General features: G+C 40.8%; 3 protein-coding genes across 6 annotated transcripts; 2 read left to right on the top strand and 1 right to left on the bottom strand.

The window, feature by feature from the left end:
• Positions 1-840: 840 nt before the first annotated feature.
• On the bottom strand, positions 841-26,695 carry FAM91A1 (family with sequence similarity 91 member A1). 3 transcript variants are annotated; one of them, XM_051778444.1, is made up of 24 exons: positions 26,656-26,695; positions 24,350-24,434; positions 23,523-23,674; positions 22,583-22,640; positions 21,121-21,188; positions 20,205-20,318; positions 19,071-19,161; positions 16,726-16,788; positions 15,551-15,657; positions 14,722-14,760; positions 14,512-14,624; positions 13,815-13,933; positions 13,297-13,409; positions 13,011-13,097; positions 12,154-12,286; positions 11,365-11,513; positions 10,774-10,908; positions 8,653-8,766; positions 7,686-7,758; positions 6,622-6,771; positions 6,037-6,144; positions 5,671-5,794; positions 4,560-4,629; positions 841-3,451 (listed from the first exon to the last, which is right to left on the bottom strand). In XM_051778444.1, the coding sequence occupies exons 3-24, from the start codon at positions 23,604-23,606 to the stop codon at positions 3,275-3,277; spliced, it is 2,289 nt and encodes a 762-aa protein (XP_051634404.1). In that variant the 5' UTR covers positions 23,607-23,674; positions 24,350-24,434; positions 26,656-26,695; the 3' UTR covers positions 841-3,274. The 3 variants fall into 3 exon arrangements, with proteins under 3 accessions (XP_051634404.1, XP_051634403.1, XP_051634405.1); XM_051778443.1 differs by lacking the exon at positions 26,656-26,695 and adding an exon at positions 26,330-26,540; XM_051778445.1 differs by lacking the exon at positions 26,656-26,695 and adding an exon at positions 25,607-26,009.
• Positions 26,696-32,685: 5,990 nt separating this feature from the next.
• Positions 32,686-57,266, top strand: ANXA13 (annexin A13). 2 transcript variants are annotated; one of them, XM_051778522.1, is made up of 12 exons: positions 32,693-32,788; positions 34,457-34,531; positions 46,245-46,323; positions 48,557-48,651; positions 50,248-50,418; positions 50,973-51,006; positions 51,091-51,170; positions 52,405-52,473; positions 52,691-52,792; positions 54,735-54,810; positions 55,658-55,770; positions 56,943-57,266. In XM_051778522.1, exons 1-12 carry the CDS (start codon positions 32,774-32,776, stop codon positions 57,060-57,062), a joined length of 1,029 nt encoding a protein of 342 aa, XP_051634482.1. In that variant the 5' UTR covers positions 32,693-32,773; the 3' UTR covers positions 57,063-57,266. The 2 variants fall into 2 exon arrangements, with proteins under 2 accessions (XP_051634483.1, XP_051634482.1); XM_051778523.1 differs by lacking the exon at positions 34,457-34,531 and having other exon boundaries at positions 32,686-32,788.
• A 6,686-nt stretch (positions 57,267-63,952) lies between these two features.
• On the top strand, positions 63,953-70,941 carry KLHL38 (kelch like family member 38). Its single transcript, XM_051778452.1, has 4 exons — positions 63,953-64,146; positions 64,696-66,170; positions 67,546-67,651; positions 69,154-70,941. Exons 2-4 carry the CDS (start codon positions 64,824-64,826, stop codon positions 69,438-69,440), a joined length of 1,740 nt encoding a protein of 579 aa, XP_051634412.1. The 5' UTR covers positions 63,953-64,146; positions 64,696-64,823; the 3' UTR covers positions 69,441-70,941.
• The last annotated feature ends 229 nt before the right edge of the window (positions 70,942-71,170 follow it).

Below are 71,170 nucleotides of genomic sequence, written 5' to 3'. Positions count from 1 at the left end.
TGTATTTCTTTTTTATATTGTCATCACACACTACAGTTATACTGCTAAAATGAATCCTCAGCCTGCATTACTTCATATAAACGATTTTGGACTCATTTCTTCCAAGTTCTCAGTCAAAAATGTCTTTAACCAAAGCAAACAGATAAGACACCACAAGTGCCTTCAAATATCCAGTATCCAATATTACAAGTATAGATTGTGGCTGAAGGAGGTAGAGCAGACATCATCATCTGGTACTTTCCCTTCTCCTCAGAGGTTAAGATACTTTGATGATATTTGGTGGCTTGAGCACTATACTGACAGAGTGATATTTTAGTGCTATGTCCAAGAATAAAACTACTGCATGAGAAGGATTCTGCACATGGTTTGACCTACACCACAGTTTATTTGTAAACATTTGTTACATGTGTCAATAATTTAATTGAACACAGACTTTGTACAATTCAATTTATAATATTAACAATGTCACACTAGAAGAGCACAACTGTATTCAGTTACAGTTGTACTTTAAAACTTTCAAAATACAAAACATTTGAAACACTGAACAAGAAAGTAAGGGAAAATTTGAGAACAATGAAGGAAAAGAAAAAAAGAACTGTGCAATAATAAGTCATGATCAAAAAAAACTGAAAACAAACATAACACACTTCCTAACTGGCTCCTGAACATCTTCAGGTATATCCATCTGGCTTCAATACTACTTGGGTTGTGTCAGAGCACAAAGCCAAGCTTTCTTCTGCAAATTAAAAAGCTTGCTGAAACAGAAACTTAAAATAGGTTTACAATGTGTAATGCATATGATTTTCTCCACAGTCAATAAAACTACCTGAAGAAAAGAAATTGATTTAATTTGTCTTTATTTGCAATACAATATAAAATAGATTCTTTTGGTATGAAGATCTTTGAGATCTTTTGGGTTTTTACACCATATTTAAAACAAAAGTCACATAGTTTGAAGCCTCTTGACCATCCCAAGCACTGGTGCTGTAGTAGAGTTTCAGGTATTTCAGTGGACTTCTTTGGTTGCAATCTATTCAGTAAACTTCAGATATGCAGACTTGAATATTTAAGCTCTAAACTAGAGTTGAAGCCCCTAAATTAGAGTGGCTTGAGTTCTAAAAAACTGAAACGTATCTGGAATTCTCACCAGAAGACTTATGGGTATTAAACAACTCTACTTTTATTTAGAAACTTTACTTTAGACCACCTAAATAACAAAGGGCATCCTTCACTTAGCAACACTGAAGAATATGCAGTGAGAACAATAAGTTTTCATCTATTTTCAAACTTCCATAAAACTGGCACTATCATCACTTTACATACTAGTATAGACAGTGCATGGCAAAATTCAATACAAAACAGCAAACTAGCTCACCTACTGCAGCTTACTGTAGCACTTAAAGTAACATCTATAGTCCTGAAAGTGTAAGCCATCACCTACTGCTTAATTACTCTGCAGTGCTAGGTATTGGCTTAATCTCCCTGTAACAGTTCTCACAGTAAATGTTTGCCATTTCTAGCAGACTGACATCCAATTCCTCCTCCATTTCATTTGAAGGAAATAAGGCAACTTAAAAACCACTATGGAGAATATGCATGTCCAGTACAGAAGTCACTGTAGTATAAATCATCAACTTCATATGGATAATGTAACTGTAATATACGCAGAATAGTAAGTTCAGCTGTTGGTAAAATTCCAGAAAAAAACAGATGTAAGAAAGCAGCACTGAGTAAACCGAAGTACTACAGACTTCCAGTTTTTTAGAGCACAAGTCCTACGCTTACACTAGGAATGTACATAAAGCAAAGGAAAGAGAATGGAATTTTCACAGTTGTAACTGAAGTCACTGTACTATCCTGTTGTGGTGCATTTGTCCTTTTCCAGCTTCTGTCCTGATTTTTCTTATAGCCATGCAGAACAGGATACAAACCCAAATGTTGCCATTTTCCTCCTTGCTGCTCTCCAGCATCATCTGTACCACAGATCCTTGGCCCATTATGTACTGCAGGCTAGTAATGACAGGACGGTTAAGTCCCATTTTTAATTATGACTATTTAAAACAAGGCAGCTCTAGTAAAGAAGGGACTTGGCAAAGAAGTCTTAACATACTACATTCTCTTGTTCTCCTTGTGTGCTAAACGGGACAGACTTTTTTAAGCTGGCAAGAAGTTATTACCTAATATAAACAAAGTAAAATCATGTTACATAAAATCATCCCCTACAAACAGAGCTAGAACATGATTTTAGCTGAAACAGCTTACTGTTAGTTTTTGTCATAATCAATAGTTAATGGTTCAAGGAACACAGATTCAGAGAAGTCTCTGCCTATACATCCTCTGCTGTTACCTTTCTTTGCTAATGACTGACATGAAAAATCAAGAGCTCTGTTCTTTCAAACACTAATCAATAAGACAGAACTAGTTATATCCCTTAAACTCAACTTATGACAACAAGAGTTTGCCCACAAACAGAAATCATCAACAGCTTCAAGTTACAGCAAACTAACTCCCAGTGTGATCAAATCTCATACACTCCTGGTTTCATACAAAGAGCAGGATGAGTCCATTATCACTATGAACTCTGCAAACAGAGATGACCACCTCAGACCTTTCCCAATTCCATACCTCCATCAAATTCTGCCAGAGATGAAAGTGCAGCATCTTCAAAGCGGCCTTAGGTCATCAGCAGGACTTTGAGTCTGCACTAACTCAGTCTCCTCTTGCCATTGTACTGATTTGTCAAGATCCCACTGTTAAGCTGAATTCAACAATTCTTAATGCCCCATATCACCATGATACTTTTTTTTTAATCACTTGGTATCACTGAGCTTTCAGAGGAAGAGACAAATCTCTTACTTTTATACAGAAAGATTTTCAGTAATACAGTACAAAACTAAACAGAATTCATGTCTGAGTAACGAACATAGAAAACTACTATTGCAATTTTGTGGTGACAGCATAGAAATTTAACAATCATCAGAAAGCCTAGAAAGGGCGTGTTTAATTATAAAAGAAAGATTGTCTCGAGATAAAAATAGTGCTGACAGCTAAAAAGCTCTCTGTTGCAGCAAGATATGCAGTAATGAGTAACAAGTTCTAGACAGTTTAAGTACTTCCCCAATACTGCAACACAACACATTTTTGTAACACTAGTTTTACATGGGTTATGCTGCAGCAGCAGTACAACTTCTTAGTGGTTGGCACTAGGAATTAACCATAATAGAAGAAAGGCATTTAGTGATCAATGCACAAGAACCTCTGTTTGACTTGTTCCTTAAGTGTGGTTGAAAAAAACTGAGGAAGGGGCCCATCCGTTCCATTCAGATAATACACCTTCCTTGAACATGAGATTCTTGGCAGGAAGAGGAACACCCACGTCTGCAGAAATTGGCTGCAAAAGTGAACTTGAAGAACCAGCATCATGGAGCTGATCCAGTGTTGAAATACCTTCCTAAAAGCAAAAGGAAGAAAACCATGTCTTAAAAACAAATGAAAGACTTAATAGGAAAAATATGACAGGCTAATCTAATCTGCAAATACACTTCAAGTTTCTGAAGTATGTTACTTTAATCCAGTAAATTCCAAATAATTATGGAAGTAAAAACAAAATAAACAAAATTAAATAAGCATACAGTTGCCTCAGTTGCACCTGTGCATATATTATTTGGCTTCCAAGGAACCTTCAGGGAACTCTGAGGCTTAAAAATTAAGACCTAGAAAAAAATGAATTGAAAGCTCTAAAATCTTCAGGACATCTTTTGAACTGCTATTTATCCCATACCGTGCTAAAATGTACACAAGTATTTGGAGGCAACAACTTGATCATACACTGGGGTATTATTTCCCAGAAGTTTGGTTTGCTCATCTTAAAATTCACTTCAGCACGTTTTTTTTAACTCTGTGATCATCAGCTAGAAAAGTGTTATCTCAGACATAACACCTAACACATTAGGGCAGGAGTCCCTTGAGACTGACAGATGAGGGCTTCAAACCTACTAGGAATCATCAACATTCTTATCAGGACACAATTCCAGGATCACACCATCCACCCCAGTTAAGTAACCTGCAAATTTGTTACCTTACTGAAAAGTTAAGAATTTTACAGGAAAGTGCCATAAGACAGAGCAGCTAAGCAGAGTCAGTGTAACGGGTGGACATGCCTTGCTTGGATACACTCGCATGCAGAATTAGAGCAGGCTGCAGACCTGGCAGATTCCTCTTGGCTTGCTACACAAGACCCTATTCTCTATCTAAACTCTTGAAAAATCCTCCCAGAGTATGTAGTTTTACATATTTATTACATATTTATACTCATTGAACACCCACAACAGAATTGAGTCAAGTATTAAATCAGGCTAGGAAAGGGATAGGGAAGTACTTTTTTTTTTGCTGCCAGCAACATTTTAGGTTGATAGTGCTCTTAATGCAGTTACCATTTAAAGAAAAGGCAAATAAAACAAACCATATATGTTTCCATACACTAAAGAAAGGCAAGTAAGAGGGCAGAAAGGGATGACAGATCATACAGAAGGATTAACATCTGGATTACTGCTCTTTACCTGGAATGAATGAACAAAATTAAGGACCTGAAGAGACAGCTTTCTACTGGAATGTAAGAGTTTTTGAAGGCTGTAAAAAAAAAGAAAAGAAGCAATGTTCAAGGTGCACAAATTTTTACTGAAGTATCCCCATAGTAACTTGATCCCAAATAACTCTAGTAGTACCTAACATCACATGATAAAGTTAAAAGATTTCACACAGAAGGCTTGGTAATTCTGTCATCACTGAAGAGGTGCTAGACTTATCTGCTCTTGAGTCTAGTCAGGTAAATGCTATTTTCCCTATCACTTACACTGCATAAAGTGGAATCGTTGCAATTGAGAAATACCATTTTACATAAGACATTAATATATTAGACATTATCATGTCTCATTCTTATCTAGGACAGTCTGGTAACATGACTTTTAAGAAGTTACATTAGTGACACTCTGTTAAAAAGCAGAGGATTTACTAGAATAAAATCCTTAAGCCATATTTTCAAGCAGCCTCATTTTTGGTCTCCAGAACCATGCCTTAGGAAAAAAAAACCCAACAAACCCACAAAAATAATCTACAAAAAAACCCAAAGGAAAGAAACCCAGAAATCCCATTGCTGAAAGTATACTCCTTCATAAAAAAAAAGCTCCAGTAAAAAGCATTAGACAGCTTGATCATAAGCCATGACTAAATTTATCAAGTATGATACAAATACTTGAAAATTTCCACAACTAAATGCATTTTACATCAAAGCATCACCAGCAAGCTTTCCTCCTGCACTCCAGAACACTTTAGAGGAGGAAAAAAAGCCTGTACTAGGCTAGGAAGGGAAAATGTGTAGGAAGGAACCCAAATTTACTTTTTTCCTGATCTGCTCGCAGACAGTTTACAACAAAGAATTAATTTTTGCCTAAGAGAAACTGTAAAAACGTCTAATCTTACCACAACTAAGGACTAGTTCTACATATCTAGGACCCAAAACCCAACGCCCTTACATACTAGAATTAGGTACTGAGCTGAAACACAGCTCAGGTCTGCTTTATAGTCATTAAATTGTGGGTATCTGTTCTTGCAGAAGCTCCAGACATAACACATACCACCTGTTAAACCTGCAGCTGATAACTTACAGCTCACCTTTCTTTTCTACATAATCCATGAGTGGCAATTTTTCTGCAGACCTTCTGATTCAATTCAGAGCTGAAGAGTGGAATGCCAAAGCATAATTCCAGTGGAACCCATTCCAGTTCATTTGTGGGTACTTCAGAAAGAAAAACAAGAGATAATCAAACTGTAAGAAAAAGCAAGAATGTTGACCCCAGAATCAGCTATCTTAGATCAGGATCCACTAGACATTTCATACTTTTTCAGACAGCTCATTTACTGAACTGCTCAAATATTTAAGGGAATCTAAAGAGGAAGTTAGCTTTGCACTTGTCCCAGACAATAATCAATCAACTGGACTGAAAATGTTTAGTAATAAGCCATTTGTCATGTTTTCACCTTCAAGGCTTTGCTTGACTGCAGAATCCACTGAGGTTTCTTCTATTACCATCTCAAATGATTCTGTGCTCCCATTTACATCAGATCCTAAAGTTAGTTCAGTCTCTCCTAAAGGAAAAGTAAACTCTTAAATAAACATGTACATGAATATAAGTTTAGCTACCTTTGCCCAAGGACTAAACAGCCATAAAACTGGAGGAAGGGATATGGAGAAACATAGGACCTGACTAATTTTAGGCCTAAAGAGTTATTTAGGGAACCTCAACACTTACGAAAGATTATGTTCTGGAATAGAAAAATGACACAATTTATTTTTAATATTTTAAAGAGTATTCTTTTTTCTTCTGTTGACTGTTCTAGTTCAGTGATTTTTTGGTCTGTATTTGGTATTTCTGAGCTAGTCTCAAAGAAAAATTAGAAAGCCTACTGCCCATAGATCTACACTCAAAAGAGGTTTGTATCTGTGTCGGACAGTATTTTGTAGAGTTACAAATCAAGGAATTTAATCCTTTGTTCACTTTTGCTCAAGTGATTATATGTGAAATTAAGGGGATGCAGACAAAAGAGAAATTATTGGTAACCAACCTCTTCCATCAGAAGTATCACTCAGCTTTCTGTTAGCACGTTGACTTGAAGGATTCAACATTGTGACATAGCCACAAAAATGCTGCAAGTCCACTTTGTTTCTCAATATTTTTAAAGCCGTATGAATGCCCATGTTCACACGAGAGAAGTCTAGTAGGAAACAAAACATATTCCAGCTTATGTTATAAGAAGCCTCCCACATAACCATGTAGTTCACCTGTAGGCCATGGTAAGTTTTTTATTTGGATTTTTCTCTCTTGTAATGCTCCATCTTAGTGATGACATTGTTAGATCTGGAATAACACCAGGTGCTCATTGGTATTTTATAGTACAGTAACAGAGCCAAGGAGAAAGAAAAATACAAACAGAAGACAATCTCTCTCTTGTGTATATTCAGACAGCAGAGGTGGCAAGGTTCAGCTAGGAATCAGATGTCCAGCTCTTTCAGTGCCAGTCTTCTATGACAAATTAATGCAAGATATATGTTTCACATATCTGAAATTCTGAAGAATTAGAATACAGTACTAGAAGTTAACAAGGAGTTTAAACACTGACTTATTCATGCCAGAACTTAAGAGATGCAGGATTTCTTCAAACTTAATGCTAGATGAAAAAACAGACGTGTCAGAGAGAGCGAATATAGAAGTAACTAATTTTGAACCTAGTAAAAACTAAATTAGGAAGTTAGCTTTATTTCTAGCTGTCCCAGATTCTTCTAAGTGGTAGCTTAAATAATTGGAAGATTTATTTATGTACTTAATAAATACGCTAATAATCTAGTATGCACAAAGAAAGATTTGAAAGTGTTTGTGGAAGTTATTGCTTTATATATGTCTTAGGAGAGAAGAGAGACCAGAAAACTCATCCTAGTTAGGTCAGAGAAGATAGAAAGAAGATGGTATCTCTAAGCTCAGTACAGAGTTGTCAACCATTTCCATTTTCTCATCTGACTCAGAAGCTCAACAAACTTTGTATTAAAAGGATTATTGCAACCTTACTGCTCAAGATAACGTGCAACAGATGTGTAACGTAGTGTAGAAATTGCATTAAAGACAATCAGTTACCTCCCTGTTGCTCAGCTTCATCAAATGGGAAAGGTATGTGCATTGTTTCTCCCATTCCATGCATGCCATGCCCCTGAACATCAAGAAATTAAATTAGGAACAGAAAAAATACTCATCAGCTCAGCTTAGTCCTACCTGTGCTCCCTTTTAAGGAGTACCAGCCAAGCTGATGAAACAAACAAACGGAAATATTTATACATTAAGGCTCTTGTTTAGCTGAAATAAAGTACCACACCTTTCCCCTTAAAATGCACATGAGTAAACACCATGAAGTTAAACTTCAGCGAAGAGAAGCTATTTTTCTCTCCAATAACTGATTAAAAAAGTATTTGAAAAAGGTTGAGCACTTCTGGAGCAAAATGGAGTTTCCACCCCTATGTACAGAACATTTTTATGCAGTCACAGGCTGCTCACAAGTTGGCCTCTGAGAATGTGTAATTTTATGTTTGTTACAATATTAAACATCTATTTATTTGAATGATTAATTCTGAGAGTTTGTCTAAATGAAAGAAAGTGAAGAGAAAGCTATTTTACTTCTCCCAAATGCAAAACCCCAATCTATTCTGCTGTTTGTGATAAACACCATTTTTTGCTCATACTTTACGGTATGTATGAGCTAAATACCAAGCACTCTGAAAAAGTGCATTTCTTGAATAACAGTTCATAATAACAGTTACCTTACATCACTGTCTAAAAAACTTGTGGGCTCTTCATTTTCACTCCAGTTACGTATCTCCCCCACATATAACTAGGAAAACTCTGCTTGCCTATAATACCATAACACATGCATAATGTGCATTCAGTTCAAAACCCATTATCTTAACCACCACTGAATCACAGCAGCACTGGCTACACAAGTTAAACATATTTTTCAGTTTTTGACAAAAGTGTAGCTCTCCTACATTGTTAATCTCCTCAACTCAAAAAATTATGCAGGTTTTCATCATTTATACAGAGCACTCTGTACCTGAATTAGAACAGCAGAATGTGTTAAAGCATCATTCAACATTGTGAGCACATTTGAAGTAGGAACTACTCCTGGGTCGTGACCCCAAGACGTTATTAGTAAGCGATCATAACCCTGGAAGAGAAAATTAGGAGTATTTATAGTAGTAATGAACTAGCTAAGCACATAAAGTGAAATACTAGAGTTATGCATTAGCATATTGTTACAACTCAGAAGTTATCAAAGGTAATTGCAGCTCCACACTGTTATACTCGGTACCAAGGATCACTTATGCTCATATTCCTGGTAAAGACAGAAGTTTGCCAACCTCAAAGTTAAGATGCTATTTTGAACAAGAAGTATCTGTCACCAATTCCTGTAGAGCTGTGTGGCCATCACAGCAGTCTCCTAGCAAATAGGAGATTAAAGTAACCCCACATAAATTTAAAAGCAAAATAAAAGATGGATAAACTAACACTATCAGCAGAGAAAAAAGATTTATCAATCCCTAAAATACCTATCCAAGGGTGGGATGGGGAACAGGAAGACAACAACACTGAGTAATTTCCTAGTTTCTCAGTTTTCAAGATTGAACTCCCTAAAATTTTAGAAATATCTTGACAGTTTCCTAATAAAATGACACTACAAAATAGCAATAAGAGAGAATCAGTCATACATGCACACAGAGGAAAAAGAAGTCCAATAAGTTTGTGATAGTGCAGAATGTGAGATCATTTAGTTCATCAAAACCTGTCCTATCAGCAGTATTGAAGTTTTCCAGGGCTACTACACTGAATGCTTTTACTAGTAAAAGTGCACATTTACTGGTAGTTTCAGCTAATGACACTAGAGTTTGAATCAACTCATCACCAATGGCCTTACAAAATGCCTTCTGCTCTAGAAGACTTGATTCACTTTATCCAGTAAATCTTACAGATATCTACAAAATTTTTGCAATCATAAAGGAAAGGGAACACATGAAAGGTTTGAGGAATGGAAAATGCATCTACAAATCCTAGTGCTAGAGATGACTGCCAATGTTGGTACGCCAAAGTATGCACTCCCTCTCTGAAGGTCTCTGTACCATTCTAGTATATTTAGGTCCTCAAGTATCTACTCAGAATGTAGCTGTAGCTGAACAATATTATTTTATAAATTCCACTGTGAGGAACAAGACCCAAACACTGCTAAATGTCTGTGGCATTTCAAATCGAAGTCAACAGATACAATGATTTTTTGATTTTTGATAAGTTTAAAAGTTGTCATGGCCACTCCCACCTACATCTGTCTAGTATACAGAATACCCAGCAGTACTCCTCTGTGGCACATTTGTCCTTATTAGCATATCAGAGACAGAATGGGAGAAGGCAGCACCTGAAGTTTTTCAGGCAAAAGTTGATCATCTGTGCTGCTTTGTGGGACTCCTTGCCAAAGCCCTTACAGATGCTAAAAAAATTCGGAATGGAAGGAATCTGGGAGATCAACTGATCACTGCAGAGACAGCAATTCAAGTCACAATCTCTGCATACACAGAATCCCATACAGCTCAGGAAGTTCCAGACCAGAGCACGTGGGAGAGCAGGAAGGTCTTAAGTGGAAGTATTACATGCTGTGCTGCTTCTTCCTACTTACAGACACAGTTAGAGAGAGGCTACTGGGCTAGGAAGACCTTTCTTCCAACCTACTGCAACCTTTATTAAACTATGTTGTCATTTAAACTGCAGGAAGAATTACAGCCTAGAATTTCAAAGTCTTCATCACAGATTTGGACAAACTGTAAGTGATCATGTTAGTCATCTCTGTCTTTTTCACACAGCTCTTCTACATCTTTGTAACACACCCTCTGGATGGACTAACAAACAAATTCAAGACTGCAGTACCATATTTTACACTAAAATTGAAAGAGGTGGCATCAAATATACTGGAGTCACATTCTGACAAAGGGAGAGACATAAGTATCATTCCTTTTTCAGGACCTCAAAAGAAAACAAGCCAAGGTGCTACATAAAACTTGCTTCTAAAAAAGGAACATTATTCACAATGAACTGTACCTCTGACTTCAACTGTTATCCCTAAATAGCATACAGCATATCTTTGAAACATTTGGAGAAGGGGGGGAGAATAAATTCATGCACAGACTACCTGAAAAACGTCTGGAAGTTTTCGAAGGCGTGTTCCTTTAGAAAGCAACAGAGAGGGTGGTCCTTGTCCAGTTATGTGGTAAATATAGAGTTTGAACCAAACTGAACTGACTTCTGGTATTGCAGGTCCAATGTGCTGAAGAGAGATTATTCCAGAAAATAGAAATAACTTAATAATCAACTGTCACACATACAGATATCATTTAAAAATCAGCAGTTTTAAAGAAATATAAATCTAGTTTTGCAGTATTGGAGTACAAATGTATTACTCTCTACTGATGATATTCTAAGTATTTAGTGAAGTAACAAAAGACTCTTCACAGTAAGGTACTTTCTATGAATCTAACTCAAGAATAAAATATCTGTCCTTGACTCTACTTCAACAGATAAACTGATCACAAATTCAACAAAGTTTATTTACTAAATATTCAGTTTTCCTCAACTAAACATTTTTAGATCTATTACAATAATATTCTACATGCCAATGATTTTGTCACTTTAAAAGGGACAACACCTAACAAATGTATCCAAACCAAAGCTATTAAGAAGATACTTTACTAGATGGGGGGGAAATCCCCCAGTATTTTTTCACCTGGGGTGTGCAGCTACTAATCGGTCGAATTTCATTGGTGAGTGGTGCCATGGAAACCAGCAGAGTATAGTTTTTGTTGAGAACTCTGCTGCAGGTCGCTGGATCCAAACCAAGCAAACTCTCGCATCGTAACAGGTCCAAGGGGAACCCTATGTTCAAAATGTCAGATTCTTAAATTATCACTTGGAATGGAACACAAAACACAAAATGTGATTTCACATTTTCCATTTTCCCCTGCTAAGCTGTAAATACAGCATCTCCCACACTGAAGTTTTAAATAATTGGGGTGAATTTTAATAATTCTGTACATAATTTTAGCAATTCCAGGCATACAGGGTTGTCTGACACAGAACTATAGTTTGTTCCTCTCTAACTAACTGATCCAGGAAATAAGCAGAGATACTGAGGAAATTAGCTAAGATTTACCAAAAAAACCCAAACCAACCAAAAAAAAAAAAAAAAGCCCCATTAGAAGAATACACTCTCTTTCAAGACTTGAAAAATGTCTTTGACAGAATATCTCTTTCTCAAGTTCAGCTTTTCTTGCCATTCTCACGCTTTAATCTGTTGCCCTGGATGTTAAGTTTAAGCCTTGGCAAATAAATCTGTCATTCAAGAGGCAAATCCAGTAACATAAACTCAAAGGATGATGAGAAAGTGATGCCTTGGTTTCAAAATATTGTTAAACAAGCAGGATACAGACTGCTTTCAACAGCAGCACAGACAGAAAGCTGGGTCCATGACAGATAAGTAACCAACTCAGAAGGATTCCCAAAACTGCCCCAGTACCGTTGTTTGGTTGATCAGGCTGTACAGCTTGTGCCCCCAGGTCTTTGTTATGCCGCAGAAACAGTATCGTGTTTCTCAGTGTAAGTGCATGATCGAAGTACCGCTGTGCTTCCCCTTCACCTGTGCTTTGAACCTAAACAGCAAACAAAATAAATCCATGGTGGTGGTTGCATCAATTACACAAAAGGAAAGATGAACAAATTAGCATTTTAAAGCTTTCTCATTGAGTAACAACCTTGCAGTTTCTATGCAAAGCTGATCTACAGCAACTATTAAATGAAAAGCGAGTCTTGGCCATGCTAATGGAACGGTCAAAAAGTACAAAAGACCAACTCTATAAATCAGAACCATGACTCAGTCTTTAGGTAAAAGGGTTTAAGTGTTCAGTCAACCTGACTGGTATAAAATGATACAGCAATTAACAGCAGTCCTCCTACACCATTCTACAGTTGTCCTTCTAGAATTATCTTTAAAATGTGTATAGGCTAAGCATTCCAGCACATAATGGTCAAATTTTCCTACAAAAATGATCTGCAGCATTTCAGAAACATTAACACCCTACTAAAAGGGAAGTGACATCCATTGAACAAGCAGGTGTGTGTACACAGACTTGGGCAAATGTAATTCATGAACTCACTTTGCTCACCAGATGCACCACACTCATACACATACACGGCGTGTCCTTGAAAGTCACTAGAGGTATACATGCAGTGAATAGCAATATGATAAGGTCTTATTTTCTTGGTCTTATTGTTAAATAAGCAGTTTTAAACAATGAAAATACTGTGAGGAGGGAGTTGGCCCTTTTAACACTTCAAGGGTTGAAAAAGCATTTTGGCAAACATGTAACAGATTACCTTTTCCAGCTCCACCAAGAAGCTGTCAAGACTCTCATCTGACAGTTTCCCAACTTCAAACATAGTGACTGCATGACTTTTCAAGTTCTGGAACAACAAAACAAAACTGTCTTAATTCTTTGAGAATGGACTGGTAAGGAGAAGTTTTATTAAGTAAAAAAAATCCTTAACAAACAATACAGAAGCTTTTTTACAAATATTTACAGCTGTGTTATCTTGATATCAAAGTAATTTAAAGCTCTGCATATTTATTCTTGGCATAATACATTGAAGAATTTAGACATACTGGTGAAAGATTTCCCATCATTAAAAAGGCAGTGAGAGTAGAATCGAACAGGAAGGCAATGCGCTTTGTGTGTCCACTAGACAGGTTCAGGCTGCTCACGCTGGCTGTTTCAGCTAAGAGAAAACAAAAAGAAAGCAGATGATCATATTTGTTTTATTTAAAAATAGTATCATCATGTTTAAGTCAAATCTAATTAAAAAAAAAAAAGAAAAAAGTTAGTTATCACCATACCAAATAAAACAGAATTCCCTTATTACTACTAAACTGATTGACTTAATTCAAAAGTTGATATCTTTCTGTCAATTTATATCCACACTACAGATCAGTTTCTTCTTCAGAAAAAAGCTATGAAGCTAAAGAATTTTAAACCAAGTAGACACAACCTCCCCCACTGAATATTCCATATGAAAAAAAGAATCTGCATAATCTGTGTTTCTGCACCCCTTTACAGCCTATGCCACTCTAGAAATATAAAAATAATTGATCCTAATGTATTAAAATTTACTGTTAGTGCTAACCTGGATCATCTTGACTGTTGGTATCTGTATCTGTGGCTGATGACCCAGCTTCCTGTACAGGACTTCTGTTTTCCCCACTGTCCCATGAAAGCAGCATCTTTTGAGGATCCAAAGTACTCCTATTAATGTGAATTAAAATCCACATCTATCGGTCACTGTGACACCAGAGAAGTATCTCTGCCTTCCAGTGCTAGTCCATGCACAGGCATACCCAGTACATGCCTTTCAACACTTCTAAGGCCTAAACCCAGTCAAGTTTGATATCCCTCAGACTGCTTTAGCTTCTGCAGAAAAGTTTACTGGGGGTTTGAAAATACCAGATTGTGAAAGAGATATGAAAAATCAAATCACCATCATTGAATAAGAATCCAATCGAAAAAACCTAATCCACTTTGTTCTCACAGTCTGAATAAGCATCAAAGAAAACAGGCAGAAGTCATTTTACATGGCTTAGCAGATATTGAATTAAAAGTGCACCAAATGTAGTACACTGAATTTACAGGCTAAATTACCATTCCTTATTCTCAGATTAACAAGAGGACCAAGAGTTCTTGCCATTATATACATTAGAAAGCCAAGTGAGATTTGTTATTGCATAAGTCAAAGAAAGCAACCAATAGCTTTACAATCAGATTTTGGTTCTAAGTTTTCCCTTCAATGAGAAAAATAAGCCCTGTGAAAGGGTGAAGACACTTACTTCAGTCTGTTTACTGAAGGAACATTCTTCCACGATGGATGAAGATTATCCAGGTTTATTACTTGGCCTTTTTTATGAGCAAAGCCTAACCGACAATACATGGACACAGCATTCTGAAGAAACACATAATAAGGAACTGCTGTATGAAACCAGGCTGCAAGACAGTGAACTTTCTGTATTGAGTTCAACAGATGCATTATACACACATACCTTTACTAAAGATAAGTCAATCTCTAACACGTTTGCCAGCTGAAAAAAAAAAAAGGACAGGTCAGCAATACAATATTAACAATGCAGAGTAATTCACCATTTGTGGGATCTGGTGTCTTTCTGTTGGTTTTCTTTACTTTTAAACCCAGCCTGTATTGGTAGGAGCAGTTTTGTCTGCATCAAAATGATGAAAAAAAGAGGATGAAATCTCCTAATTGTCCCACTTGAGAGCATGCCAAAGAAACATGAGGCTATCCTCCACTGCGTAATCTCTAGGTTAATCATGTATATCATTTCTATGTTAGTTATGTATATCGTTTCTAGTTTAGTCATGTACATCAGAACACACACAAAGAGGAAAACAAATCCTGGATATATTTAATGGGTATTTTTCAGATGTTTATTAACAAAGTTTTGAGAAGACCTTATGAAAACGTATTTCTCATACTGAAACCATCCTTAAGCAAAAGTTACATTCCTGCTTTAAGCCAACATCCTGCATGCTTTCACTGCCAAAGAAAAAATTACTTGAATTTTTTTATTTCACACTAGCAAAACAGACTATGTTCCAGTTCTAGCTGTATAAAAGTCTAGTTTAGTCACCTTTGAATGAATTCATTCCACCTGATGGAATTGTTTCACTAAACTGAAGGTACTCCTCCAAGCTTAAAGTACTATAAAAGCTACAGGTTGGACTTAAGCCTGGCAGTATCTCTAAACAAAATCACTTGATATGAATCCATATCTCTGCTTTAAGTATTTTTAGCAGTGTGCTTTGGGCCATTTTCAAGTGTTCCTATCTCCCTGACACAGGTTAAGTTTTACTTACCTCTGCCACATTAGTGTGTTCATCTATTGAAACAAATATCTTGTAAAGGAGTGTTTCAAAGTAATCACCTTGCACTCTGTTCATAACAAAACCTTCAAGTGGTGGCACTGAAACAAGAATTACTTTCAAAATTACAATTTGGTACTTACTTTACTAAACTGAAACTGCACTAAAATGGAAAAATAAGTTTATACTTCTTTAATTTTCATTATACCTGCAATTTTGAGGATTTCCCAGGCACAAAGAATAAAAGCCTCAAGATAGCATATGCAGTATTTAAAATTCTCCCACTCCTTAAAAAAAGTAATGCTTGTCAACATGTTGACTTATAAAAACTAAAGCCACTCTACCTTACATCACAGCCTTGCACTCTCCAGCTCATCAACTAGAGATAATTTCCAGTGTCTAGCACATAAAATGACTGCAATGGAGACAAAATCATGCCTGTGTTTGCAGTAGGACACAAAACCACCACCCCACCCACATACTCCAGAACTGAGACTCCCAAAGTGATTCTCTAAGCAGTTAGTCTTCTGTATTTAGAGGACTTTCACTTAAATGATCTCTACTACAGCAATGACTGGCACTTCTGCATGACCAGGTTCCAAACAATTTATGTCTTTGCAGATCATACTGAATTCACAAACCCCTGAGACCTATCACAGCATAATGAGTTTGTCCAAAGGGCACACATATGCTGGGCTGGTTAAAGCTCCTACATAGTGCCCAGACACAGTCCATGACTAATCAAGGTGACAAGACCCAAGAAGAATAGAACTGGTATCTATTAAAACATTATATCTGTCTGGCAAGAAGTCAAAAACCTATGACTTTTTGGTAACTACAATTCTCTGTGCTATTCTTCCTTTTCATTACAAACTTATAGAAGGATACTTATTAATTCATACCATGACTCCCATAAAAGAATCTCATCTTACCTAACTATGTGTTCAAGATAACCTAAAAAATTCAAGTTGAAAAAAATCCTATATACAATAAAAACAATGTTTTAATATGGTTGAAAACATTTAGTCAGGAAAAAGTTTCATAGCTCAAATGTTTTGTTTCAGCACACTCATGTACACAGACAAGCAGTTTCCAAGAGAGAGAACTACAGGATAACTGAAATTAAACTGAGAAAACATAGGTATAATAGTCATGAAATATTTACTTACCTGCTATACAGCTATCATCAGATATTGGTACATCAAGGTAAATAAATCCTTTGTTATACAAACCTTTATAAATAAAAGGACACAATTTTAGAAGAAAAGAAACATTTTCCAGATTACTGAAGATGTAAAGCAGACTTTCCCATCAGTCGATTCAGATTTTAAAGTAATTTTTCCTAATAGCCTCCACAGTAGAATATTTCTTTGCAATGCATGGACCAATAAACCCCACGTAATACCGAAGAGGTGTTGGTGTCCCCCTAAACCAGAGTTCCTCACTCACACTCTGAGCTCTACAAGTCCTTTCAGGACAGCACAGCAAAAGAAGTTCCATTTGACAAACGTGAGCAGATCTCTGCTTAAATGTTAACTTAGTTTTCACCATCATCACTGTATTGTCAAGAAGTAAGGGTTTTATCCTTAACTAGCTTTATCAGCTGATGCTGGCTACATTTGGGTACCCAGGCCAGGACTCACACACTTGATAGCAAGGATACAAACTAAATCACATCAGTTCTGATGGTCCTCACATGTCCTTGCCACACGTCTTTACAGAAAGTCTTGCTTATACAGCTGCAAAAGTAAATTCTGGTGCCTTTCAGCACAAGGCATCAGCAAAGCTGTAGCAGATAAAGACGGGCATTCCATACAACAAGGACAATAATACAGTAAACACTTAAATTACACTTTCCCCACTTGAAACTGATTTGAGCACTGAGTTCTGCAGCGAAGATAAGCCAGTGAGAAGTTTTTGAGGAATGGAGAAAAATTACAGCATAGTTATCTTTAGAGTCCAAGTTTTGTAACAGCTATCACAGAATATGCTGAGTTGGAAGGGATCAATAAGGATCACTGAGTCCAACTCCTGGTGCTGCACAGGACACCCCAAGAATCATGTGCCTGAGAACATTGTCCAGATGCATCTTGAACATTAGCTATCCTTTAATGGCAAAGCATAAAGCCAAATTACAAAGTATAAATAAGCCAAATTTATAGTCCACAGTTCCTTTGGTGCTACCCAAGATCAATCCATCTACACCACATTCGTCATGGTGGGGGTGAGGTGTACCAACAACCCTCAGGTGAAGTGTTACAAAACACCTGAAGTAGAATTGTCAGGATGTTTCATGCACACACATTGCTCAGCCCAGCTGCAAAAAGTGCCTATACACCTGTAGTGTCTCTAGTTAAATTACCACCCTCAATCACATCATAAAGATCTTAAATAAAATGCCTGCATTAACCCATCAACTAACCCGAATTCACGTCAGCTAAGCAAAAGAATGTGTATCAACAAACCAGCTTCAATGGACCATTACAAGTCATCAACATGCTTAAGGTGCTTTATACTGTCTCTCCTTCAGATTCAGTTCTCATAGTTGATATATCCTTATTTACATACCTGAAATGTACTGGTGGCATCGTAGTCTGGACTAAACAGTCCTCTTTCCCCATAAAATACAATCCTTCCTGCAGTTCCATTACATTAATTGTCTGTATATTCTTTTTCCATACATTAGATCTTTCTAAACCTACTAAACCTGAGCTGTAACCCTCTCCAGAAACAACACCAGGCAATATATAAAGATCATGAAGAGATTTTGGAATTCAAATTTTATTAAGCTCTATACTGTTCAGATCCCTCCAGAGCATGAATTTCACCTACCTCACCTTTTTTTAGTTGTTTTGTTCTGCTCAGTAACAGGTAGTGAAATTCTGCCTCAGTTTCTTATAAAGAACTACAGTGCAGGTTTGAGTGTTTGTAGTAAGCCAAGCACTTACAGGCAGACTTTTCAAGGAGGATTTTGTCCGTGAATTTTTTACTTCGTTGCCTAATATGATTTGTCTATACCTATTACTTGTCACACTGAAATGGGAAGACATGTATGTACACCGTTTTTCACTAACAGCTGCAGACTTCTGGGAATCAAAACAGCCTCTTAGATTTGGCCCCATTTTGATGCTGTTAAAATAGTGGAAAAATAAAAAGGACTTTACTTTGAAAAGCAAGGAGTGCAGTTTAACCATCCAGGATTACCAATTCTGACATTTTTAATTTTAGCTTCCATTGTCATCTACATCCCCTTCCCCCACAATCTTTACAGGCAGTTTCTAATGAAAGAATTTGTTGACTCAAACAATAACAGAACAACAGCTGCTAATTGCTCACCATTAAATCATTTACAAAATCTAGACTGCAGTCTGTACAGCTCTTGAATATTCTCCTTCAACTCTTCTTTTGCTTCAGCTTTCTACATTCCCTTTTATTCCTAGTTTTGAGACACTACTCTCAGAAAATTACTAAGGAAGATCTAAAAACAGAAAAGGAATGTTCATTAAAAACTTACTGTGAACTACATTGAAGTCTAATGAACCAGCCAGCTGAGGACCTGAATCAATTATCTTATCAATAGCAGACTTCTCTGATGTAGTACAAATCTAGGTAAAAGAAATCATATTAGTCTTCTGTAGAAATTAGTCTATGCAACTTTCTTAATACTACTCAAAAGACCCCAAACACTTCAGTCTCAAATTAGTCTTAAGTAATATAAGAATACAGTAAGTAACTCAGGCTCTTAACCAAAATATTTGCACAGAAGAATTCACTGCAGTTCCTGTTGAAGTCTTAAAATTTTTTAGCTTGTCCCCACACAAAATTATTCATGCTCTAGGAACAGTAATTAATTGCACAAGAATTTGGCAAGTGAAGTCCACAGTATAATAGGTTTGCTCCTTAAAACTTGCAAATCAAATGTTCAGCCACACAAATGGATTCACTCTAGAAAGAGGCCCAGTGCTTCAGGTTAACTTCCCTGGGCTGGTGGAATGTCAAAACATAAGTAACCACTGCCTAAGACATTCCAAATAGTAGCCAAAAAACAGATTCCATCACTGCTTAAAATATGTGCTAATCTAAACAAAACACTTCTAGAGAAGGAAATAAATCCAGATCAAATGACTAGCTGACTGTAAAAAGATGACTGTGAGAATGAAAACAGAATGAGGATGAAACATTAGGTGATCTCATAAGTTTTCCATGTGCAAACAGTGAAAAACTAAGCAGACACAAGAATAGAAACAATGAAGATATGTGTCAAATAAATCCACTGCCATTCTGATTCTAATTATAGAGAAGATTCAGCCAAAGCTGCCCTGTCAGGGTTCAAACATGAAATTTAAGAAAACATTTTTTTTTGCTTGCTCCCTACAAACCATATGATCACATACATTAGTTACCACAGATTGGTTGATGCAAAACCACCTCAGCACTGTACGTAGTGCAGAAAGTACAAAAGAGAGAGAGGGCAGAATACATCAAAGAAAACATCACAATCTCCCTTAGTTCCAATCTTTATTTCCATAAGAGAGTTGCTATAAATCTGCAACATAATCTTTGTGTATTCCACACAAAAGAAAGCCCTTGTTTTCAGGGACTATCACTATTCAACCACACTTAAGAGATGCAACCCCTACTCCAATACCTTGATGTCATCCTCAGTGATGTAGCCGGCCTGCACGACCCACCACGCCTCTATAGCAATCTCCACAGGCTTCATGGGTAACAGATCATGAGCAGTTTTCCTTCTGAAAAATTTCTGCAGTGGTACAGTCCATTTGAGATAGTAATAAAGAGCACTTCACATGCACAGACAGCCTTTATAGAAACTGATCTGTATAAATATCCATTTTAAAGTACATTACATTCACAGACTGGAGACACACGAGACACAAACATACTATTAGCTCTGTCATTTAGTAAAAGTTTCCCTTCTCTCTCAAATCACATGGAAATGGGAAGGAAAAAAAATTATTTACATCTGATATTGTTAAATCTTCCCATAAACTCATCCATATTGTAGGTGTCACTAATTAAAACGTACACTATTCCGACATATTAGGATCAAATCCAAATTTTAACTATGATGTTTTCTAATGTGAACAGGTAAGAGAGCACAGCAAAAAAAGTATACAAACAGGATATTTTAAAGAAGTTCAGTGATTTTAAAAACACATTTTACAAACATATTTTATTTACTTTTAAGGACAAAGTACCCCAACAGTCTCAATAAGCTCAGTGCTAAACATGTACAGAGAATGTCAGTCCAAGAAAGAAAAACTGGAGGACACTGTTTATTTATAGACCTGAGTACCCTCTCTTGCATTTCACTGCCATTACTTTTCAGTTCACTATCAGCTGCATGTTTTGGTAAGCTCACTTTCAGTTGAAGGACTGTGAAGCTACTTCAAGAGCACTTAGGAGTTCCCTGAAGAAAGGAACGAACTGCTGCAAACTAAAGGCCCTCCTTCTATCAACAGCCATCACAATGTTTTCCACATGTTCTGTTTACATCCAAGGAGGGGGAGGGTAAAGGGAGGGAAAGTCAAAGACAAACTTACTTTTGAAGACCTACATTGGTTCATTAGATCAATATACTGGTTTCTTCCTATGCCAAGAAGTCTTAGACCTGAAAAATAAGTAAGGTTTTATTTCTCTTGAGACATGTTTAAGCTGAAGATATCTTAAACATTCTTTAAAGAATCAGAACTCATTACATAATAATATTTTAATTACTCTTATCCAAAATAAAAGGATAGTTATAGGAGCTAAATTAATCTCATAATCCATACCCATTCATTCACTGTGTACAGGTTAAGAAAAAAAAAAAAAAGAAGAAATCCCCTATCACTCAAGTCACAGGGTAGCAGGGAATAATCCTTTTTTCCTACGCTCACATCAACAGTTTCAAATTAATAGTTATAGGTTTTCCTCCAAAGCCCATACCAGACACTGGATTAGAACTCTAAGAATTAGAGCACAAAAGGCTGCTTAAGCTTCTAAGGAAGATGATTAAGATATAGTTGAGTTAAACTGAATCAAAGTTTACTTCTATAATCTTTAGCCTTCAGCCAATAAGAAATGATGAACAGATATTAGAAAACTATTCTTTAGTTTTAACTCCAACTTTCTGGTTTGACACTAGCTTTTATGATAAAATGTAATTGAAGAAGTTTAACTTAATTATACTGCAGTCACTAATTTGCAGCTGTGCTAAGATAACAGAATTGTTGGTGGGGGAGAGAAATCAAACAAAAAGAGGGAAATCATTCCTCTCTTCATACTCCTGACTAACACTAGTGGTGCTGAAGAACGAAGTTTTATCTGTGAACATTACATAGAGGCAAACCAGTAGTTAATTGACAATACCCTTTTAAAAACAAAACCAACTCTTTCCAAAATCTACAGGTTACTCCTCACCTGACCATACACTATCCTTAAAGACAACTTTATACATATATACCAAAGGTGAGGAGTTAAGTCTTTAACTATAGGTAACTTTTCAGTGGCAGGTTTGATTAACACCATCCCTGTGCCAGCAGTTTACACTTTGCTCTATAAGACTTTTTAGTATGCTGTTGATCTTATTCTGTTCTCCTCCACCAGGTTCAAGGTTTTTGCTTTCTTAATCTCCCCATCTCATACCAGAACAGTGTAATAAATAAAACATCTGACACATCCATGAGTGTCATAAAATACCAGATTCTCTTCCCTCTCTTTTCTGGTACATCATCCCTTAATTCACATTCCACTTAATTCACATGCCACTTCACAGGAGTGTGACAGCCTCTCAGTGACTTGCTAATGTCTTCAGCCCAACATGTGCCAAAAAACACACTAGAAAAGGACCAGCAGCTCATTTTGCTGGATGAAGAGTACACACTCCTCAATATCACTATTAAAACGCCTCTACACCTTCATTCACATGCTGATGTTCAAGCAAACAGATGCCTGCAAATCCATTTTCAGAAGCTCCTTATTTCCAGCTCACTGAAAGCAGTAATGCAAGTAGGTAATACTTACAATCAGCTGCAGTGAAGTTGGGTAAAGAATCATAGCTTTTTTCACTATTCATTATATCCTTAAAAAGATAAGAAAACTTTTAGTTTGCAAGAAGAAATTGTTGCAGAAAAGCAGGACTAAAAACCTGCCTGTCCTTTTTATTTTAAGAACTAAATGAAATTTAAACAGGTCTATTAAAGTCAGTTACCTCAAACTTGCCAATCATTTGATTAATCATTACACAATAAGTTAAATACATAAAAAGTGAGACTTCTGTTTAAAGTTACCTTTGCAAAGAAAAAAGCTGACTGAAAGACTAATACACAAAATCCTGTATCTCTCTTCACAAAAAAACAAGCACACAAAATTTCTAACTAATAACAGAATAAACAAACAACTAATCCATTATGTCTGCAATCACTATACACACAATAACATAAAAACATTTATAATATCCAACAAAAATAAAAGAAGGTTGCCAGAGTGCTGATAGAAAACAGAACCATTTTTGTTCTCATAAAAACAGATCTGCTTCAGGCTTTTCAAAAAGCTTCTAATATGGTTAAGTGTCCTTTTTGAAAAAAAAATTTAAAAGCATTCAAAGTTCTGGGTTTTTAAAATGGTGATTCTCTTTGTTTTATTAATCTGAAAAAATGGGGTATTCCTTTTACAGATTGAAGTGAAGACTCATAAATCTCAAGCATCAAAAGAGAAAGTCTGGCCTCAGAGTGAGTCCCACCCCAGCTCCACATGACAAAGTCCAGCTCTTTACAGGCTAATGGGGTAGAAACAAAAAAAAATGCAGGTACAAGTAGTTCTCTGGAAACTTTCCTTACTGTCTCCTTACTTCTTAGAAGACCCTACACAAAACCAAACAAACTTGTATGCATTACAGGGCCATTACCAACATCTCTAGACAGAGAACAACAAAAACACACTCTCACCACAGTTCTGCACTCACCTCCATTATGCCTGTGTAATAGGAAAATGGTGTTACCCTCAGACCTTTCACCATGATGTCAGACAAATGATAAGGGTACAACATGAGATGATCTCGACTGTATTTTAACAGTTCTTCATAATATTTACGTTCATCTTTCTTGACGTGCTTAACTAAAAGGGGAGAAAAAGTTGCATCAAAAGGATTAAAAACAGCATAATGGCAATTAACAGAAAACTACGAGCAAAATAAAGCAGTAGTGCAAGGCATTCAGCACCCAAAAATTCCTACATAGGATACAAGTAGTCTCAGAGCTCTTAGAGATGACACCAAAACAGGGCAGATTTATCTAATGGGTTACCAGGAAGTGGCCCATTGAGATAGAACTCACGAAGGCTGTAGAAAATTCTCTTTTAATTAGTGAAACTATTATCTACTTGGTGAAGACAAATGGATGCAGTCAGTGCGAAGTAAATTGAAGTTCTGCAAACGAGTCATAGCCAACAGTCAATGTGAGTCAGGGTCACTGCATCTCATCTAGTGACAGGCTTTACAAGTCAAATGGTCTCTTAACATCTCTTAATTTCTTGGAAAATGGCAGCAGAACTACAGCAGGAATTCAGTTCCACTTGGCAACTCGGTAACCTTCAAGAGTGCTTTGCTAGAAAAGTTGCCAAATGGACTCAAAAGTCAAGATTTTTCTTGATGTTTTATTATTTAATAGTATTTAATTTTAAGGAAGGGAGGACCTTTGAAACAGGCTTGTTCTTGCCTTTTTTACAGTAAAGACAAGCTTCCACACAGAAGGACAGGACAGCAATTAGAAGTTACTTTGCTCCTTTACTCACCTAAGTTATTCCGGTATCGTAACTGATTGCGGATGCTGTAGAGTACAACTTGCCTTTCATATTCCCTCTGGGAGTTTCCAAGACCCTTGAAAACATAAAAGCCTTTTAACTGACTTGCACAAACCCCTTTTTAGTTAAACCACTGCAGTGTCTCGTGAGGAAACCTATGCAGGTATTTGTCACTGCTCAGCGAGCTCCCAGTTCAACAGTGACAGTATCTTTAGTCTCTGTAGGAGTTCAAAAATATCTTTAAACAGGTTTCTACACAAGATTCAGATTTAAGCCATCATCTTCAGATATTTTTTTTCCCTAATACCACTGTGATAAAAAAGGGAGCATCTGATTTTCAAACCAAGCACATGATGCATCAGACATCTTCCAAGCATTCAGCGTCTTTCAGCCTTGAAGAATTACCCAGAATTAGTGTAGCAAAAACCAAGCATAGTGAATGGCACGTGAAGCTTCCACTGTTGCACCCAAGAAGCTTATAATCCCCAAAAATTAACATAGTGAAACTGCTCAAGCTGCAGCTTCACGGAAGTGAAGCAATCAAGTGATCCTAGGTCACAAGATTAAGGAACAAGCACAGCACATTACTTGACTATCAGGAAAGAAGATAAAAAGAGAACTTTGGTTTATGCTTCAAATGCCTTACTTCAAAAACTGTCCCCTCAATATTCTTTAAATTACTTGTCTACTCTGCATCAAGTCATTTGGGTTGTTTGGTTTTCCTCTTTCCTCTCCTGGTTCCCTCACTGATGTTTACACTAGAAGAGATCCTCTGATGAAAAGGTACTTTACTGCATATATGGGATAAACAAGAAAGTTGCACACAAACTGCAGAATCAGCTATTAGAAAAGCAACCTCTGATATCTGTAACTGAATAAATATCCAAAGAAGGATCCAAGTATTTGCTCAAAGTACTAAAATATTAAAGACTATGTTAACACTGAAGTAAACAAAACAGGATTTCAGAAGCTACACTGAAGTAAATAAAACATTAAACACTGGTATTTTTTCTATCCTGAATCACACAGCCAAGATTATGGCACTCATGCTAGGCAAGTAAAGAGAAAGCATCATTCATTCCACTCCTACTGCCCCTGAAATCTCAAACTCAAGGAATTAAATTACTCGAGGCCTGCAACCACTACTCATCCTCTCCATCCTTCCTCTGTGCAAGAGAAGGAATTAATTGTTTAACAGCATCTCCTTTCAAGCAGCATAAGACTTTGGAGACAAGAACCTCCTCTCACCTGGTCACACTACCTTCCCTCTGCTATCGGAGCCCCATTAAATCCAGGCAATCAAAATTTCATGAGGTTTTGTTTTCTAGGAGCCATTCGCAGCACAGACCTCCTTGGCTACCGAAACACGGCGCTGCATAAGCCTCCGAGGACACCTGTCCTGGTTCGGCTCACACAACCACGGGTTGGAGAAGGGACACCCAACTCCCGTTTTTCCATCTGCAAAAGCTCAGCGGGTACCCTACATCTCCCTCTGGCACCCTGACATCTCCCAAGGCATCCCTACGTACCGTACCCCTCCTCTCCCCGAGGCCATATATACACACACATACAACCCCGCTCCTCGCACACAGAGCCCACACCGCTTTCTTATCCCGTTTTCTCCAGAGGCACCACACACACACACACATACACCCCCCCACACACACCCCTCTCCACACAGGGGGGCCCTGCACACCCCCAATCACCTCGCTCTGCATATGCGGGCCCCCCACCCTCCTCACACCCCGCTGTCCCCACGGAGAGCCCCACACCCTCCTCGCAACCCCCCTCCCCACAGAGAGCCCCACACTGCCGCCCATATCCCCCCTCTTCGCACAGCCGCCTCCCCCCATCCCCGCAGTCACCCCATGGCCCCGGGGGCCCGCCCGCCTTCCCCCGGGGCCGGCAGGGCCGAGCCCCGCCATGTCCCAGCCCGCCGCTGCCTCGGGCCGGGCGCTCGGCCGCCCGCACCTGCCTGACGCTGGCGGGCAGCCGGGCCCAGGGGTAGTTGTGGCGGATGTGGAACTCCACGTCGATGTTCATGGCGAGCAGGCCGCGCCGCGGGGCGCCGCCGCCGGGAGGCGCTCCGGCCCGGGGAGGAGCCGCTCCGGCCGGGGCCGCCCTGCCCTGCCCGGCCCTGCCCAGCCCGGCACCGCCGCCTCCCGCCGCCGCCGCGGCCCGGCCCGCCCCGGAAGCGCCGTGCGCGCAGTTCCGCGGGCGGGTCGAGGTGACCCCGGGAGGGAGGGGAGGGGAGGGCTGGGACGCGGTGCCGGTGGGTTGGAGGGGCGATTGCTCACCTTGGCTGCGGGCTGGCACCGACCGGGAACGGCTCCAAGCCGGAAATGCCCCTGTTGCCTGCTTGGTTCGGCTTAACTGCAGTTCCCTCCTGGTGCAGCTCGCGGCACGCCCGGGCAGACGCGGGGGACAGCTCAGAGCAGGGGCACAAAGGAGCATTCCACAGCATGGAATCACAGGATCAATTAGGTTGGCAAAGACCTCTGAGATCATCGAGTCCAGCTTGTGACCGGATATCACCTTGTTAACCAGACCACGGCACTGAGTGCCGCTTTCCATAATGTCCTCCAGAGACGGTGACTCCGCCACCTCCCTGGGCAGCCTGTTCTAGCGTGGAATGGACTGAATGAGGAAGATCATTTTGCTGAGCCGTGGCCCTGGGCTGCCCCAGCTGAGTGTGCCCCGATATGTGGTGTGCACAGGGAGGGCTGAGGGCTTCCAGCCCTGAATGCCAGCAGAGCCCATCCTGTGTGTACCACTGAGCGAGTGGATTAGTGTCACCGAGGAAGCTGCTTCAAATAAAACAGCGGCAGGTGCCTCTCCTGATCTTAGGCTCTGGGTTCTTGTGAGTCATTTTTAGTCTTAACCTATGTCAAAATCAGTGCCAATTTCCAGGCAGAAGCATTTTCTTATGGTCGGGGAATTACTGATGGGGGGAAGGGCACTATATTTTTAACCCTACACAGCATTTTAGTGGATAATTTTATGTATAAGAAGAAAAAAAACAAAGCAAGTGAGGCCCTGATTTCCTGTGCCATTTGTTTTTTAAAGCTGTTACCCTGCATGCTGGGTAATAACCTTGGGGCAGTGGTGGCAGCTGAAAGGGGATCAGCAGCAACAGAAAGAAACTCAGTGCTCTGTTGTCTTCGAGTAGGTCCCCAGGGAACTTTGAACCCAGTTCTTCAGCATCACTGGTATCTTCAGGATCTCACTTAGGTGTAACTGCAGAGACATGAAGCCTCAGCCAGAGGACATGCCATACAGAGAGATCCCTGCAGCTGAGGAGCAACTCACATGGCCTCCACAATCTATGATAAGGCCTCCATGCTCATATCACCAACAGAATCCAGTCCAGGAACAGTCACAGCCTGCAAATCTGACCTCATCCTTCAATTCTTTTAAAGTCAGTTGTCAGGTTTCTTAGGAGCCCTTCTGTGTCACACCCCACAATGGTTTATAAATAAACTGTGAGAAGACAATAAGAAACCCTGTTAGCCTTGCTCATTCCACATAAACCAGATGGTACGGGTTGTTGGCTGGTACTGTCTGTTTGCTTTTGATATCAGCAATGAAGACACACCTCTAAATAGGTCAGGACAATTTTTTTCTTGGGTGGTTCTCAGATAAAGTATCTTGTTTGGGGCACCAGCACCTGAATAGTACTTTTAGTTAGATGCATATGTGAGAATCCCCAAGCTAAAAATTAAGGTGCTCAAAATAACAGTAATGTAGGCAGTATTCCTATTCTGTTGTATTCCTATCAGCTGCCTCAGGCTTTGCAGTTATAGCACTGGCAAAAGGGAAGAAAAATCAAAACAAGTAGAAGCTATTGACACGGTAGATTTTCAAAAAGGCAGCATAATTGAGCAGAGCCATGATTAGAAATGAACAGTGAAAGTACTTGATTTTTAACAGGATTTTAATTTATTACCAGGAAAGGTGCCATGCAACAGAATTGTTCTGTATTTATTAATGAGTTTGAGAATTTGCAGACAATTGATTCAAATTCACATTCTAAATGAAGGTCACAGATAAAACAGTCTGACCTCTTGCACCTTCAACTGAGGTCTTTGAAGTTATAATCACATGGTTTTTAAATCATGTGTGTAAAATGCAGTAAGCACTGAGGATCAGATTGCTGATCCTTTTTTCCAAACCTTAGGATATCATTAAAACCACATGTACTCCCAGGTCTGCTCCTCAGAGATAGATATAGATTATAGATATAGATATATGTGTGTAGGATGTTGCATAATTTACAGTTTCTCCAGCTGACCTTTCAGGCATTTGCAACAATGAACAGATTTATCCTGGAACACAGGCACTATGTGTAGCCTTTTGCAGTTGTTTATGACTTTCCCTGACCTGCATTAGTGGTCACAGGAAATCAACTCTGGCGTAGAGATTTCTATGTGCTGTTGACTATATATAATGACTGGTTTTTTTCCCCTCTTCAGGTTGATACATAAGACTACTTACTCAAAGGCATTAATTTCTGGCAGAAGTAATCTTATTGCTACACATTTTTCTTACTATACTTCCTGTCTTTTCTTCATATAGAGAAAATTTGCTTCTTGGGTTTTAATATATTTGCTTCCAGTTTCTCTCAGCAGCCTTCGTTCTTGAAGTCACCTTATCAAAAGACATTACCTTTTTGTTCACTGACTTTTCAAAAGTCTACTTTTTTCCTTATTCCAGGTCTTCTGTGCTTTTTCCTTGCAACAAGATAACTCTGTGTGTCATTACCACTTTCAAACAAACTGCCTTCCTTTTCTGGATTTTCAACCAGTTCCTCCTTGTTTAAAAACAGAAGTAGCATCTTGGCTTCCTCTAGTCACTTCCTTTATTTCCTGAGACAGAAGTTGATTTTCAGTGTGCTCAACAAGCTCTTTGGACTGGTGGGGGCCTGCCAGTAAAATGTAGTGCTCTGAAAGAGTGAGCTGAGCTGAACTCCTCTGAACTGAGCAGCTGTACTGCGATCTCTTACTCGCATTCCTTCTGGTCCTGGCTGGCCTGACCAGCTGCACGCCACCCTCACCAGCATGGGAAGAACATTTGTGCTCCAAAATGACTTTTGACTTTTTCTTGTCAGTGACTTGTGCAGCACCCCTGAGCTGCCTATTCAGATGGACAACTGTTTATCAGATCCCTAGACTGAAGAGTTTGCAGGGAATTTTCCTTAGAAATAGTGGGTTTTTGCATAACCAGTGATTTCCTTCAAGGGCACTGACTTCCAACTGGAGACAATTTCATTGTAAATGCCTGGTTTTAGCCGAGTTTATTGACTGGCTAAATTTTTTATCTAGGACTTCCACTCCATTTTTCAAGCCCTTAAATTCCTCTCCAAAGTGAACATTTGAAAGCTTCAGTCCTTCCTGCATCTCATCCCTGTTAGTGAATGTCTTTGCAAACCTTTGTAAATATTTTGGTCCCTGATAGTGCCTGATCAGTCTCTGGTCAACCCTCTGCCCGATTTGTCTGGTCTGGATAAATCCCCAAATACTGTCCAGAATTCTTGTGGTTGTCTTTACTTTCTGAAAATTCTCAGTCTCACAGAAGTTCACAAAAAGTCAGCAGAGTTGAACAAGAATGCCAGGCCTGTAAGAGCTATTTCACAGCTCATTCCAATGCTGTGGCCAAGGTTGGTGAAGGCATTAATTCTGTTGCCTCTGATGTAATCCAGAAGCTGTATTTCTCTGTCACAGAAATCCAGATGTCTGTCTCTCCAGGGAAAGTTCTGCCTCTTCTTGCAGACAAAGCACCATCCCACTGCCCATCCATGAGGGCACACTGCTACCACCCACTGCTTTGTGCCCTCTGCAAGAAGGGCAAAGCTCAGCTTCACTTACTTCTGACCTGTTACTACATTGATGCTTTACTATTTCACTTACTTCACTAGAGTGAAGATTTTCATTGCCTCTTCCATTTAGTCTCAGTTAAGACCCATCAGCTGCAAACAATTCTGTGGTTACCTTTAGAATAAAGAGTAGCTTGGTGGCTGCCAGCAATAATCTCCAGAGTGGCAATGTTATCAGTTAACAGTTACACACTGCAGTGTGTGGCATTTTGCACCTGAGATAATATTTCATCTCCTTTTCATCTTTTTGAATTCTCAGAATGCCCCCATGTCATTGCCTGGGGTATGTCACCCACAGGTCCTCATGTCTTCTTCAGGGAGTCAGCTCTGTTACTTACAAAGCTGAAAAGTACCATACAATCCTTAATTTGTGCTAATTGTACAAACTTTTAAACTTCCAGAACATAAGCATAACATAAGTCAACCTCATTTATCAGTGAGAGTAGCACATAGTTTTCCTACTGATACCGCATTTGCGTGTTTAGACAGACCATTTGCATGCACAGCATGGTATAGTAGGACTCAATCTGCTGTTTGTTTTAAATCCTTAATGAGTCACACCTTCTGGGCTGCTGTATTTCATTCACAACCAGTAAAAGCAGTAGGAATGCCAGTCTGTATTTCAGCTTATGAGTGCCCTCATGCTCAGTTGCAGAGAAACCTTTCGGTTGCTTTCTCTCAAACTGTAGTATATTCTTTAATGTCAGTTGGGGTGGCTTTATTCCCAAAAATATTCTGAAAGAAGTGGGTAGTTCCCAGTTCATTAAAGACTTTGAACATGCAGTATGTTACCAAGATCATTGAATCATTTTTTCATACTTGCATTTGATTTTTGCATTGCTTGTGTTTGAACACCATAATCAAAGGTGATCATTTGTTTTTAAGTGTGTTTGAATGGTAATAAGGTCTTTGCAGAAGGTATGTCAAACTATTTTAAACCTAGAATTTTTACTGTACTTTCAGTAACACAGTGATTTTCTTTTGCTTACTTTTTACAGAATCACATAGGGTTTTTCCCTGAACTGCTATAAATTCAAGTGTACTTGTTTTGGTCTCTTATTTTTCTCTGGGTATCTTACCTGAGGTCTAAAGGAGGACCTTGGCTGGCTGTCAGTTGTCCACAAAGCTGCCCTCTCACTCCCCATTCTCAAAAGGACAAGGGGAGAAAATTAGGCAAAAAAGCTTATGGGTTGAGATAAAGACAGGGGCAATATTCACCAGTTACTGTCATGGACAAAACAGGCTTGACTTAGGAAAATTAGTTTATTTTATTGCCAATTAAAAATAGAGTAGAAGAGTGAGAAGCAAAGACAAAAGTAAAAAGACCTCTTTGCCCCCGCCTTTCTTCCTAGGCTCAGCTTCGCTCCTTCATTTCCACCTTGTCCACCTCTTTTCCCCGAGCGGTGCAGGGGAATGGGGAATGGTGGTTTCAGTTAGTCCATAATACTTTGTCTCTGTCGCTTCTTCCTCCTCATGCTCTTTCCATGCTCTAGTGTGGGTTCTCCACAGGGTCTCAGATCCTGCCAGAAAACCTGCCCCTGTGTGGGCTCCACTCCACTCCAGGCTATCATTCCTGGCCTGCTCCAACAAGGGCTTTCCACGGCCTGCAGCTTCCCCCAGGGCACATCCACCTGCTCCCATGTGAGGTTCCCCACGGGCTGCAGGTGGATCTCTGCTCCACCGTGGAGCTCCATGGGCTTTGGTGGCACAGCTGCTTCACTGTGGGCTGCACCAGCAGCTGCCGGGGAATCTCAGCTCTGGCACCTGGAGCACCTCCTCCCCTCCTTCCTCATCAACCTGGGTGTCTGCAGGGCTGTTTCTTTCAGGCTTTTCTCATTCCTCTCTCACAGCTGCTGCCCAGCATTTTTTACCCTTTGTTAAATACATTACCACACCACCAGCATCATTGACAAGGCTTAACTTTGTCCTTGGGTGGGTCCATTTTGGAGTCACTGGCTCTGTCTCTGTCCAGCGTGGGGGCAACCCCTGGTCTCTTGTCACAGGGATGCCCCTGAAACTCCCCACTACCAAAACCTGACCACATAAACCAAATAAAAACAGTGAGATTCTGTTCAAAATATTTTGTAGTAGCTGAGGTCCTCAATGACATATTAAATACCCCTAAATCCCATAAGATCCAATATGATCTCTTCAAAGGAGGCATCCTTCTTTCTAAAATGTTTGGAAGGTTACTGTTGGGTGGTACAATAGTTTTATGTTTTAAATCATTGTAATAACAAATAGATAAATTAGTATGTATGATATTGAGGCTTACACTGTGAAATCCTGATTTTCCTTAGAGAAACCAGTCAGCTCCATGACACAACAGGATATGACATTTGATAGTGGGGATAATAAAGCCACCAGGTAATAGTGAATACACCCCACCTTGCAATGACTAGAATTTAAATAGTCATAAGTTATTGATTAACCCAGGGTTGGGTAGGATTTAGCTGCTGTAGTAAAAGTTGACTATTCCATCTGCATGCTTGTTTTACTGAAGAGCAGAAGAGTTGTGTCTTCCATATTCAGGCTAAGCAAAAATGGGCAGTTCACATGTAAGTAGTTATTTAATTTGGATTGTCAAGAATGCAACAATTTCCTGAGTTTATTTTTGTCAATTTTCACTTTAAATGGCATTAATACAGCTGCAAGTGAAGATTTAACCTCAAAAGTTAAAACCTCAGCTTTAAGTTTGTGTGGTAAACTTGTGTGTAGCTGGTAACTTTGCTTCATTGCAGTACATGAATAATGAAATTATTATAATACACAGGTCCTAAGTGTTTTAATGTTCCTTGTGGCTTAGTTAAACAGGGCAGCACACTCATTTTGATAAAAAGAAGTGATGTGTTGGATGTCATGGGAAAGCAAATTTTAGTTAATTTAGAAAATTTGTATTGGAACATTTTGAATGCTAAAATAATTCCTTAAATAAATATGAAAACATTCCTGTCCCAAAGGCCAATACTTTGAAAATCTGGCTGTTTATCACAGAACAGTAGGGACAGGAGTAATCTCAAAGTGTGGTGCTTGCAGAAGGGCCTGATTAAAATCCAGGTGTCAGGATTTACTACATTAAATTACTATATGAATTTTGACTGAGACAATATTGGCTAACATTTGTGTGTCTGAATAATGACAACCTCAAAAAAACATGATTGTCAAAAGCTTGTGTGTGATAGCAGTGAATGATTGGTCCCTCTGAAAGTTAAGTAGCTTGTGCTGAATAAGCTGAGGGGTTTTAGCTCCAATTTTAAAACCAATGGATAAAAGCAATATTTAGTCAGCAATGCATTTTCTCCTTGAATGCTGAAAACCTGTAATTTTGCAGTTTATATCAATAGAAGACAGCCTAATTGCTGATACAGGCTAATGTGACATTAGTTTCTCTAAGATTTATAATACTTTGTCATGTGACTATTTTTTAATTCAAAGTCAGCAAGGCCTTGAAAGATACCAAGGATCTGGTGCTTGTGGACCAGTTCTGCAGGACATTTTCTTTGGCTGACTGAGCAAGAGAACCCGTACATACCATTTGCACAAAGCTCCAGTTACTAATCCAAGGAGCTTTTTGTCTCCCTGTGAATGGGTGGATGGTCCCATCTTGACACCATCTTTTTGCTGACTGGCTGTTTGGATAAGGGGAGAGAAGGGAGCAGTTTAGCAACCTACCAGTGCATAGGAAACAAGGCGAAGCCCCAGGTGCCCACGTAATCACACTTCACAGGGTTGTTGGCAGGTGTCTCCTGAGGGTCCTGGCCCTGGAGAGCCTTTCAATGGACTGAACGTCCACTGAATGCAGTGTAGAGCAAGTGTACTCAATTCAGGTTTAAACTAGCCAGCCAGAGTCTATCTGTGGTAGGAGTGATCACAGCACTGCATCTCAGGCAGGTTCAGCAGGTGCACGAGCTCCATGCTGGACTAGGTAGCCTTGGATGTAGGTGCAGTACAACAGAGTTGTGCTGTAGGCTACGTTGGGAAGATGTGTGAGCCCACGTTGAAAGAGAATCCCATGACTCATCTGGGAATTGCACCATTCAGTTGTTACTGGGATGTTACAGGTAATCTTGGAGAACTACCTGCACCCGTGTCAGAGAACCACTTCTGGAACAGCCTGAAAATAAAATAAAAGAGTTTTCAGCTGCAGTTTGTTCTTTCTCCTAATCTCATATTTTGCAACCGTAGGCTCATGAGTGTCTTATGCATTGTGTTTTCTAAACCTCCAGAGCAAGTCTTACAAACTCACAGAGGATATACGAAAACCAGCCATAGGGACCACCAGTTTGTCAGCAGATGAGCCAGTAAGCACTTTTTTTATGAAGGATGAAAGGGGCACCTGTTGCTGTTGGATTATGGTGGCTTTGGGAGGCACTGCAATGCACAGGGGCAGCTCCTCTTTTGTGGTCAATACTGGCACTACTGGCTGGGTAAAAATGGGTTGTTTCATTCTGTTGAATAACACATCTCTCCAAAATTTCATCTGCTTTGAAATTTCAGAAGTGAAATTCTTATCAATAGCTTCTGCTGCAAGAAATATAAAATTGATCATCTATATCAAATGAGATATTTTACTTGCTTAAATGGATTTAGGTTTTAAAACTTCTTTTTTTTGTAATGTCATTATTAAATGAAGTTTTCATTGAAAGCTAAGCATTCTTCAGTGAAACGTTCCACTATGTGGATGTTAAAATGGAACTTTTCAGCTATGTCATTTTAAAATGGAGCTTTCATCACAATTAGCATCTTTCTGAACATGTTAATTTGAACAAAAAATCAAATTTGACTGAAAAAAATGCTTTCAGTAAAAATTTTCCAGCCAACACCAACTGTTAGAAACTGAGTTCCCAACTGCACCTAATGCAACATTATAGCTCGAAATCTGCACAGTTCCAAATCCTTTTTGATCTCTGAACTCAGTCTGGTTCTTTTTTCTACAATCAAGCAGTGTTTTTGATGGCACATCCCTAGAGATTTAAGTTCTCTAATTATTTTATTTATTTTCAGTCTTGCATTAAGCTTATCTATGCTTCTGCTGTCCTTAATATTAAAAGTCAATCCACCTGAAAATCTGGGTTGCTGCTCTGCTATAAGGAGGATGCTTTGGGGACATTTTGGGAATAGCAGCAATGGTTTTTGTTATATGATTTGGAAAGTTTGGTGGATTTTTACTTATGTGAAATGGTGCAATTTTTTTTAACCTTCTGTCTCTCAAAAATACATGAAGACTCTTTATGCATTATTCTGTGATTTTAGTTAGTCTGGGGATGGTGAGTTCTTTGGTTTTAGTTTAGCCATTTTTAGAGATTCTCTGGCATACCCTTGAGTTTCATCTTCTCACTAAAGCAACCTAAACCTTCTGCCAGGGAGGGCTCTGTAATATATGAAGGGGATGGCAGGTTGTTGTGGTTTGAGAACTTTAAGGTAAAAACGTAAGTATAACATGGAGAACATATTCGCCTGAGGAGTCCTCTTGGGCATTAGGTCACAAACATCACAGGGACTTCTCTGTTGCCTATGGACATAACTGCCCTTGTAGAAATGTTTCCTTAGTACAAGTATTACCACAGCGTGATTTTATTATCTCATCACGAAGCTCAACAATTGCTCTTTGTTGCTTCCCCTGGCAGACCAGTGTTCAGTGACAGTCGATTCTTGTTTGGTCCCTGGCCATAAGCCCACAGTCAGCAGAAGACAGAAATAACTTCTTGTTCAGCCACTCAGCACTGGGGAAGAGCTGTAGCAGATTCTTTTCATTCCCATGGTCCCTTTTTACCCAGGATATTTGCTGCTCCTTTTAGGTCTGAGGCTGTCCTGTGAATGCTGCTGTAGTAGGTGTTAACAGGCATCTATACATGAAAAAATTATGATGCATTTGTGGCAAAAAAAAAAAAAAAGAACCCATCTGAAATATCAGTCATTACATTTGTGTTTTACATGATGTAAATAGGTCAAGGAATTATATTTTACAAAAATATAAAAAATTCCGAAGTATCTGGACTCTAATGCTCTTCTCTGTATACAACAGTTTTAGTATACTCTACTAAGTTCTGTTGTTACTGTTTAGGAAATTTTTGTCACTAGACTCTCATCTCCACTGGATAGGTTTATTGGCACAAATCAGTTATGATATCTGGTAGCTCAAGCTTAGATGCCTCAAAAGAGGGACCCTGAACAAAGAAACCCATTGGGCAATTAAACCCTCACAATCTAAACTCCCCATTCCTCATGCAATAGTCCAGACCAGTGGTAATATTATGGTCTGGGGTCTTGTCCCTCTTTATTGGTTTGCTGTTTCATTACCAGGTGGTTGCCACATGGTCATCTTCATATTGGTTTTGGTCAGTTCTGTAATCCATGCTGTAATATGGTTGGTACAGCTCATATACCACAATCTGTGGCTATCCACTCCAGCTATTAATTTTTCAGTAATATTTAAGCTGCTAGGTTTGTCTATTCTAACTATTATTAATGTCCAGGTTGTTCAAGTTTCACTACAATCCGTCTTTACTATTATGAATGATCAGATTATCACCTCCAGGTTCCACTATAATCCATCTTTGACTTAAACAACACAGCCATACGGTTTAGATAAGGTTCAACTTGCAGCCCAACAGTTCTAGCTACTTATGTCAAACAAGAACTCAGCCATTTTCAAAATAATATAAAATTTTCAACAGTTGCTATCCAGAAAAATTACTCTGCCTTTATGTTAACTATGACTACTGGCTGAAGCAATGGATCGATTACTGCTGCTTTAGGTGACTCAGCTGACCTAAATGTATCTTGAAACTTCCTCCACCTCCTTCCTGTGATGTAGAAAGTTGTTAGACACAGAAATCTCCAAGTTTCATGAGCACAGTTGCTTTTTTGGACACTAAGCATACATATCTGCATAGTAACAGCCCTTCATGTGTCTATGAATATATAGATGGTGTTTAGGTAATGCATATTGCAGAGGAATATTTTAGAAACAATAAAAGGGCCAAGGGGAGAAGCATGTCATCTTGGGGCTTCCCTGATGGGGTGCAACATCCTTCAAGTTATTCTCCTTGTAAATAATTGAGCTTTAAAATACATGAAAGAGTCAGCATGATGTTCCCAAAGATTGTGCCCAAGTATTTCAGCCCTCTCTAGGTATACTTAAGTCATGTTAGCTTTCACACTGGCATACACAAGAATTTACTTCAGTTTCATCAAGGTTAACCTACCAGAACTCATCACAAGTCTTAGTTAAAGTAATAAGTGTAAAATTTTTAGTAAGACATAAGAACACTTGAGCCAGGGATTTGGTATCTCAGCTGAAAAAGAGCCAAAATATGCCAGTTTCCAAGTGTTTCCCAACCAGGTATTATGGTCAATAAAATAATAGTAGACAAGTCTGCCCCAGCATAACAGAGACTTGAAATACTAGATTTGTCCAAGGTGAATAAAGCCATTTGTTTGCTTTTTTTATGGCTTCCATTTGCAAGGTAAGTATTAAAAGGAAGTGAAGTGAGGCATTAATCATGACTATCCATAGGCATGGTGTCTTTGAAGATTTCTAGCATCCTTTCCTGCCTTGGCTTCAGCTGCTCCACCAGGTGAGTCAGGTCCTTGTCAACCCCATGTCCCCTCTGCCAGCCCCATGCAGGTGCTGGGTGTGCTCACACGTCTCAAAGGTATCTGTATTTAAGTATCTGGCTTGAACCCTCTAGAAATAAAAGCTGCAGTTTTGAAACACTGGCATTCCCACTGCATGGTGCCCTGGTAGCTAACTCTGATTTTAAAAGTACTCCGTATTAAGGTGTTCTACCAGCTACAGAAATGTTTGGAAGCATTTAAAACTGGACAGTATAAAATTCAGCCATGAGAGAACCACGCCAAACTTATTTTTTTCTCTTAATTGTGGACTTCTCTGTCATGGTGATGAGCATGAATAAATTGGATAAAAAATTAGTCATCAAGTATTATGAGATGTAATATGATATATTAACAACTACTAGAAACAGGAGGGACATTGTAGGAGAAAGATGGTTTTAATTTTGCAGTTTAACTGTCAGAGCATTACCTTCACTGTTGCCATTTGTTTGTAATAGGAAATAGTAAATGTGATTAATTCTATTAGGATCTCATTGTCACTGTAAGTTTAGTCTCAGATATAGAAAACAGGGTTTGCACCTCTCGGTTTAGAAAGAGTCACAGAGTCATTGCAAAGGCTGTTGAGTAATGAAGTTTAATCCATAAGACTTACATATATTGTATCATCCAGTATAGATTCATATAGAAATTGTTTTGATCTTTATAGCAAATAGACTGTCAGGAACAAGCCAGGATGTTGCTGTCATACAGCTGTTAGACATAAAACAGCTGCAAGGATTTGGGAGAGTGACAGCCTGGCCAGCAGATGGTGGATAGCATTCGGAGAGACTGATACCATTCTCTGAGCAGGCAAGGAGGCAGATGGCAATTTTCCAGTTGCATATTGTGGTTGACAAAAACGTGGTTGAGAAAAATGCTCGAACAAAAAAAAATGACAGGACAAAAATGACAGGTATGTTTTACAAACTAGGAGAAGAAGGAACCTTGTGGTCAAAAGGACACATGCTGTCTCAAGGTAGCACTTGCTAACTGATACGTCAAAAAGATGTTTGTCAACCCCACCTCTTTATTACCACAGCACAAACCCTGGTGCTTTCTGATATTGCCCTGCTGCAACATGCTGCAGCTGTTTGCTTCTGTTTGGTTTTAAATGTTAGTGCCCATTGTCATGGTTTGAGACTCTTAAAATCCAATTTCCAATTTTAAGCCCCCCTCCCACAACTCACCCCAGTGCGAGATGGGTTTTCCAGACTCAATATGTACGCTCTCACCTGTGTACTAAAGCTTTCACATTTCACATAAATTCCTACCTGAATAATTGAGCCCAATTATTTGAATTTTACTGGAGAGCTTACAGAAGAACCTCTTACTCTGATGCAAGGATGATAGGAGATGGTGAGCACACCATCCACTAATGATGAGATATCCTCACTCTGAATGGCCTTTCCCAGTTAGATGAGACCTGACCCTGCCTACCAGCAATTAACTTTGTTTTTTTTACTTCTCCGCTATATTAAAGAGCTCTAATATTTGAAAGTTTTTCTTATGGGAGCACCCTCACACTGAAATGAAATGAGTTTTATCTGCTTTCCTGCCCTTTCTGGTTGGTGGTCTGGAGCTTTCTGAGCAGGCCAACCTTTTATCCCCCAGCAAAGTTTGCAGCCCCACACCAAGCTGGCTAACATGATCACGAGGCACCACAGGATCACGAGGCACCAAGGCCCTCATCCATCCCATGGCAGAGCTGGAGGCTCCTGGCAGAGGAGCGATCTTCTGCCTGCTGACTCAGAGAGCTCTCTCATCCACAGCTCTGAGATGTGTGATATGTTTCTCCAGGCTCTTTGCCATGGGTGAGGCAGATGTTGCTTGTCAGGCAGGCTGGATGCTACCACTGAACTGGCTTGTCCTCCTCTCTCTTGGTGTTGATTCCAGTCTCGACTGCATTGTTAGCTGACACAAGGGGAAGATATACTTTCTATTGGAATGCAAAGGTTTAAATAAAGTGACATTATTATTTTTATTTAAGAATAATACACCTTATCTAGTGGTAGAAGGCTGTGACTATTATAGAATCATAGAATAGTTTGAGTTGGTTGTGCTCATACCTTCTGCTGTGATCCAGAAAAATTGACCCAGGTCAAAGGGGCCCAAGGTACCACTGTGATAGAGTGAAAAAAATCTTTACAACTGGCAACATCTGTCTTAGTAACTCAGACTATTGATGAAGTACAAAGCATTAGGTTTTCAGTCCATCTATAGCAGTAGATCAGAATTAAAATACAGCAGCCTACTCCCATGTTTGTTCTTGTGTTTTATTCTTAACAGACAGAAATGCTTGAAATGAATGATGAGGTTTGGGCTGTCATTAAGAGTATAGCTTTTGGTGGGAGTTCAGAGTTTGTTCTGATTAACAGGATGTTATCCTGACAATGTGTGATGTACTAGAAGGTTTTAATCATAAGATCTAAGACAACATGTCCTTTTTTCCTCTATCCATTACTATTAGTCTAGTTAATCTTGGATTCCAGTTGCATTATAGCTCATTAAAGACTTCTGCCAGGATAAATAATTAATCTTGGATATGTGTGTGTTGATAAAAAATTAATCATGTAGGTGTTGATTTGCCAGAAGCTGTCTTCTGTGATCCTAGTGTATTAGGTACAGTTTAACTAACGAGGTGCACACCCTTGTATTGTTGTTTCTTATGCTACCAAGGCGACTACATGGTTTGGGATATTTCCTGGTAGACAGAGAAAACAAATTTTTCCTCTCCACACAAAAGAGAAAGACAGAAAATCATAGAACTGGAAAACGCCTTGAGGTGTCAGCTCACTTATCCATTGCCTACAGCAAGATCAGCTCTGCCTAAACCAATCCTGACAGCTCTAGCTGTGCTAAGCTGGGAGAGAACTGGTTCATTAGCGTGAGACTGGACTCCTTGAAGGTCTTTGAACTGGTGACTCAATAACTGTGCATAGTGAGAACCGAGAAATCTCAACAGGTTCCATAGCTTCCTATCTGTGATGGGTTTTCAATTGTTCTGACTTGTCTATTTGGTTTTCTGGTGTTCCTGTCCTTACCTTTGGGACATTATGGATTGTTTGGGGGTTGGCTTCCTGAAGAAAAAGAATGCAAGAGGATGTAGAGGAATGCAGTATGTATGTATCTGTCACCCTAGCTAAAAACACTTGAATCCACTGGATAATTTTAGATTAATTTACCAGCAGGTTGTTAATCTCAAAACTAATAGTGCCTGTTATGTTTCTTGAAAATCTTAAGAGAGAGACTATATTAGAAATCCCCTGAACAAAAGACCGAGGCATGAGCTCAACCCTTATAAGACACCAAAGAATCCACACAGTGATAGGTCATTATGCCTATGTCCATCACAGGAATTGGTTCAGCTGCAGTAGGTGGTAAAGGCACCAAAATGAGCCAGTCAGGAGATGTAAATCTGTAGGAAACCAGGCAGAGGGTCTGCTGGTGCTCGCCTGCTTGGTAGAGAGGAAAGCTCAGATTGTTGCACATGGAACTAGTTTATGTCATTCTTTTTAAAACCTCATTTTTCTCCAGTGCATTTTTGTGAACATAATTAAATATATGTGAAGCATAAGAAAATGTCTGGAAAAACTCTGGTGTGATTGTGTAGCCCACCTCCAGTATTCACTGGAGATGCTCTCAGGTATGTGAAACATCCACACCACATTCATGGGTGCAGGCCCACAGGAGACCACTCATGTCTGATGGGCAGCAGGCAGCTTACCCTGGGGCATCTCTAACAGCACCAGAGACCTATGTTTAGACAACTGAATACTGCCCAGAATTTTATTCCAGACCCCACTCAAGTGCATGAGTTAATGCTGTAAAGAGCATGGCTGGGTCAGTCTGCCCTTTCTGTGAAATTTAATTTTTATTTCTGTTAAAAAAAAAAAAGAAAGAAAACAGCAGCAAAAGAGAAGCTTGAAGTTAGACATCCACTAAATAAAGCACATAAAATGGACCTGGCAAAAATAAAGAGCAGGGGTAGGCACTCAACATACCTGGATAAATCTAGCCCTTTTTAGAGCTTTGCCCAAAGCTACTTAAGCTGCATCTTGACTGTTCTGGTCAGCAGTCACATTCCTGCTGGCTCTTGCTAGTGATTTTCTTGTAAGGGTCTGCATCTGCATATATCCATGTACATTATCAGTTCTGATCTGTGTTAGAGCTGCAGCAGGTGACCAGCATCCCGAGCAGCTGCTCTTTCCATTGTTCTGAGAGTACTCCTCCATAAATCTCTGTTCCTGAGTGTGCTTTTGGCACCTGCATGAGATGATGGAACTGGAAAAATAGCTTTGATTTTTCAAGCTGCATTATCAGCTGTTTTCAGAGAGGGCACATTGTCTCTCTTTTGCAGTATGGGAAGTTACCTGGCATGTTCATGATAGCATTTCTTCTGTTCTTTTCTACTGACAGATGAGCATCTACTGCACGGTTTGTTGTCTTTTGCTCGAGGAAGATATTAGATTTTGTTTTCAGAAATGTCTGCAATGTATTGCAGTATCCCACCAATTTGAAATACTGATGCCTTGAATCCATCAGAGTTCAGTCCTGCCCTCCACTCCTTTTGCTGATCTTTTTGTTAAACAGTTTCTTTGTGCTTCTCTAAGCATTTTAGACCATCTTCAACTATAAACTCATCTTACAGATCCTTAAAGTGAAATGTAGAAAAACTACTTGATGTGCTTTACAAGTTAGAAGTGTTAGTTTTAGGTCAGCTATAATCTGTCCAGTTTAATAGAAATAAATCTATGGCAATTCTAGCCAAAGTTTCAAGGGAAAAGGATTATTGTCTAAAACAAGCTTGAGTGAGGCAAAAACTATTCAGGTTAAGTTAAAACAAGCCTTGACGCAGGCCATAAATACAGCTATGCTGGAAGTGAAAAGATTTCTTACCAACAGAACTCTGGTTGCACTAATTAATATAGAACTATTGGAGAGAAATGAGAAGAAAATTAAATCAGTAGATGGAGCCCGACTGATTTTTGAAAGCAGGTTCTCTTACATCCTGTGTCCAGCTGCAAAGTCTGTGTTCAGACTGTCCACCTGATATTTCAGACTCCATGTCATGCTATCACCAAAATTGCTAGAACAATTTTAAGTCAGTAAACACTCAAATCTAATCTAAGATCCTAACTCTAAAACAAGAACTATATTAAAGTGATTCTGCCCATGTTTTTAAAAGAAAAATGCCTACAAGTTACAAATGGTATTAAACATTGATTTATTTTCCCATGTATCCCTTACAGGAAAATCCACCTGTCAAAATCCACAGGGTAAGAAGTAGTACAGTTTTGAAACAGCTCCCCCTTTCCTGCTTGGGAACAAGTGGCAAGGTCACTTCAGTGGGCAAGGTCAAGGCCGGGACTCAGCAAGTAGTGGATATTAGCCAGGGCTTTTCAGTGACCCAGGCATTGGCCCTGACAGTCACTTACCCAGAGTATCAGGTTTCCTGTCTATACAGCTGATGCTAGTATTACACACAGTACTATAAGAATGGTAACCCTCAGGCACACCACTTAATGTCCTTCAGTGATTTATTTGAAGACAGAGGCTTTAGCAGAGCTTACTCAGTAAATTCGTCTGGTGCTTTAAAACAAACATGTCCTGAACATCGTTAAGAAACAGGCCTTCCTTCCCTTCCACATGATTTTTCCCTTGAAATGTTTCTGTATATATATCTTTATGAATCCTCATAAACCTACAATATTATTTCAGTCTCTGGTGTTACCATTTTCCTGCCTGCTTCACCTGTGCTACACACAAACACAACGCCTGCAATGACAGGTTGTACCCAGGAGTTAGGGACTCATCAACCTGAGGATAACTGACCAGCCATCAAGACATAGGAGAGCAAACCACTCTCTCAGTGTCCTGCCATGACATTACCAGGACCAGGTGCATCTGTGGAGGGTTTGAGCAGTGGGAGCTGCAGCGGCAACAGCACTGGCATGATAAGGGCAATTCCCACAGCCCAGCACTTGCTGAGGGGCAAGGCAAGGCAGTACAAACCAGCTCTTGCCTTTCAGTGTTTGTGTAGGTGTTTCTGTCCAGGTTGAATGACTGAAAAGTGGGAGTGAATGCCAGATGAAGTCTCTTTCTTCTCACCAGTGCATCTCCTGCCCCGGGTCAGGAGGCAGTGAATGTGAAGCAACAGTTCTCCCCTCATACTGATGGAGTGAATCTGAGAGTATATAAATTAGAATAGCACTTGGATAATCGCAAAGTAGTCAAATGTCTACATTTGATATGTTAGCACTTTTGTGCCACAGAACTTTCCTTTTTTTTCTGATTTTTCAGCTGCTCCCTTGGTCCTTACGCTTACAAAGAAACTCTTTGCAAACAACTCTAGAATAACTTCAGAAGTGGCTGCCTAACACAGACAGCAAGATCAACCATAAGCATATTGACACTACAGAGCCAAAATAATGATATCTCTCTGGAGCCTTATCTGCTCCAGGCTGAACAACCCCATCTCTCTCAGCCTGCTAGTACATATATTTTGTACATGATGCCACCAAAGGAGAAGCACCTACACCCTAACATCACAGAAAAGAGTGAATGCAATTAATTTTGGATACTAATCGGTGTATCTCTTTTCTAACTTTGTGTTTTTCCCTTTCCATTTTGACCAGTTTCCTGGGAAATTTGAAGACTGTTAAATAAAATCTCCCATTAGAAAATATTGATTACTTATAAGCATTTTATTTCCATGTTGTTTGAAAGGTTTAAAGAACCTTGCGTATGAGCATACAGTAGGATACATCTTTAAAAACAACATTTGTCACAATGATGTGGGAATTAGTGTTAGCTTGTGCTGTAGAGATGAAGAGAAATTATTTTATTGTTGTTGTACCTTACTAATTGTTATAGTTGTAAAAATAACTTTCAGTTTCAGTGAGATGGCTGCACTACAGCAGTAAGTTGTATCCCAGCTACTCACTGCATTGGAAAAGCCAGGTACCCAAATGGCCTTTAGTCTATCACAAAGGTAGATTGGTAAAGCAGTGTAGGGACTGGATTTGGGTTTTCTCCTTGAGAACTGACCCTGAGGGAGGACCCCTTTAGCCAGAGTTGTAGCTCTTTCACCAGAGCTAGAAGATGACAGCATGAAACTTTTTCAGAATGCCAATAAACAGACTTTCAGGCTGTATCTATACTTGCAAATAAAACACGTTTTCTGGCCAGATGGGCACATGGCAGACCATGGCCCACAGCCACATGGCTAAATTCTCTTTATCCCACAAGCTGAATAATGTTGTGCCTAATGTCTTTCAGAAATTGTCTCTACCCTGTGCTATCTCCAAAGACAAGGAGGTTAATCAGCCATTTAACCTCTTCTGCTCCTCAATAGGCCTGTGACATTTTCAGGAAGGCTTAAAAGCAGACTGCCATGCCCTGGGGTATCATAACCCTTAATCAACTGTGGTGTTGCCAGTGCGTGGCAGCCCTGCCAAGCAAGTAGCCTGATCCTCATGTTGCCATTTGAATAGTAATGCCAAAGCACTTGCAGTTCCCATTTAGACCCCCTGGAGTCCATGGTCTATATATAGTTTCCCTTGATTTCCAAGCCTAAGACCTATGTTTTAGTACTATTTTAGAGTTTAGGCATTTAAGAGATCTGATTAATAATATTACAGTGGTTGAAATTGTTGCTGACCTCGTGGTCTCAGAGAATTCTACCTTTGTCTGAGAAACAGCAGAATAGAGGATATAGGAGCATTTCAACCTTTGTGATTTACAGCTTGTCAGATTAGAAGCACACAGAGTTTTTTGTTTACACTGATATGTCAAGCTATAAACTGCAGCTATGGCTGTGGACTTTGAGTTATTTTCCCAAACAGGTTTAGCTGAAGGTAGCCACATCCTAATTTTCCAAAATAATAAAAATACAAATAAATAAAAATAAAAAAAAACCCAAATAAACAAAACCCCCAACAAAAAAACAGCTTTAGCATGTCATATATCTCCAATTATCTTGTTTGCATCAATGCATCAACAAAAGAAAGGTTTTCAGGACCACTTTTTGTTCAGAGCCTGGTTCTGTACGCACCTGCCAAGACTTTTGTATTTGCCTGTTGTTAAAGTGGTACAAGCAAATAATATTTGATCTGGCATGAAGATGCCTAATATGAAGTTATTACCCTTAATTATTTGAATTAGCCAGAACTGGCAGAACAAAGTTATGTAAGTTCAGCACTGTGTGTCACAAGGTGACAGCTATTTGTGGATCCATTCAAGGAGCCCTAGTGACAAGTATAGTATTTCGTCAAAGCCCAGTGTGAACTTCAAGGTTTAGATGGTGTGAACAAAGATCAAGCAAAAACCAGGCCCAAACTGCTGTCATTCTAATGCAAAATTGTTTTCCATGTGTCTGTTGTGCCTCTGTCTTTCTAGTCAAGCCATAAACACCATCATCATGGTTTTGATGCAGAGCGAGATGCCAAGAAAATACACAGTGCCTGCAAAGGAGCAGGTAAGAAAGTTCTTGGGTTTTGTACAAAAGGCAGTTAATATTATAAAGAGCATGTACATTAACTTAAGGCAAAACAACTGTTCCAATGAGTTTAAGGCAATCTTTATGCTTTCTGTCACTTACTGACTCAAAGAACATTCACACCCATGAAGATAAAAGGGAAGGGAAGCCAGCTTGTTTCTCAAAGACTGGTAAGGTCTAGTTTGTTAATTACTTGGCTCTAGAGAATTGGGGTAAACATACTATTTGTATATATATATCCCTGTGCTAGGAACATGAAGATGCCAAGATTGATATCACAGTTGTGAGGTCCTGCTAGTCAGGGCAGATTTAGGTCATGGTTATATGTCCTTTCCCAGGGTTTCAAGGAACCAGTAAAAAACATCACCACCTCTATCTTCACCACCGTTAGTGTGTTCATCAGAGCCCACTACAACTCTATCAACTGAAAGGAATATACAGTTCTTTCAACCTACACCACTGATTTTTAACAAAAAATATTGGCTCCCACCATCTTCTGAGGTAGTTTGAAGTAAGCTGCCTGACTGTGCACTAATGTGAGTGAGGAATGCACAGCGTTTCATGGCATCCTCAGGTCCACAGAGGTGACAATGTCCAGTAGAGGATAAACAGCCAGGCAGCACGTGAGATCAATAAGTTATTAATTCATTCCAGGTCTTTGCAGAGTAAACATGTATTTAAGCAATTCTTCCTGGTATAGCACTGAGATTAAGAATCAGCTAGTTAAGTGCTAAATTTCAGGAACTTTTCCTGTCTTATCAATTGAGCCCCTTCAAGACAGTTCCCAGAGGACTCTCCTCCAACTGAGAGCTTAACCCCACATTGTCAGAGAGGAGTATACTTCCTTCTAAAGTTGGACCATATCTTCTGCCTCAGTTCTAAGCAGGAAGAACTGGGCAATATGTCCAACTGTCAAAAGCTGTCCTGCATGTACCTGGTGGTGATATGAGGCATGAAAATGCATCAGCTGTTGCTGAATGCCAGAATAATTTGTAATTTTATCCTTTGTACTGGTTGCTACTCAGGCACCCTTGTTGGTCCCTGCTCCCAAAACACTGAGGCACAGTACAAAGTGCAGTAGGTGGGTGCAACAGATGGAAAAGCACAAGGAGAGCATGGGGCAGTGTCCACCAGCAGGATGTGCATCAGCAGACCTGGCACATGGCTTGACGCCTTTGATCTGCTGTCTAAACTCTTTGCATGCTATAGGCATTTTGGCAGTGCTGGGTCATATGCCTCTCCTGATTCAAATTCTCCATTTCAATACTTGTCTTGAAGAAATAATGCCTGAGTCAAGCTGCTGGCCCTTAAATGGAAGTGCACTAGGACACCTGTGTTAATGCAATAGCTGCTCTATTGTGTCTTTTGGACATCCAGGTAACATGACCGTCTCTTTAGCCACAGAATGCCTTCCAGAAGCTCTGTTCAGTTCAAACATCTGTTTATATGGCTGAGGGCAAGGAAAGTACAAGAACAAGGTCATTGCCTTTAGTAAGCTTCTTCCACCAACTGCATAAGTTACAGCTCAAAGCTGACTGAGGGCTTTTCTCCTGGAGGGGTGCTGCATGTTCAGTTCCCCTGTGTGATGGGCACCACATCAGCTGCATCTCTCTGGGCATCCCATGCGTTGCACTCTTTTTGCCAAGCAAAGCAGCTTCAGCAGATTCAGACCATCAAGGCTGGTTCTGGCTCCTCTTCCTGACTCCATTTAACAAAAACTGATTTTGTACAGGCTGTACATCCAGGCTGTGGGTTAATGAAGCTGATTCAAAGACATCCTCATCTACCCCAGCCTCTCACCCCACACCCCTCCTTCTGTTGTGCCAGCATAACAGTTCACACACTTAAACTGGATCTGATGACTGATTCCTTGGGACTACTCAAACAAGTATTGTCACCAAAAATATGTATGCCTATGGGCACTGGCATAACCCTGATTTTAGGAGCAGTGTCTGACCTTCTTAAACTGAAGACTCAATTTCCCTGATAAAATATGAACAGCATGAGATGGTGAATTTTTATTTTATGGTCTGAACATTGTATCTGACTAAGTTAAATTTATCCTCAAAAGAATGTTAGATGTTACAAATCCTAAGGGTGGAGCCAGTGGGGATATATGTACAGCAATTTCTTTTCTCTTTAGAGATCATATTTTCTTTCTTCTGCATTAGATTCCTGATAGAATAATTCCTATGCACAACTTCTTTTTCAGGAACTGATGAAAAGAAAATTATTGAAGTCTTGTCAAGTCGAACATCGGAGCAGAGACAACAAATAAAACAGAAGTACAAGGCTCTGTATAGCAAGGTATTTTGAAATAAATGGCCTCTCTGCTTCAAACCTCATGCCTCTAGAAATACATGGTATAGGCCTCTGCTTTTGAAAATACCAAGGGCACAGCAGATTTAAGGAGGACACCAGTTAGTTTCTGATTCAGCAATTTATTTTATCTCCTAAAATACTGATTATATTTCTAATTTTATGCCTCAGTCTTCTTGAAATCAGCCTTAACCAGATTAGAGCATTTTAATCAAAGTTGGGAGAGCTATAAAATAATTCATAGCTGAAATACAAAATATTTCAGCTTGTGCTCATCTTCAGCACATTCAGAAAAAAAGTTAATGTAAAAGGGAAATTTTAAGTCAGAGTCCCACTGAGACCAGATGCAAATTCAAAGAAACTATTTGATCTTGTACAATTACCTTTTATTCCAGTCTTGAAGTAAAACATGTTGCAAAACTAAGAAGTCTCATTAGGCACTTGAATTCTGCAGGAGGAAGTATAGACTGCCTTAATGATTTTGTGTGCAAGAAAATAAAACCTTCCATAATATTATTTCAGGAAACAGCTGAATCCTGCAGAGCTCATTATTAAATTGGTATTTTCCTAAGGTCTGCTTGCTCATTAGTCATTAATCGGTGTCAATAAGACAGTCAGCACTGAATCTGAAAGCCTTCTATATGTAAAATTTACAGCAAGCATGATATAGATTTTCATTCCATAACTACTATGGATTTAGTTCTATAATGAGGATTAATAAAAGTAAGCATCAGAAATGAGCAAATGTCTTGAGACTTCCCAGTTACATCAACACGTATCAACCTTTCTCCCTTGCCTGGGCATCGTGAATCTCTCAGGAAGGAGACACAAGTTGTACCATTTCACCCTCCTGATTCTCCAGGAACTTGTAGGGTTCATGGTGCCTGCATTGATGGCAGCCTCTGACTTGAACACGTGTTCACTTGGGGTTGTGTAAGAGGGAATTTAATAACTTCTCGTTCATTTTTCTGAACTTGTCAAGTGCTTCCCATACTACAGGAAATGTTAACTGCAGATACATTGTCAGCAGGCATCCTCAGCTTACACACTGGCTAGTTCTTTTCCGAGGTCTCTAAATTTTGAATTAAGTAGATCACATCCAAGAAGGTTGATTTTTTTTTTTTTGGATGGGAAAAAATGCTGATTGCTTGGCACCAAAGCACTTTGCAAAAATTTGTTGTTTTTTCCAATAAGTTAGTTTTAACCAAAAGGTTCCTAAGTTTGATCCCTTCTGTGGCAGCTCTTTCCAAGCAGGAAGCTTCTGTGTTTTGCTTCAGTGTAAACTTCTGCTAAGCTTTTAAGAACACTAGTTTGCATTTGTTTAAACAAATAAGAGTAAAAACTAGACTGATATTGACTGGTATTTGAAGATGGGACAATCATTTCATTCAATCTGAAACCAAAACTTTCAGGGAACTTATTTTGCAAAAAAAAAAAAGTGCGTATTTTAAGGCCTTGTTTTAATATTTTTGTCCCTTTGCGGTACAGAAGAAGCTTTTGAATCATTAAATTCCCCCAAACAAATAAAGAAACCCTCTAATCCCACCTCAGCTTTTGTGCTAACCCTCCTGACTGTCCCTGCAGGAGATGGAAGAGGACCTGAAGGGAGACCTGAGTGGGAATTTTGAAAAGGCTGTGCTGGCTTTGCTGGACCTGCCCTGCGAGTACGAGGCCCGAGAGCTCCGGAAGGCGATGAAGGGCGCTGGGACGGATGAGTCGCTGCTGATTGAGATTCTCTGCACACGAAACAACAAGGTTGGGACACCGTGTGTCACCTTCCTTAGGTAGCAGGGCAAAGAGCTCGCCGAGAGCATCCACCTGGGAGGAGAAGGAGGGATCAGCCCAACTTCCACGGATGAAGTGCCTCTTGTCAATGGCTGCAGTAATAAGATTGCCACACTAGAGCCAAAATTCCTGCAGGAGTTAAGAGCAATATAATTTAAATTTCTTCCTTGGTCCTACTCCTATCTCCTGTGGCTGGCACGGAGGCAACACTGATGAGAGAAAAATCCCTGGATATGTGTTAAAGGCAGCTTTGGCACTGCTCTAGTGGTTCAGAGGTATAGGAATGAAATCCTACTGAAAAAGCCCTTTAGCTCTCACCTAGATGCAGGGGAAAGGAGAGGAACACCTGCATGAGTCAGATATCCCTCAAAGTGCTGTCCTGAACCAGGGAACCTATGGCTTCTCCCATCCCCATGGTTGCTACACCTCACACAATATGGGCATGGTACTGATTTGCTGGTGTTTTGTTTGCTTATTTATTAATTAATAAAATTTTTTTATATTTTTTTTTTTAATTTGTCCAGGAAATTGTAAACATAAAAGAGGCCTACAAACGGCGTAAGTAGTTTTATCTTTCAAATATCTTCATTTAAAGTTTTTATCGTTGGGTGAGCCCTCATAGATTTTTTTTTTTCTTCCCAGTGTTTGATAGGGATCTAGAGTCTGACGTTAAAAGTGACACAAGTGGCTCCCTACGGAAGATATTAGTCATGGTGCTGGAGGTAAGGCTGGGGGCTTTCCTTTTATGTGGCTACCTGACAGAGATATTTCCTTTTTTTGATCCTGTCTTCCCTAAGTAATCATAATAAGTATTAGCTGGTATTTATAATAGTGTAGTTATGATGCATAGTATAATAATGAGGTTATTACAATAAACAGAAGGCATTCTTCAGTATAAGAGCCTTTTATATCTAGAGCTTTTTAATATATAGCCAGAAGTTATAAAGCCAGAAGGAATTTTATAAATTTTGATACTTTGAAAATAACAGTATTGTTTTATTATTATTTATAGCAGAGTAATGGCTAGAATACTCATTTGAGGTCATGGCCCCATTATGCTGATTTTTTCCCCAAACCAGCAAAATCTTATTTCCATCTCAGATAAGTATTTTAGAATTCAGATAGATATAGAACAAGTAAGATAGAGATTGCTGTTACGTTAGTTTTCCATTCACCAAAAAAGCATATTTTCCATTAGAACACACTTTATTTTAAAGCCGTTTCATGAAACAAAGCAAAAACCCAGTATCTTCATAAAGACACACTATGACTAAGAAAAATAGGATCACACCTAGAAAGGCAATGTGGTAGCCAGACAGATCTGACAGCCCTGGGAAATGAAAAGACTGGATAAATATAAGAAGCTTTAAAGATGTAACAGTCACATCACTAAATACATGACAGTTAAGATTCTCATTCGGAAAGTATTGATACAACTCTTTTCAATCTCCTAGAGTATATTTTCAGGAGTGGCAAATACATATTATTCATATATTCTTTTTCATAGATCAGTCCTTCATATTTTCTCCCAGGCGGGTGAACACTTAGGGTATATAGGTTAGTCAGGAAAACATTTTGCAGTTATTAGGGCATATCCAGCACTGTGAAAACCATCTGCACTTCACTGCAAGTGCTGGGAACCTTCCTGCTCCAGAAACATCAGCGTTTGCAATCTCATTAGGGCCCAAGCACACAGCAAATAAAACTAGGAGATAAACCCTATCACACAGGCAACAAAAAGTCAGCAAAACCGGGGGCTGTGGTGAACACGAACGGATGGTTCAAAGCAGCAGCACCGAGTCCCACCGTGCCCATCACCAGGCACTTGTCAGCAGATGGCAGCAAAACTATAACCAAAGTATTCGTGAGGCCCACAAGCCGACCTTCTTCCCTTCCACTAAGATATGTAACCAGCACTTGTTTGGGTTTTTTCTGTAGTCATCTCTTTTTCTCTAGGCAACCCGAGATGAGAGCGAACAGGTCAATGCAGAGCTCGCTGAGCAAGATGCCTCAGATCTGTATAAAGTAAGTGCACTTGGGGGAAAATCCCCATTTGCCCCATGCTGTGCAGCAAGGGCTGCCTCAGGATGACTAAACACACCAAGCATGGGAGCAATGACAGTGTAAGGACATGAGAAAGGGGGGCTCAGGCTGGAGCTTGGTGGATCAAGGGCTCTGGCTGACTTCTTGTCTCTACTGTGAATAAACAAGTGCTTCAAAAAAATAACATGTGATTTTGAAGGCAGGAGAAGGCCGTTGGGGGACAGAGGAGCTGGCTTTCAATGTGGTCCTAGCAAAGAGGAGCTATAGTCAACTGAGAGCTACTTTTCAAGCCTATGAAAAGGTGAGTTATTATCTTCTGCAATGTGGGTTGCATAGGGCCTGACATGTAGGTGCAGACCCTAAAATGACATTTAATGATCTGAAGGGACTTTTTCAACCTAAATAATTCTGTGTAGAGTGGACAATCCATTCTTTGTCATTTTATAACTTCTTGGATGCTTTAAGAATTTTGGAAAACATTTTTATACAACTATATCCTGAGTTTACAGAAATAATGGATAAAAGCTGAATCTTTTGCCACTGAAGAACCTATTCCCCTTCATAATCTACACAACATCCAGCCAAATAAATGTCACAATGTTGTTTCCTTCCCACAGCTGCACGGCAGTGGGTGTCCCTATTCCTACAGCAAAGGGACAGGTTCACAAACTGCTGCCCTGAAGCAAGGTTTTGCTTTTCTGGTCTTTTCCTCTCCTCCTAAGCAGAACCTGTCAAGGTCTCTCCTCCTGACCCCCACACTTCACACCTCATATTGGTTGGGCAGAAGCACAGCAGAAGCTTCCTCTCTGCCCACGCTGGGCAGACAGCTTGTGCAGGTGCTTTGCTGTGCTTTCCTCTGTCTCTGAACATAAGGCAAAATAGGCAGCAGGATCCTGGCTGTTTGGTACTTCTCCTGATGTCACCCACCAAGGCATTTTACACATGCTTGGGCCTGGACCTCCACTGAGATATCTTGCCTGGAAATTACCTCAGAAAGAAAAAGCCGTGGGAGATCCAAGGTCCTTCTCCTGGCAGCGAGATGGAAGCTCAGCAGTGATGTTTATTCTTAGGAAAGAGTCCCCCTCCAGCCTCTGGCTCACAGTCCTGAACTTCCCTGGGATGACTCAGAGTTCATCAGAAAACTGTAACCCTGGGCACTGAAGATGAAAAAAGCTCCAGTCAAGGCCATATTTCAGTGTCAGCATAATAAGGAACCGATAGTTGGGAAAATGTTTGCAGCTTAATCCAAGTTTTGGTTTGTTGCTGGCAGGAGAACAAACCCAGTCACAAACTAATACTCTCTCCCTCAGAGTGGCCCAAACCCTGAGGATTCATTTAAATGCTCCAATAGCCAAGCTACCTTGGCTTTTTGGTTCCTAAAGCCAAGAGATTGGGTTGCCCAAACCAATTTACCACATCCTGCCTGGCTGTACTCGAAGTAGAAGTGGGGCAAGATTAGAGTAATGCAAAAATCGGTCCTCCTCTGCAGTTGGAGAGATAAATAGGGCAAGATCTAAACCAGGTTGGTTGCCTGCAAAACTTTAACCTAAATCCTCAGAAGGTGTCCTTACTGTCTTGTGTGCATGGTGTCCCAGCTCTGACCTAAAAGTTCAATGGAGTCTTGAATCATGCAGGGCCATCCTGATAAGCAAAACAGAGAAAAGTAAAAGACTTTGAGGTTCCTGAAGTTCATAAATGTCAGGATAAACTCTGTTTTGAAGTGGTAGTCTGCTTTCCCCCTTTCCTAAAGAATAATATAAAAACCTGGGGACAACTGCAGTGCTTGTAAACTTTCCCTGGGAAGCCAAAGACAATAAGTAACAAAACTTCATAGAGCTGGTAAAGCTCCAAAAATTATCTTATTTGTGTGGGAGCCATCCAGAGCCTTTGACAGAGTGGCTACACAAAGCTCAAACAGTTTCTCCTGACTGGGGGTCACTCAAGAAGAAGCTGCAGTTTCTTTGTCCTAGAAGCTGCCAGACACATGTGACTGATGTAGGTTATCCATCTCTTAACCACTGTGCCTTGCCTGGCTGCATAGACCCTCTCTTGGTGCCAGTGGCTCTGTGAGCACTTACACCAGAGAGGAACTTCATTTGCCCTTGAATTACTCCCCTGGAAAGACTGTAAAGGATCTGAATTGGCCTTTTTCCATTGGATCCCAAATCTGATGCTGGTTTTATGGCAGTGAGATGACATGTTCAGACAGCAGCTCTTATGGCTCCTTTTTGTTGTCCTTGTAGGTGTGTGGGAAGGACATAGAAGAATCCATTAAAAGTGAAACGTCTGGAGACTTGGAGAAGGCTTATCTGACTCTTGGTAAAAAAAAAAAAAAACAAACAAAACCGAACAGTTTCAAGACCTTTCTTTTCTAGTTCTTGCAATGACCTGACATTGCTTGTTGGGGATCTGAGTACAGCTTGGCAACAGCCATTGAGATAGCCCTAAACTGAGCTGATATATCTGTCAGGAAAAAAAGAGGCAGTTTTCAATAGTGATTTGGACTCCTTGGTTTCAGAAATAACCAACCAGATGGTTCTCTATCCCCACAGCTAAATTATTTACCCTCTAACAGAGAACAGCCACCTCCAAGCTGCCCCTGAGACCTGGGCTGCTGATAATTTCCAGCAGATTCCTGGGTATCATAGAAGAGTGCTGGCCAACCACAGAAATGTACAGGGTCCTCAACAGCAATTTAGTACTAGGGTTGACTGTGACTGATATTTAAGCCTGTGCCCTGTCTCTAGTTGGCTTACTGGTTTTGCTGTTATCCATCTGGATCTAGGATTTCCCGGATCTTCTCCCTGTGATCTACAGAGTGAGCAGCTACCCCAAGAATAGATGGGCAAGAGGAACATCAGAGGGGAAAATGCTCATTCTCATTTATGTCATTTTCACTGTGGAATGGCAGAGTACTCAGTGCTGATCTCCCTGTGTAACATATTTTCCCTGTGGAAAAATTGTGTGTCCCCATTCCGACTCCAAGATTTCTCCTTGCATACTGATAGAGACCAGTCTCAGAATTAAAGCCCTGCCAGCTCATATGTCTGAGCATAAACCCTAGAGAGTTTCCTTTATTTCTTCCTTATTTATTTACTGCTGCTTGAAGATGTATCACAAACTATAAATATACAAGTATAATGAGGCCTCTTACTGTTTTCTCTAGTCAGCTGTGCCAAAGACTGCCCAGGTTACTTTGCCACACTTCTGCACAAGTCGATGAAAGGAGCTGGGACTGATGAAGAGACCTTGATTCGCATCCTTGTGACTAGGTCTGAGGTAGGGTATCCTGCATCCTGTAGTGCCTCACATCAGTTCTGGGAGAAATACAAATGTAGAGGGTATGGAGTGAGTCCTGATAGATCATGTGCTCAGTAAACCCTTTTCAGCCCAATGACATCAGTGGTCACACTCTGCTTCTGTACCCAGGCGACTCTAGTTTTGATATTAAATCTATTTCTGTTTTCAAAAGAACTAAACCAGGAAGCATGCAGGCAATTTCAAGTGGAGTCAACTGTACCTGGTTAAAACTAACCCATGGGGAGGTCTGGCCCCAACAGAATGTATAAAAGTAAATTCCTAGTTAAGTAATGATGAAGCAGCAGTTCCCAAACTGAGAATTGCTTATAAACATATGCTGCCAATTTTCTCTGATTCCAGCTGGGAAAAACAGATGGGGAGGAGGGAAGGAAAATAAAAAGCCAAAAGAGGTAACTGTCATTCTGAAAAGCACGAAACTTCACAAGACATTTGAAATTTTAAGCACAATCTTTAAGTCTTCCTTGTAAACTCTGTAGGTTGTAACTTCAGGTCTGTTTCAGTCGACACAGAGGAGGAGCCTTTCAAAGGGACAGGGAGAGCATATTTCCCAATGATCCACACTGTGAGAAATTAGGCTCCAGGGTACTCTCTCTGTTAAGACACAGTCCAATCATTATAACATTTAAAACCTGCAGTGACAGAGATCAGATCTGTGCCCTAGGTGCCTTTTCACTGGAAATCTCAAGACAAGGAGTTTTCTTCTCCCCCCCCCCAGTAGTAACTAGAAAATTACTAAAACCCTCTTTTAGCCTTACTCCTGGAAGTCCCTCTTTCCCTGCTTGCCGCCATGGAATGGCTTCAGGAGTTCACAGCAACCTGTGTGTGTTTTCCCAGTACCAACACTGTGCCAGCACCTCTGGGCAGAGATTCCCCAGTCACCTGGCATGGCTTTCCACACAGGCCCTCTTCTCAGTTAGCATCCCCTCACCACACCATCGGATGCGAGCTTACCTCAAATCTGAATGTTAAGCTGAAAGTCCTCCAAGATTTTTAGACCTCCTGCTTTCTCCTGTCCTCCTCCCACCAGGTGTGGTGAACCTTGGATCAGACCCCCGGGGTCCTGGTAGGAGCAGGGCATATTACTCAAAGCATGCATTTCTCTTCTGAAGAAGCTCTTCTTGTCTCCTCAGAGCGACCTGCCAGCAATAAAGGAGAAGTTCCAGCAAATGTACAAGAAGCCATTAGCTGAAGCTGTCCGATCCGATACCTCTGGGGACTTCAGAAAGCTGCTCCTGGCAATTTTGCACTAAAAAGCCACCAAGAACGAAGAGGCATGCTGAGCAGCCACCTCTTGATTAGTTTCCAAAATAGCATCCAAAAAATGTGGCATTAGCACAAAGAAAAAATCCAATTTATTTTCTTTCCAACTGGGAAATGTGTTGCCAAGTAATGTTGGATGTGAGGTTTATGTTATGGCTATCTTGCCAAATGTCCTTAAGCAATAAAGCCATGTTTAAAAAAATGGATCTAAATTGACCTCTTTGTGTTTGCATATGTGGAGGAATCTTCTGTCATTGTTTCTTCTGGGTAGATTTTCTGTCTTTCTCTCATTCTGAATATTATCCCTATTCTCTCCTCGATTCAATGGATGGTATGTCATGCTGTTACAGTCCTGCCAAGAGAAAATGGATAGTAATTTCTTCTCAGCTAATTATCACAGCTCTTTAAACAACCTGAAGGCTGTGAATTAAGGATTTAAGTCAGGACCTGATTAAAATCCTGCTGTCAACAGGGAAGGCCAGAGTGATTTCCCTGGCTGTGAGTTGCCCTTTCAGCATAGTCACCTCCTAAGTTTTTCCATGAAGGAGATAAGGACTTGCAGTCCCCATCAGCACCACCTCCTGGGATATGGTGCAGGAGAACAGCAGGGAAACAGATAGGGCTTTCATGAGGTAGATCTGTCAGGCAGGGAAATACTGTTCCCAAAACAGCAGACATGGGCCATAGGACAGCTGCATGGTCTTCATCCTGGGACATTTCCCAGATCTGACTGGATAAAACTCCTAGCAACCTAGTTTGATCTCATGACTCACCCTCTTTTGAGCAGGAGCTTGAACTATAGACCACTGGAGGTCCCTTTCCTCCTGAATTACCCTAAAATCCTATAATCATATATAAGAGAAGATGTGGTTGAAAAATAATACGACAGGACCTAACAAATAAGAAGAGGAGAGTGAGAGTTTTGGTCAAGGAGATGGGCTTGTGAATTTTTTTGTGTATCTGGCCCTTTCCCCCTTTTGAGTGTACCACTCTGCAATGGGAAGGGTCTTTCACACCTAGATCCTCAGAGACAGGATGTCTGATGGCATCAAATTCCCATGGAAAACAGTATTTTTGAAGCACTGGACCTGTTTCTCCCCACTTGGATCAATGTCACAGCAGCAGGACATGGCTGTCTAGTTATAAGATGGGGCAATATAACTGGGAGATGGGAAAGACAGGTGGCTTTGAAGAACGATTGGTGTGTCACACAGGTGTAACAGGATGTTCTGGCATTTTAAAGTCCTGTGCTCCTTTGCAAACATTTCTAGCCACCTAAAAATATCTGGGAGAAATCCTGAATCTGAATGCCTAAATGCCTTTAATCAGAGACATTTTAACGTTCAGACCCAGAAAGAACAGAGCAATGTAAGATCTGCATATCTGCTTGTTGCTGTTGCCATGGGTCTCTTGTAACCAGAAACTACAGAAAGGATAGATGAATAATCTACTTCGGTGTCCAGTGTTCCTAGTGATATTTTATCCTCCAGAGGTCACATTGTATGTTCAGTCCAAGATAAGCTGGCAGATACCCGTTCTCAAATGATGTAGTTTGAAGGAAAAGTCAACAGGTGCCTGAAACACACATGAAGTAACTGTTTTGGGCAAAGGATTTGTTTTTAAATATTCCAACAAGAGTGCCCCAAGCTATATGAGTGGTTTCTGTGGAACCTCTAGAAGCTCAGCACTCTTTAAACCAGCTATGTCCTTATTTAATGTGAAGCACATAACTTTGGCAGCCAAATATATTTTTGCCTGAAGACTGTTTTAATTAACACTAGTAGGTCATTCTGACTAGAGAATGAAGACTGCAATTGCTTTCATCCTAATCTTTTATTCCTTAATTAGAGATTGGCCTGAAACCAAGCCAGGAGCCCACACATCTTCACACCCACGTATATTGGGCAAAGTCATTATTGAATTACATGCTTTATCTTCTATCTGTACACAATAAAAATAGTGATGGCAGTGACTCTTGGCAAGTTGCTCTATAACTCCAATGCTGTAAAACATGGAGACTTATATGCATCTATAAGGCTAGGTCAGGGGTTCAAAATTCAAGTTTCAATTTCAAGGTCAGTATGTATAGATGCAGCCTGTTACCTTGCCTACAAAACCAAGCCCAGATTCAGTCAAGTCTTAAAATAAGCCTTAGTTCAGCACTAAGTATCATACCAGTGAGAATGACAGCTGTGGTGATAGGGCATTCAGTGAATTCTGTTTGTTGAGCAGCTAAATAGAAAATTAATAATGTAATAGTTACAGAGGAATGGGAGAGGAGGATCATACAGGTATCTGGACTTAAAGAATAGGAAGAAGATCAAATAGTTGGAAACTAGCAACAGCAGAAGTTAGCAGACTTTTCTATGGGTGAGAGACAGCATTCACAATTGCAACAAAGGAAATTCCTATCAGATATACGGGAGCAGGTACACAGAGAGGTTGTGAAATCTCCACCTTTCAAGATTTCAGAACTTCAACTGGACAAGTTCCCGAGCAACCTAATGTAACTCTGATGTTAGTGCTGCTATGAGCAGGAGGTTATACTAGGTGAGTTCCCAGGGGCTTCCCAACACAATCTTCCTGTGACGCTAGGGGAATTTGGTATTTGTAAGCAGGAGAGCACTCCTGGCAGTGCTGTGTGGAAGTGCCTGAAGTAACACAAAGGATTTCCTGTTATTGCCCTGTATGATTGTCCATCAATTCCCCACACTCACAACAGACATGGTCTTCGCTACTTCCTAGCTTGGGGAGTTTCATTGCCTTTGGTGAACCTGAAATGTCAACCAGGGAGGTAGAGGACAGGGCCAAAGGACTGTTTTCCCAGTGCAGCAAATAGTAAATCCACACTCGGCTCTGGCTGAGCACAGACAGGACTCAGGGAAGCTGCTTCAGCGGGAAGTACCAGGATAAGTCCAAAACCAGACTGCACATGTGGAGTTAGGTCTCCTGATGGTGTTATCAGCTGGGTGAGAGACAGATATACATATCAAATAGAAAGGTCCCTATCCATGCTGTATCTTCTTAGTAATCCGCTAGTATAGACATATCTTTACACTTTCAATGCACATATTCATTATATACATTTACATGCATGTGTAAATATGCAACACATAAATCTAATCCTACTCCCATATTTCTCATCCCTCCAGCTTATAGTAAGCAAAATGATGTTCAGCGCTCATCTTACCCTGGTCAGGGCCCACTGACCAAGCTCCACACTGCCAGGGCACGCAGCATCCCAGGCAGACTGGCTGTGCTCTCAGCCTGGGCTGAAGGTTGCCATCCCAACCAACCACCACTGGTGCTCGGGGCATTCTTCCCATCCTCTCCAACTCATGGCATCTGATTAATTATGATCCCCATAATTGTCTCTTTATACAATAAGGAATGTTAATCTTGGGGTTTGTTTTCTCTCCCAGTTTTATTAAGATCATAATAAGGAATATTTTTTCTTGTCCCCTGTCAACTTACACTGCAAATTTGGCGAAAGGGATGATCTCTGTCTTGATAACTGTGGGAGCTGGTAGTCATCGAGACAGCGCACGTAACACTGAATAAGCTCACTGAAGTAAATGCCTGGAACAGCTCTTTTTCTTTATCCATATTTGTTCATTTTCACCTGAATTGTAATAGGATCAGTGTATGAGTTTTAGAAGTTGTCTGACATCACCAGTCTTCTCTGTGCACCTGCTACTGGCCGATCAGATTACAGCTTTTTGCCACTCTGTTGCTTAGTGCATGATAATAGACCTTTCATGATCCCATTACATTAAAACATAAGAAAAGCTGCTCTGGGTCAGATCAAAGGTTCAGTGATTCTAATTCCAAAACTGAGCAACCTCAAACTCTTGAGAAAGAACAGAAGGAGAAGGATGAGTGTGTAGCACTGCAGCAACATGTGCGTTCTTTGGTAGATGTTTCGATTTTCTAGAAACTGCCCTGGACAGAGTTTGTACAGCAGTAGTTGTAAAGGGTCACTGTTTTTAACAGCCCCCAGTGGCTCCAGCCCATCAAGGGTTTTGGGAGACCTGCAGCATCACACCCCACAGTGCTGCTGGGTCATACACCCTGCAAATGAGCCCACTTTCCCATTTGCACACGTTGTTCAGTCCAGACTATGATCTTTGCAACATCCTACTTACATAGTAATGAAGAAGAATTCTGTTCTCCCAAAAAAGACCACTCAGGTCTGGTTTGGTCAACAGCATGTCATCCTTGGAAAGCTGCCTCAAGAATTCATTCAGAAACAGATTTTATCAGACAAGTTTGACTGTCCCACAGCAGAAACGGCTCCACCCTCTCACCAGGGTTCATGCTGCAGGGCTCATGACCCCACCAAGCAATGGGACATACTATTCTAAGCTATACCATGAAAAATGATTTCTAACTTATTTATATAGAAAATCCTAAATAAGCAGTGCTGATGTGCCCACTTAGTTGTAGATGTGTCTGAAACCACAATCTTTGGGGAAAAAAGAAGATAGAGTCGTAAAGCAGGAAGCAGGAGCTCCATTGCTCAGGAGCCCTGGCCCCAAATTGGCAGGGACCTGTGTGAGGACTCAGCAGGGAGAAGCAACCCCCCCGAGAGCAATGAGCTATTTAAACAGCACACTCTGTACTCTGGGTTAGCAGGAATTTGCATAACTGTGCAGAGCCCTCGAGCCTGGGATCTTCTAAATAAAAGCCACATTTATAACTATCTAAAGCAGAAGAACACCCCACCTACTCTTCTTCAATCCCATAAGTCAGTGTCATTAGTGAAGTCAGATAGAATCATTTGTTTCTTTAAGGGTTAAAAAAATAATCCATAGCCACTGCCAGGAAAAGGCAGAACTAAACAGGCAGCAAAGAGTTAGAGCCAGAACAGAGAGATAAATTTAAATCAATCATCAAAACGGACCACAACAAGAGCATATACATACAGAGCAAGAAGGAAAGCGAGAGAGTGTTTTGTTTGGGTAGCTAATGTTCCCTGGACAAGAAGAGAGAGAAATTCTCCTTTGGGTTTTTAATGCCACTCTAAATATTTATAGCAAGATCATGGCCAGCTGGTGAGGCAGTGGCTGGGAGTAGGGAGGGGAGGGCGCATTTTCCCCAGTGCCCCAACATCATTCTCCAAGTTGTTTCTTTACTTAAGAGGAGGGGAAAGGCTGCACATTGCCATGTTTACCCTCAGAGTGACTCATCTGCAGGAGTCAAGTCCAGTGGCTCCTGGTCATCCCCTCTCTCATCTCTCCTGGCCATTCATGCACATGTGCACACATACATGCACAGATTATGTGAGAAGCCTCCACCCTGTCTATAGCATGGATCTGGGTCTTCAGGGTTTTATCTGGCTTTCAGGCATTTCACCACATCTTATGCTGCACTGAGAAGCCTTTGGGAAAGGCCATCTACAGCACAGCCCATGATGCAAAACTTCTGTTTTTAGAGGAACAGGCTGCCCCCATCTCCATAATCTGCTGGTCCATGGACACAGGGTCAGGAGCATATGGAGGATTGCAAACACCAGCACGGCATGAGGGTTGACTTAAGGGCATTGTGGCTCCCAATGATTTTTGCTCATCTACCTCGCTGTGACCAGACGCAGACATGACTCACTCATGAGCTTTGGCTTTGAAAATATGAGGAGTTTTGCTTTAACCTTGTGTTTCCCTGTGGTAGAAATGCTTAGAAACTACATTTTGGATTGAATCCCACCCCAGAACAAATGGAGAAATTTCAGCAGAGAGGAGGGACCCAATCCAGTTATCCAGGCGTGGGCAACCAATGCTATTTCTCTTCAACCACCCAGGAACTTGGCACAGAGCTGGGACACATCACACTGGGGACCAGCTGGGGTTCTGGAGGATCCTCTGCTGGCACAAGGTGTTCAACTGATCCCAGCCCTGAGGGTGGATTTAGACTCACCATCATAGATGATGGGAGTGTTAAATATGGACACCTTCATATGATTGAGGCAACTGAGCACTTGTGGACATCCAGCAGTGCCTGGAGGACTGTCCACCTGCTCAAATACAGGTGGTACATACTGGTGACCTGAATAACTTGTCAGACTCAGTTGTATTGACTGGAACTCACTGGCTGCAAAAGGAGCTCAGACACCTTGTTCATCTGCAGTCAGAGACCCCCTCCAGGTGTCTTCCCTGGGGAGCTCAGTGCCACCGTGGGACTTGCCACTCTGGGACCCACTCACTGCAGCAACCTGCTCCAGTCCTCCCACTCATAACACCAAACTTCCTCAAGCCACCTGCTTGAGCAGTTCTTTGCTAAGGGTTTCAGAGAGTTGAGGTCCTTATACAAAAGGCCACAACCTGGTATTTTCTATATGAATTATCAAGCACCATCAGAAAGATAAACTGCTCCAAGGGTAAACTTCATTCTCTGCTTGTCAAAGGTAGTTGGGCTTTCCGGGTCCACCTTGGAGCAGTGCTGGATGCAGCGGTCCCAGAGCATCAGCATCTCCCACCACACTGCGATGGGCTGATGCTCCCCAGATCTCTCCATAAGGTGGAGACACGGTCCATCTCACCCAGGGAGCCCTTCTCTCTCCCCCCTTCTCCATGAAACTACGGTATTACCTAGCGCAAGGCATGGCAGACTGTTTACAGCCTTCTAGAGTTCCCAGGCACTTTAGGACAGGGTCTTGCTGCTGTTTCCAAAGGGACAGCCAGGACTTTTATAAGTGAACTTTCCTCTCCGTGTCTATTTATTATATGTAAACATTTGCCAGAAAAACACCACTCGGGCATGCTCAGAACCAGCCAGGTCATTGCAAAAGGCAGCGGCGGCGTCACATGTGATAACAGCGAGCAGCCCGTGTGCTCCTATTCTTAGCGCTGGAATGTGCACAATGCCCCGCCGCCCCGCCGCTCCTGCGCACAGTGCCCGGGAGCGGCAAAACTGACTTCAGAATAAACACGTCCAGAAATCACCCTCTATGAATCACCCTACCTACTGAAAGAAACGTCCTTTGGGTTTATAGGGTTTTTATCCAGGCTCTAGCTATGGAAAATCTCAGCAGAGAATAAGCGACAGAGAGTAAGTGCATGCAGGGAAGGACGACAGAAGGTAAACGTTTCTACCTTATGGTTCCACTGCAGGTTGAGCAGTTAGTCATGACAGTAGATACTCATCATATTGTTCTGCCTGGCACTTAATTTAGTCATTGTGTGTCTGATTAACATAAAAAAACCACAGCTAAGCAGAGTTAATAAATAACGGTTTTAATGCAGATTCCCAGTCTCTAGGGTTCCGTTTGCCCTGCTGCAGAGTTCAGCTCTGCCAGATTTGCATTCTTTGGGAATGACTAACTCTAGGGGAAAGAGGCGCAAGCTACTAAACTGCTAATACTTTAAAATAGTGAATAAATGTCTAAGTGCATTTATTCAACGTGATTAAAATGGACAAACCAATTGCTTCAGCCATCCAGCTTTAATCCCAAATCAGTGAGATAACTTCAGTGCTTTTGCTTCTTGCCAGGGACACAGGCAGTGCTGACCTCAGAGCTGCAACCTATCTGATAACTTTATGAAAATTTTAAAGGGTCTTAGGGACCTTTTGACTTCTTTATTATTTTCCCACTGTGCTTAACCAGTGTTCCATTTTTATGCGTAACAGCGAACGGATATTTAGAGGAACATCAAAGTCCCGATTTGTTCCCTTGGAGCTGGATATTTCAATAAAAGTTGCTAAGAATTCAGGGGTTTTTCTGCCAAGTCCAGTATTCATCTCTCTCCTATTTTGCTATGGAGGGGGAATCCACTGAAGAGTTTCTCTTCAAAGACCAGGACTTCTCCTCTGAACTGCTGAGGCAGTTGAATGCTCTGCGGCAGAGTGGGATGCTGACTGATGTTGCCCTCTGTTCCGGGGGTTTTGAAATCCCCTGTCACCGAAATGTGCTGGCTTCCAGTAGTCCGTACTTCAAGGCAATGTTCTGTAATGACTTCAGAGAGAGTCGCCAGGCTAAAGTCATCCTGAAGGGCATCGACGCCAACATTTTGGATCAGATTATCCTTTATGTTTACACAGGGGAGATTCTTATATCCACTGAGAATGTCCTGTGCCTGTTGGAGACTGCCTCCATGCTGCAGTACACTAAGCTATTTGAGGCCTGCTCTGCCTACCTTCAAGACAAGCTGACTCCTGACAACTGTCTGAGCATGATTAGACTGGCAAAAATCTTGAACTGCCAAAGTCTGAATAAGAAAGCCAAGGCTATGGCTTTGAAATGCTTTCCTGTGGTGGCCTCTTCTGAGGACTTGAAGGACCTTTGTCCCTTGGAGCTCATCGACTACCTTGGGGACGATGAACTCTGTGGGGAGGAGGAGCAGGTCTTTGAGGCACTGATGGTCTGGGTCCGGCACGACCTCCAGGCACGACAAGGCTACATCCAAGAATTGTTCAAGAAAGTCCGGCTTCAATACGTCCATCCAACTTTCCTCTTCCACTTCATTGCCAATGACTCACTCGTTCAGTCCTCACCCACTTGCAGGAGCATCCTTGAGTCAGCCTGGAGACATATGTTTTCCCTGTACAGCACCAACGCACCTGACATCAAACCCATGATGCATGTTCCTCGCCGGTACTCCAACCAAGAGTTCCTCATCATCATTGGTGGCAGGAAGGACAGCCAGCAGACGAGGGATGTCCTGCTCTATGATGACAAGACAAACCAATGGCTGAGCCTGGCCAAACTTCCCATGCACCTGTACAAAGCCTCTGCAGTGAGTTTACACAGCAACATTTATGTGCTCGGAGGGATGCCTGTTAGTAATAAGAAAAGCCTGGTCAGTGGTAATATTTACATTTACTCCCTCAAACTCAATCAGTGGAGGTTGATTGAGCATATGTTAGTTCCACGTTACTCCCACAGAAGTTTGGCATATAAAAATTATATTTTATCATTCGGTGGAATTGGTGAAAACCAGGAAATCCTGAATTCTGTGGAAAGATATGATAGTGTCTACAACACCTGTGAGAGCATGGCAAACATGCCTGTTGCTGTTCTTCACCCTGCCGTTGCTGCCAAAGATCAGAGGGTCTACCTCTTTGGGGGAGAAGACATTATGCAAAACCCAGTTCGACTGATCCAGGTAATGATCGGTCCTGCTTGTCATAGGCAATTTCTTCTAAGGTATTTCAACAGTCCATCACCCTCATGAGAAAATCAAACCACCTAGAAAACTTTATTATGAGTCGCAGCAAGGGGCAGGTTGAGTTGATACATGGCTTCCAGGACCATTGCAGCCATTTCATTTTCCCCTTCTGAAGGTTTTTCAGGCACAAGCCCTGATATACTTCTTTGGGTGTCAGTCAGCTGTGCCTCTGGTGAGCACTAAGGCCAGGGCTGCTGCAGATGATGCTATGGCAGGCGGCAGCAGCCCCCCCTGCCCAGCTTCATGCCTGTAGCCAATATCACCAGAACCAGTGCTTTCTCCTTGGCAGCCGAGCTGGGGTCTCAGCCGCACACCTGCTCGCTCGCAGCGAACACGAACACTCACCATCATTAGAGCGATTAGATACTCACTCATCAAAGGGCCAGGACTTAAACTGACAGTCATTTCATATAAACAGTTGTGTTAAAAACGTAGCTCCTGCCACATGTTGCTGGCTTCTCTGTTTGCTTTCAGCGGTTACACTCTATTAAGAAGAAAAAATTCATACAATTTTTTCTTATCCAATTTGATGCTTTAGTAACATTGTAGTGTTTCTATCCCCGTAAGTGTTTTCCACTGGTTGAGGTGCTTTAACTAAGAATCATTACGAGCTAAGATGGCACCAGCACACGAGTAATACTTTGTGATTATAATGGTACTTGATTATCAGGGGAAGGAAATGTATTTATCTGTTAATGGGAAGTTGCCCTGGAGATATTTACTATATTGAGAACCAGATAATATGGCATAAAAGTTTGTGTCACCCAGATATGGATGACTGAATGATCATCATCTGGCAACAGCTCTTTTTCTCACATGAATTGATGACTTAGATACCACTCTAAGTCCCTTTGCCAGCCACCAGCACAAATATAGCAGCTGAGCAAATATGGTGGCTGCCAGCAAAGCTAGGTGAAGTTGAAGTTTGTTTGCCCAGGAAATTGCTAAGACCAAGGCAGGAATACACAGAACAACTAGTAAATGAAATTAATGGGCTTGCACTTTGGGAGAGCAAGTTACAGTGATTTAATAGCTGTGCAAAGATCTACAGCCAAGAAGCTTGTATATGGCAGACACACTTCATCTTAGTGTGTGTGCTAGCATGTCCTGAGCAGACAAGCCTGGGGAACTAGAATGCTTTCCAGGAAGATATATTAGGAAAAAAAATGGGTATATTCTCAGATTTCCAGGACTTTGAGCCAGAGAATTGTATTTATTAGGGCAAAATAAACCCCTTAAGTTCTCTGTAATTACAAATGCCAGTTGAAATATAACATAAACGGCTGTGTGAGTATCTTTATTTTCTTGTCAGGTTTACCATGTGTCCAGGAATACATGGTTTCGGATGGAGACTAGAGTGGTGAAGAATGTCTGTGCACCAGCTGTCACAATTGGAGACCAGATTATCATCATAGGTGGTAAGAGTTCTGTTTCACCTTCCTTCTGCCTCCCCCTACCCAGATCTTGTGGGTTTTCACAGCCTTCCTGTGGCTTTTGAGGGGGTGGTCCCTCAAAAAGCACCTGATCTTGGGAAAGAAAGGAGGAGTGTGCCCACCCTCCATCCACTTCTCTTACGGCAATGGAAGCAGAGATAAGTTCTCCATGAGGCCCCTTTTTACTCCAAGTAGCAGGACCTGGGTGGGGGAAACTAAGGAAAAGCCCATGCAAGTTGCTGGTCTGCAGAAGGAAGGATGCCAAAAGCATGGGGATCCTGCTTCTCCCCTGCTGACTCACATCCTGGAACTCTCTGTCTGCTCTTCTTGGGATAATAGAGAGCATGGTTACCACAATTGTTGGGATGGGTGGGCTATAGGTCTATGAGATGTTGGTTGGTCCTGTAGCTGCCTCCTGGGGGTAATTGTGAAATGTCCTGAAAGGGGTGTGAAACATCTGGAAAGAAGAAACTCCGCAGTGTCTTTTTCAACCTGAGGACCAGCCTCTGCCCACTGGCACTTTGGTGTATTATGTCATTGGTTTTGGCACTCTACAATCCTGAATGCAGCTCCCCCGATCACAGACTGGCAAGAGGAAGCATGTGTTAGATTATGTAAGAGAAAATGAGACACATAGTAGTTTTGGCAGAGCAGTGAACTGAACGCAAATCACACGGGACTCAAAGATGGTGTCACCCCTCAGGGGGAGGCCACTGCTACCCTTTGCAGTCAGAACACAGGAGAGCTGAGTCCAAAGGTCCCAGACTATCCTGTGTGGCAGATTATCCTTACCTCAGACCACACTCTTGTTTTTATACATGGGCAGGGTACTGCTGGGTACCAAGCTTCCACACCTCCATTGCTCCAGGGCAATGGCCCTTTTACCAGCCCTTACCTCTCAACCGATCCGAGGTTACATCACCTCTCAGTGGAAGAGCTGTACACTGGGTCACTGGCGTGGTGGCTGGCACAGATATGGCACTGTGGACTTTAGGAGTGGAGCAAACACCAGTGGCACTGTGCTGAGTACTCAGCTCCGTTCAGAAGGCAGCCGCAACTCCAACCCAACAGGGCACTATTGTTCCTCTCCCGTATGCCACTGGTTTCTCTATTACCAAGTGAAGCTCAAGGAGTCTCTTGGGTGAAAAGAAGTATTTTGGGATGTTTGAAGACACATGCAGGTAGCTACAAGCTCCAACTGTGTGGGACAGGTTGGTTGCCTGATCTGATGGGTCTTATGGTGCTTATTGAGCCCTGGCTGCCAAGGTGCTAGTAGACAGGGTGAGGACAAACAGGAAAGAAAGATAGACAGACAGGCATTCCTGTGACACATCATCACTTCCTAGCTTAGAGATCTTAACTCTGCCAAATTATGTACCAGTATAATAGGTTTTATTGAAGACTATCAGGAAATATATTATCATTCCTTCTGCTGTCCATAAGCTTTAATTCCCATCTGTCTCTTCCACCTCTGGCTTTTCATTCAGGGTACACCAGGAGAATCATTGCTTATGATACAAAAGGCAACAAGTTTGTTAAATGTGCAGACATGAAGGACAGACGAATGCATCATGGGGCCACTGTCATCAAGAACAAGTTGTATGTCACAGGAGGACGATGTCTCACAACAGACAATGTCATCAAGGACCTGGATTCCTTGGACTGCTATGATCCAGAGACTGACACGTGGACACCAAAGGGAAAACTGCCACACAGACTCTTTGACCATGGATGCCTTACGCTCCAGTGTGTCCCCTGTTCTAACCTTCTCTAAACGAGCTTTGGTACTTCCTTTGTGCTTTCCTTCCCGGAAAGGACTTGCCTCGCTCTGCAGAGAGCACATGGGGAATCCTTATGGGGTCAGGCAAACTCTTGACTTTAAATGCACAAGAAGCGCTAGTCCTTCCCAGACCCTGTGCCAGAAAGATCATAAGCTCTGTGCTTGTGCCTATTCACCTGACTGGTATTGCATATGGTGCTGCTGAGTCCAGTGTGGAGGCCTTACCCAGTATCTCAACAGAAAACAGGAAAAAGATACTGGGTAAGAACCCATTGTAGGATTTGGCCTTGTACAGACTGTAAAAGGAAAAGTGAGTAGGGATGCTGATATCTCCAGGGAAAGTAAGATCTGGATAACCTGCCTTTGCTGGCATGCAAACTCAGCTGCCTGGGCAGCCCTTAGCTGCTCGGTGCTGACCAAGCTTTCTGTTTCCCGTGATGGGAGCATTTAGAATAAGAAGCCCTGAGCTTCAGTCTTGTAGCCAGGCCAGCAGCAGCTGCCTGCATTAGCTATGGTAGTCATCTCATAAGAAATAAAATTTTAATGTTCCTAACAGCAAATTAGAAATAAGCAAAAGACTGATGGTTTGATCTGAACTCTCATATTGCAACAAAATGCAGATTTGACTTTTCTGAGCTAACACTCTTTCATAGCGAAGGGAAGACTTTTGTTCCCCCTGCCTGCCCTCTGAAGGAGCAGGAGAAGGTGGGATGGAATTTAAGATTGTCTGCATCTTCTTTTTCAAGGGATCTTGTTTTGCAGGGATCTTCTCCTTTTGCATCAGTAGTAGCAGTGGGGTTAGTTAGGAAGGGTTTGGCTGATGGAATTCTTGAAATCTGGAATAGCAGAGAGGACATATGGAGGAAAGGGGATATAAAAGAGAAGAGGTATTTAGGAGGAACAATTTCTTTTTCCCTTTCTCCTCTCTCCAAACCACTGGGAAAAAAACCATGAGACAAAGCCAGTGACAGGAAGCCAGCTTTCCAAGAAGAGCAAGTCTAAATCTGCCACTTGGCAAAGCAGCTCTGGCTCCACCAATATTTTTGTGGGGTTCTGCCACTAAGTACATACTTTTAAAGGGAGGGGATTAATCATCAGATACTGAACAGGCTGTGAACTGCTGTTAGGTCACCAGGCTTGGTAAGATTGCTGAGATAGCAAGGAGCTTTAAAGATAGCACTGATGTCCACCATCCAAAGAAAGGATGGTAGGAAGAACACCCCTTTTTGAAAGAAAGTGGGACTTTTCCAAGGGTACAGGGTGGCATGAGGAAACCACACTCAACCTCCCTCTTTACAGAAGGCTGCGCAGGCATGTCGTCACCACTACATTGCAGTAAACTAACTCGGGATCCTAAGATCCCCTCCCATAAATCTGTGACTGGGAGTAGAAGGGTGACTGAAATAGTTAATGAAGTGGGGGGCTGGAAGAAAGTATTTGGTATCAACTGCTGTTGTAACAATGTGGAATAAAAGGGTTATTATTGTTTGTATGAGCTTTGTGTTCAGGAGTCCCCATTGTTCCCTCTGAATTGTTGATAAAGGGAATTGTTTTTGTACCAGTGGGTATTGCCAGGGTTTCCTTCTAAGGATCTGAGTAAACCTGCAAAAAATGAGTGGGAACCCAAACTTGTCTCCCAGCTCAGAAGTCTTTGGCTACATTTCTCTTCTGTCTTTCAGTCTATATCATCGTCTCCTCCCTGTGCAAAGCAGAGCTAAATCACA

Source organism: Manacus candei, unplaced genomic scaffold (assembly GCF_025592945.1).
Source record: "Manacus candei isolate 608988 ecotype Guabito, Panama unplaced genomic scaffold, ASM2559294v1 h1tg000013l, whole genome shotgun sequence".
Taxonomy (NCBI): Eukaryota; Metazoa; Chordata; class Aves; order Passeriformes; family Pipridae; genus Manacus; species Manacus candei.
The sequence above is the reverse complement of the archived record's forward strand: the minus strand, read 5'-3'. Positions and strand labels throughout refer to the sequence as shown.

What these genes read in the sequence shown, in the direction of transcription:
- FAM91A1 (XM_051778443.1), bottom strand. Translation starts at nt 26,401, where the DNA reads ATGAACATCGACGTGGAGTTCCACATCCGCCACAACTACCCCTGGGCC. An exon ending in CCTTCAGTAAACAGACTGAA is followed by an intron (nt 13,934 to 14,511) that starts GTAAGTGTCTTC and finishes TCACATTAATAG; the next exon opens with GAGTACTTTGGATCCTCAAA. An exon ending in AACTTCCAGACGTTTTTCAG is followed by an intron (nt 8,767 to 10,773) that starts GTAGTCTGTGCA and finishes TTTCTCTTCCAG; the next exon opens with GGTTATGATCGCTTACTAAT.
- ANXA13 (XM_051778522.1), top strand. An exon ending in GTTTGTCAGCAGATGAGCCA is followed by an intron (nt 34,532 to 46,244) that starts GTAAGCACTTTT and finishes CTGTCTTTCTAG; the next exon opens with TCAAGCCATAAACACCATCA. An exon ending in ATGCCTCAGATCTGTATAAA is followed by an intron (nt 52,474 to 52,690) that starts GTAAGTGCACTT and finishes GTGATTTTGAAG; the next exon opens with GCAGGAGAAGGCCGTTGGGG.
- KLHL38 (XM_051778452.1), top strand. Translation starts at nt 64,824, where the DNA reads ATGGAGGGGGAATCCACTGAAGAGTTTCTCTTCAAAGACCAGGACTTC. An exon ending in ACCCAGTTCGACTGATCCAG is followed by an intron (nt 66,171 to 67,545) that starts GTAATGATCGGT and finishes TTTTCTTGTCAG; the next exon opens with GTTTACCATGTGTCCAGGAA. An exon ending in CCAGATTATCATCATAGGTG is followed by an intron (nt 67,652 to 69,153) that starts GTAAGAGTTCTG and finishes CTTTTCATTCAG; the next exon opens with GGTACACCAGGAGAATCATT.